At 37.6% G+C, this 71350-nt stretch overlaps 4 protein-coding genes, 1 long non-coding RNA gene and 1 pseudogene across 28 annotated transcripts; 2 read left to right on the forward strand and 4 right to left on the reverse strand.

The window, feature by feature from the left end:
• Positions 1–4302: 4302 nt before the first annotated feature.
• Positions 4303–13283, forward strand: LOC110795332 (protein SET DOMAIN GROUP 40). The gene is made up of 6 exons (XM_022000334.2): positions 4303–4652; positions 4742–4892; positions 10310–10441; positions 10675–10815; positions 11522–11815; positions 12224–13283. Exons 1-6 carry the CDS (start codon positions 4447–4449, stop codon positions 12872–12874), a joined length of 1575 nt encoding a protein of 524 aa, XP_021856026.1. The 5' UTR covers positions 4303–4446; the 3' UTR covers positions 12875–13283.
• Positions 13284–14169: 886 nt separating this feature from the next.
• LOC110795333 (uncharacterized) lies at positions 14170–16715 on the reverse strand. Its single transcript, XR_002535220.2, has 3 exons — positions 16511–16715; positions 14845–15721; positions 14170–14761 (listed from the first exon to the last, which is right to left on the reverse strand). It is a non-coding gene; the product is annotated as an uncharacterized lncRNA (long non-coding RNA).
• A 2929-nt stretch (positions 16716–19644) lies between these two features.
• Positions 19645–41456, reverse strand: LOC110795336 (protein ROOT PRIMORDIUM DEFECTIVE 1). 20 transcript variants are annotated; one of them, XM_056826696.1, is made up of 9 exons: positions 39985–41456; positions 39705–39855; positions 39219–39296; positions 39021–39104; positions 33913–34119; positions 21094–21302; positions 20892–21003; positions 20590–20760; positions 19645–20477 (listed from the first exon to the last, which is right to left on the reverse strand). In XM_056826696.1, exon 1 carries the CDS (start codon positions 41268–41270, stop codon positions 40002–40004), a length of 1269 nt encoding a protein of 422 aa, XP_056682674.1. In that variant the 5' UTR covers positions 41271–41456; the 3' UTR covers positions 19645–20477; positions 20590–20760; positions 20892–21003; positions 21094–21302; positions 33913–34119; positions 39021–39104; positions 39219–39296; positions 39705–39855; positions 39985–40001. The 20 variants fall into 20 exon arrangements, with proteins under 20 accessions (XP_056682674.1, XP_056682668.1, XP_056682670.1 ...); XM_056826690.1 differs by lacking the exon at positions 39219–39296 and having other exon boundaries at positions 39727–39855; XM_056826692.1 differs by lacking the exon at positions 39219–39296.
• LOC110795334 (sucrose synthase 7) lies at positions 20040–24566 on the forward strand. Of its 3 annotated transcripts, none has more exons than XM_022000336.2 (15): positions 20040–20273; positions 20358–20512; positions 20592–20784; positions 20861–20979; positions 21055–21271; positions 21359–21454; positions 21547–21720; positions 21803–21919; positions 22007–22173; positions 22342–22566; positions 22664–23230; positions 23380–23518; positions 23610–23689; positions 24109–24138; positions 24227–24566. In XM_022000336.2, the coding sequence occupies exons 1-15, from the start codon at positions 20040–20042 to the stop codon at positions 24240–24242; spliced, it is 2529 nt and encodes an 842-aa protein (XP_021856028.1). In that variant the 3' UTR covers positions 24243–24566. The 3 variants fall into 3 exon arrangements, with proteins under 3 accessions (XP_021856028.1, XP_021856029.1, XP_021856027.1); XM_022000337.2 differs by having other exon boundaries at positions 24115–24138; XM_022000335.2 differs by having other exon boundaries at positions 23610–23666.
• A 2112-nt stretch (positions 41457–43568) lies between the features above and the next one.
• LOC110795337 (protein REVEILLE 1) lies at positions 43569–46825 on the reverse strand. 3 transcript variants are annotated; one of them, XM_022000342.2, is made up of 6 exons: positions 46552–46825; positions 45763–45855; positions 45532–45643; positions 45380–45441; positions 44857–45246; positions 43569–44760 (listed from the first exon to the last, which is right to left on the reverse strand). In XM_022000342.2, exons 1-6 carry the CDS (start codon positions 46582–46584, stop codon positions 44122–44124), a joined length of 1329 nt encoding a protein of 442 aa, XP_021856034.1. In that variant the 5' UTR covers positions 46585–46825; the 3' UTR covers positions 43569–44121. The 3 variants fall into 3 exon arrangements, with proteins under 3 accessions (XP_021856034.1, XP_021856035.1, XP_021856036.1); XM_022000343.2 differs by lacking the exon at positions 46552–46825 and having other exon boundaries at positions 45763–45897; XM_022000344.2 differs by lacking the exons at positions 45763–45855; positions 46552–46825 and having other exon boundaries at positions 45349–45441; positions 45532–45578.
• A 12944-nt stretch (positions 46826–59769) lies between these two features.
• Positions 59770–59870, reverse strand: LOC130460449 (uncharacterized; annotated as a pseudogene).
• Positions 59871–71350: the final 11480 nt, after the last annotated feature.

Below are 71350 nucleotides of genomic sequence, written 5' to 3' on the forward strand. Positions count from 1 at the left end.
GATTATGGAGGAGGTAAAGAAACGAACGAGAGAAAGAGAACGAAAAAGAAAAAAGGAAGGAGAAGAATATTACCGTGCGGTGGTGGAGTGGCGGCGAGGGCTGCGGCGCTAAGTGGTGCGGCGAAGGTGGTGTGGTGGTGGCTGTCGAGGGCGGCTGTGCTGGTTCGATAAGAAGAACAACGAATGAGGGGAGGAAAGAGAAAGGGAAGAAAACGAAACAAGAGGGGAGAGAAGTTACCGGCGGTACAGGCGGACGACGGAGGGGAAAACGCTGGCGGTGGTGACGGCGGTGATGACGGCGGTGAGGACAGCAGCGTGAAGGCTTGAGGGTTTGATGCTTCACGTAGGCTGTTGAAGGAGAGAAGGAGGGTTTTGGTGGTTTTGCTTCTTACGTGAAATAGAATAAGGAGGGAGTAAAGAGTTTTGGGTTTTTGTTATTTGTTATTTGTTATTTGGGCTTCACCTAATTGGGCTAGAAATAAGATTGGGGTTGTTTGAAACCAAAATGGTTAGCATTGTTTTTCCATATTCAATCGAACGTATTTTCGTAATTCGAATTCTTTTCAACATAAAATTCTAAAATTATTTTAATTTCATAAATCGTTGAAATATTTAAAAACGTATAAAAATAAATATTCGTTAATTACATATTCATTTCTAAAATTCGTAAATTCCATTTAAATATAATTAACTATACGTTAAAATATATTAATAATATTTATAATTTTACGGGGGATTACAAATCAATCAGCACATGAAACATCTTACAATGCCTGCTACCTTTGACTCTCATAGTCTGAAAGTTTTGGTTACCAGATAATGCATTCAAGGATAAAATTGGTTCTGTCAGACCAGCATTTTCCAACTCATCTTGTTCTTCTTCACTAGAGTCAGAACTCTTGTCTTCATTACTGCTAGAAATTTCTACAGTGAAGAGTTGGGGTTCCTTGAATTGGCACTTATGAGTTCTATCATAAGGTGCATCACAATAGTAACACAAGCCTTTTTCTATCTTATCAGCCCTCACATCTGCTGGAATATGCCTAAAATTCTTGGCATATCTTGGGTTATATTTAACTATTTGAGTGGGTTTAGTGTTTGTGGTGGGTAGTAAAGCAGGTAGGCTAGAATTTGTAGGTTTGTTTGTATTGACTGGTATAGCTTGAATTGCTTTTTTTGGGAAGTAGGATAGGATTTTGGTGTGTATAATTTTTGTGTAAAGGTTGCAGTCTGCTCCTCTTGTAGTCTAGAAAACTCTACTACTTCAGCAATAGTAGATGGTCTAAATGCTTTGACAAAAGGCTTAACTGTAGGATTTAAGTATTTAACCCACCAATGAAACTTTCCAACACATAATCCTCAGGCAAGTCATGATGAGTGTTCATAACATCAGATTTCAAATCTTCAAAATTGTCTAGATAAGCTTCTATTGAATCAGTCTGTTGCAATTTGTTAAATTGCTCAACAGTATTGGATCCCCTAACATCTTTAAACCTAGCAGAGAGATCAAGACAAAACTCCCCACAATCCACATTTCTTTTCACAGACAAGTAACTTGTGACCCATTTTTCAGTCTTATCCACCATATTCAAAGAAGCTAAATCTACCTTATGCTCATCAATGACATTACACAAGTTGAAGTATCTACTGCACTTTTTAATCCATATTCTACTGTTGGTGCCATCAAATTTTGGAAAAGAAAGCTTAGGATTATAGCTAAAAGTTTTGTGAGAATTACCCTATTTTGGAGTATGGTGCCTGCTGTTATCTGAACTGGAATCCTTCATCTGATTCCTCATATCCAGCAGTACTGTCATTAGACCATCAATTTTCTTGGATTGATCCTCAATTTGTGCAGATTGGTTCTCCACCCTTTGAGTTTGCTCACGCATTTTATCCTCTAATTGTTTCAGATGCTCCTCCATTGCCCTCCTTGTAGATGGAGCCAACTTTGAAATTCCCCAGAAATTCAATCTCGATTTTCAAAAACTGATGTTCTCCGGGATTATTGAAGATTACTAGAATCACTATCAATTGATTGAGTAATCAATTGCTCTGATACCAATGTTACAGGATACTAATATCCTGTAATGATCAACTAATGATCAATTCGATTTTAGAAAGAATGAAGATGAAAGATAGATTGAAAGAAAGAAACAGAATGAGAGATAGTAAGAGAGATAGAGAACTTGAGAGAAAGATGATGAGAAGTTGTTGATGTTATTCGATGAATGATCTTTAAGATCATTGAATACATATATACAGATTCTTAGCTTGATCAATAAGCTAAGTTGCAACTGAATTCTACAACAGAATTCTGTTTAACCAAAACTGATGCCACATCATCAACTAACTAACTAACTATCTGAAAGTCAATGTGTTGACTTCCTTGAATTAGCTAATAGGCAAGCTGCCCCTAACACTTGGTGTACATGCTATAGCCACCTCTTGGTTCCATTTCTTCAACGCGATGAGATATAATTTCCCTAACTTATGTAGACGGAAGAAATTATGTAATGTAAAAGTTGCAACAATACTGGACAACCGATAATCTTCCTCCATCTTTGACATCATCCATAAAAATAGTAATGTCCATGTATTTATAGATTGTAATATTAATCTCATCTTATATTATATTATCTTATCTTATTTTATTGGTCCTAAACTTATCTAATCTGAACTTATTGGCTCTTATTTTATCTTATCTTATCTTATTAGACCTGCAATAAGTAAAAATAAGGTGAAGAGAACAAAGCCTTAGTTACCCTAATGAATTGGAGAGCGCGCACACATATTATTTGGGAGAGACGGTTGAAGGAAGATGTTAATCTTTCAAAACTGCATTTAAACAGATAAAAAGGGAAATTGATTTTCGACATGATTGTGTGGAGTTCCCTAAATATAGGTGACAATCCCTAAGAAGGAAGGAGGTGACACTATAAAAGATTTTCCAAATGTGTTTGGTAGCTGCTAGCTTGTACCTGAAATCGCAAAACATGGATATGGTGCTAATTATTAAAGAAGGTATCTTTGTCAGGGAAGCTACGTTATGGCTTAGTACTTTCTAAGTAATCCTACTTTGAAGTGGCTCGTTATCAATGTTGTTGTAGTAGGAATATTGTCAACTACAACTGGACAACTATCTGACGAAATGCACATTCAGAACTACACGAGCCGAGGGAATTGTTTAAGTGCCCAAGGGACTCAACACATTACCAAGTTGAATGCAACTTTTACTAATATGTTAAAGACTCAAGCTTTGGATCGACAAGAAACGGTTCAAGGAGTCAATCATCAAATAGATCATTTTGTTTCTTACCAAGTATGGATTATTTCTATAAGTTTTGGGTAAACTTGTAGGAGCGAAGGAATTACCCGCTTAAGAACTTCATTATTATGGTCTATTTTTCTTAAGGATATAAATTACTACCATTTAATTTTATATTTAAAAGCGTTATGCACTCTTATGTTTTCATATTTCAATTATTTCTTTATATCTTTCTTATGCATCATGCCTTTAACATATTGCTTGTGTATATTCAGAAGCTATTAATATTAAAATTACAGGTAAAGTAAGGATATATATGACATGTTTTCTTTGCTTATTACTCCGTAATAACCAGTCTCTATATCAATCTCTTTTAAGCTAAGAGATGAATATTTTATGACCTACAACGTATTCGGTAGATGTAAATACAATTTTATTTAGTTATTTTTAGTACAATCTCATGTTAAAAATGTACACTTTCACTTTTACATTGATAGTCAGCATTATGTAGTACAAGGTCGAGTTCACTACGTCTATTAGGCATATACATTGTTGGCACTCTTCTCTACAAATAAAATTCATCGTTTTCTTCGGCAGGCTTCCGCGCGCGTAGCGCGCTGTCAGATTCCTAGTTAATTCAAATGCTACAACAAATTAAACCCTTATTTAACATAGACTTGTGCATATTAAGCTCACACCATGGTGTAGACTTACATATTTTAAGCTCCTGCCATGGTACGAGCTCAAAATTCATAAGTCTATACCATAGTCGAAGCTTAAAGTTTATAAGTCTGTACCATGGTACAAGCTTAAAATTCCTAACTCTGTATCATGGTACAAGCTTAAAATGCATAGTTTTATGATTTTTTTCCGGAAAAAAAATAGGGTGAAGGTCTTTTCTCTTGACAAATGCATGGCAATTGGGGGTGGTTGGCTGGTGAAGCGTCAGTGGAGATCTTTTCTCCAGTAATAGAAGAGGTGAAAGTTGAAATAAGAGTATTAGTAAAATAGTGAAACGATTTTGAATATATTGGGGCGGCTTTTAGCGCTCCACCTTGTAAAATACATCGATTACCGTTCTTGATTTGGAGTTTTGGACTCCCCCATTCTGTTACTGCATTTTAGTACCTGAGAGTTGAGAGACAGTGTAGAATGAATACGGGTCGGCCTGTCTTTCCATGTCGTTGCCTTCTCCACTGAATCAACGCACCATTGTAGAGCAGCACAGGGCCATGGAAGAGCAGCAGCAAGCAAGTTTCACAAGCTTCTTGAAATGGGCAGCACAGCTCGGAATTTCAGACTCGCCCCATCCTCCAGTTTCTTCGTCTTCGTCTTCATGTCTGGGTCACACTCTCACCGTCGCTAATTTTCCTGAAGCTGGCGGGTACTTGTACTTCTTTTTAACTTTTCCCCCAAAAATTTGGAGATGGGCGTTTGAATTTTCTGTGTAATGATTTAAATTTTGAATTGCAGGAGGGGTTTGGCGGCTGTTCGTGAACTTAGGAAAGGGGAACTGATTTTGACAGCACCCAAATCGGCATTGATGACAAGCCAGAGTGTGATTGACAAAGATCATGTACTTGCTCGTGCGATCAAATCTTATCATTCTCTCTCCCCAACTCAGGTTAGCGTTTCTGCATTACTTTGAGTTTTTGTTAAGAAATGAATTTGAATGACCTAACATATGAATTATGAAATAAATGTCGGAAATTGTAAGTAATCGAATACAGTTGATAATTTTGGTTTAGTAAATTGTAAGTTGGTAATTAAGAGTTGGGTGGAAATGACCCTTTTGTAATTGGAGGGTAAGTTTCCATATACTTGGAAACCCTTGTTTTGACACTCATGGTTAGTGGTAACACATGACGGTAGTGGTAATGAATATAAACTTTTGTGAAGGAATCCATGTGCCAATATCTATTGTTGGGTTGTGGTACGCTGTTCGATTTGAACACAATCAGGGATGTGTGTGGTGCTTGGATTGTGTGAAGACATTGAAGCAGCAACAGAGATTGTTTGGAAAAATACTGCCCGTCTGGGTAATGGCACACATCTGTGTGGCTTGGTCTTATGAAAAAGTGTGAAAAACCATGAAGATGGTCGCTTGGTTTTGGATTAGAGTTTGTTTCTTAATGGGAGTCTCTAAGGCTTTTATATCTGATGTTATATCAAGAGAGCCAATATGTAAGTGAGCTGATATCCCCGTACCTGTTTCTGCGCCATATAACTTAAATGTCATTGTAAAATGGTGAGAACACTAAGTAGAGAAACCCAAGAGAGCCAATATGCGAGTGTTTGGGTTAAACACAAGCGAGGACTGGTTTTGGATGCTTTAGTTAATTAGGTAGATATGCAGCTCTTGTGGGATCAAGGGTGATTGTGATATTCCGGTTCGTTAGTTATCAAAATTGAAAGATTTGACAAATATTATATTCCCTTGCATTGATCACAAGAATAATAATGTAAAGATTACTGTTCTTCACTTCAGTACCTTTATCTTCAGGATATCGTACTTAAGTACTAAAAAAAATACAATTCCTTGATTATAAAGATCTTGAATCTTGATAGAATAATAAAAACATTACTCTTAATCACCATCATCCTTCTTAAAGCCCCATTGTCCTTTTTAAAACCCCGTCTCTCCGAAATTGTTAAACAAATAACAAAAATCATTCGAAATTTTAGTGCTAAAAGCTTTGATCAAGATGCAGCAAATCAACTTTGATATCTAGTCAATTGATACAAGTATGTAACTATTTCACAACTTGATTCTTAGTTTAGACTTCTTTAGGCCCATAGAAATGGCCAACAATCCAGTGTGAAAAGAAAAAAAATACCCTTATCAATACGAAGTAATAGACAAAAGAAAATCCTAGTGCAATTTGTTGTCTTCGTGTCAGTTCTCCTAGTTCCTTACAACTTTATCCCATATATGTGTTTCTTATTCATAAATTCTTGGCACATGAATCAAATGCAGCTTGAAACCTAGAATTTTTGCAGATGTTGTCTCTCTGTTCGTGGTTGATATGAGGAAAAAAAGATATTGAAAATCTTTGAAAAGCTTCCAAGTTTCAATAGCTAACTCTGTCTGTTTGTTTTGAAGTTTTCAATATCAGAACTACACCATTAAATACTCATTCCAGGCATTATCATCTATTACCGTAATGCACATTATGAAAAATCCTGACCTGGCTATGCGCAGAAGGACCTTTAGCCTTAGGTGATGTGTGCTGGTTGTAGTTTTATTATGTGAAACTTTATTATAATGTTCTGACTGAAGCCGTGACGGTGGCGGCTGATGTTGCGTAGGAGAGAGAAAGGAAAGATGTTATTGAGGGGAGAGGGTGGAGGGGAGAGAGGAGAAAGAGAAAAGGTGGCGGCCATGGAACAACGGAAGAGAGGTAGCTAGGGCTGCCATGGAGAACAACCATTTTGTATAGGATGAAGAAAAAAAACTTTCTAAAATAGGAATACGTGTCAGGAATTATTTTAGAGTGTAAGTTTAAGTGAAATGGGTGGTGGGTCGTGGTAGAGTAATAAATTGCTGAACAGGATTTAGGTGACATTAACCTTGACTCTTTCTATCATAATATCCCACATATCATAGCAAAATATATGACATGGGCATCCCTAATCTTAGGGTTGGAGATAAAGATGCCCCTGTCTTATATCTTGTTTATGATATGTGGGATTTTATGATAGTAAGAGTAAGGTTACACTAATTTTTTTGATGCAATTCGGAAGGTATTAGAGAACAAGTGGAACAAAAGTAGCACATCCTTACATTGTTTGTTACACTTACTTGTTCCAAGGTTTTATAGCACAAGTTGTCTTAAGGGAAATACAACCTGATTTTCAAGGATCGCACCCAATTAAGATGAAGAAGTTTCTAATAATAGAAATGAATACTTGTGACATCATTTTTCTAATCCGGATGATTTCGATTTCATGCATGCTAGGCTAGAGTATGGGGCTTTTCTAGTGAAGCATATCCTTTCAATCAAGCCCATTTATTGTCCGAGATGATGAAGAACCTATTATTTGATGGGCAAATTATGGTTCATCCCTTCCCCCATTTGTAATCTCTTGCTTTCAAACTATTCTAACAAGACGCATTATCATCGTGGTGTGAACAAAATTGGAACTATTATGACAATATCCAGACGGTAAAGAAAAACGGGTTGACATCTACTCCCTCTGTCCCAAAATTATAGTCCCGTTTGACTAAAAACACATGTTTTAAGAAAAGTGGAATATTGTATGAGAAAGTGGGAAAGTGTAAAAATTGGAATATAGTGTATGGAAAAGTGAGAAAGTTTATGGGAAAGTGAGAAAGTGAAATATAGTGTATGAGTAAGTGGGAAAAGTAATGTCCAAATAAGGAAACAGGACTATACATGACTAAAATTTTTGAAGGAGGGAGTAAAAGGGAATAAGATTTAGTCTAGCCACAACAACCTTTGCCAATTAGCAAGGAAGGAGGATGATTATGTTGGAAATAAGAAAGCAGAAAAACAAAGTAAACGTTGAAATATAATGAAATCTACTGCATTTCTCATTCACTTTAGTTAACTATTGCCTTCGTATAGGCTTAGGCTTGAAACAAATTGAAAATTTGCAAAACAATAGGAAACCACTACCTAAAACGCTAAAACGTGGAGTTATACGACTGACTTACTGTCTCATAATTTTCTCCAGTCCACTAACCGAGTGAACTCTCTTTAATAAAAACAAACCTATATGACTAACTTGACTAAGTAACTAACAATTAAATGACTAAAATTAAGGAAACTAAATAATTAATACTTTGAAGCACTAACTTTAACAGATTATAAATCTGGCCCTAGCTCTTATTGAGACATAGGTAAAATATTTCAATTCTAACAACTTTTTTAAACCCAATCTTAACAACTTGGTATTTTTTTTCGTTTAATCTTTATTCACGTGGAGGTACGTATGATGTGGATGTGGATGCCGATGTATGTGAGATAGCAGAACTCTCCATCAACGAACCAAAGTTGGAAGCAATTATTGGTGTTTGTACTTTGTAGTGCAACCAAAGACCAATGAAGTTTGTGTTCTATTTAATTTGAGTAGCTTTTATGTTTTGAGTAGCTTTTATCCTTTTTAAGTCGAATTGTTTTGGTGTTACTTTTGAGACATTCCTGTGGTTTTTATTGACAATATATTTTAAGTGGTCGGATCTACAATTGGATGTTTTGAATAGTTTTTATTCATATTTTGATCTTCATCGATTTTTAATTTAACTTTTTATGAAAAAAGCGTCGAATTGTTTTCCGCACACTTTATATGTTAGCCGTATCTTTAAAAACTAGTCAAGACACTCCTTTGACTGAGTCGCAGTATGATCGTAGTGTCGGATCCTCTGACACCTTATCTGACACAATACCTAAATCCGTGTCTAAGCAACGTATGCCTATGGCAAGGGGCCTGCTGCTCAAAACAACACCATTGCAAACTGTTCCATTGCAGAACCAAAATACCACTCTCATTTTCCAGAACATAAATGCCAAGCCAGAAATATATAGGCACACATTTACCTTGTCGCAAGTCCGATATCTTTTTAATGGGTATATAATTGAAATAGACATGATAATTCGTAATAAAGGTTCAACTTAATATCATCTCAGAAAAAGGTTCAATTTTTGTAGTTATATACTTTACTTGCATCCTTTCTTGACTTTTGGGTTTCATTGATATAATTTTTCCCCTTTCAACTTCAACTATAGTCAGCAAATTTTTTTTACTTTTTTTTTACCATTTTTTTTTAGTTTATTTTATTTTATTGTGGGTGGGGGTGGGTACGCATCTCCTAGCTCTACTCAGAATTATAAATCTGTCATTTAGATTTGAGCTTAGACAGGTGTAGTAAGGGAAGAATATTATGATTGAAGAAGATATGAGAATTTTGAATTTGATTGGTCATCTTTAGAAGGAAAAAAAAACAATTGGGAGTAAGAATTTTGAGTAACTTATCCAACTACTTTGGATAAGGCTGATAATTTCTGGATATTGCTTATATTAATTTTGTGAGACCTATTTCTTATGGGCAGGTGATGTGTTGATGTCACTTCGAAGCTGTATCTATTGGCAATTCCTTTTGAGGAGTTGAGAGAACTCATGTTAATGCTGAAGTTCACTTTGCTGTTGCTGCACTTGACTATAATCAAATTCTTTATTTGGCCCTTCCTCCTTCCATGGACTTACTCTCATTCCCATTTCCTAGTGTATGCCAATGCCATCTACTATCTTCCAGAACCTCTTTCTTCCTGTTATGATTCCCATAACAATTTAAAAGAATGGGGCCGTCAATATCAATCTCATTTATGAGCACCCATGACGAGCTTTCTCGTTATTCTTTGCATGTTGATTGCTGGTGTGAATTTCTCTAGCCGAGTAACAACCAAAATAGTTACATTTTTGTTGTTGCTTTTAGTCCCTAACCTCCAGTTAGAGTATTTTAGGTGTATGAGATACATGAAAAGCTCTTATTCCCTCCTCTATCTTCAGTTTCTTTCACCTTGTTTTTTTTACTTTGCAATATTAGCTTGCAAAGAGAGTAGGATCTAGGAGGTGGAATGGTTAAGAGAAAATGAAAATTGAGTACCCAACTCTCTCTAATTAGTCTAATGTGATATCAACTTATCATTTGTTTCATTTCTTGCGTAACTTTTGTTTTGATACATTGTCTCAATTGTTATACGCTTCTGGTCTATGCAGCTGGATGTGTCATATTGGTTATAATAAATCTCCGATTGTTATCAAGTCTCGATCTACTTAGAGAAAATATCTAATCCCTGCAAAGAGTGTTCGTATAAGCCTCAATCTTGAACAATGTTACTCAGCACCGAGTCTTTTTTTTTATATAAGTGCAATAGAGTTATAGAGCAGAACATGTATGCAGACAAAGCGGTATCAGAATATGATCTGAACTAGACATATTGTTTGATTCTTAAGCTAATTTGTTAGTGTGTGCCATTTGTTAATTGTCACTAAAATATGTACTGTTGATGTTTGTAGGTTCTTGCTGTGTGTCTATTAGTCGAAGTTAACAAAGGAAGGAGGTCTTCTTGGTATCCGTATCTAACGAAGCTTCCCAGAAGCTATGACATTCTAGCAAGTTTTGGTCCATTCGAGACAAAAGCATTGCAAGTTTGGTTCTGACATTAGTAATTTACACTATTCATTTTCATCTTTGTTCTGTAATTGTTTATCACCCATTGCTAGTTTGCTTTAGGCGTTAACATTCTATTTTCTCATTGTCCCTGCCTTTTGATTTTGCATGTAATAGTTTATTAAATGTTTGGAAGATTATAAGTTATATTCACCTTCCCGGCCAAATTTTTACTGAAATTGTTTGCTGAATGGAGAAATCTTATTGGTAGGTTGATGATGCTATTTGGTTAACAGAGAAGGTTATTTCAAAGGCTGTGTCAGATTGGAGGGAAGTTGCTGCACTGTTAGAACAATTAAAGTTGAAGCCACAGCTTGTGAATTTGAAGGCTTGGCTCTGGGCTTCTGCAACGGTAAGAAAACCAAGGCTTGTATTGCTTGCTCTCAAGTTCCGGGGGGTATATTGATGTGCATGAATGACCTTCAGTTGATCGACTTTGCAATTTGCGTGGACTGCGTGTCACAAGTTTTGGATCATAAAACTAGACATGTAATTACTGGCACATAATATTAGTTCTGGGGCTGGCTAATTCTTAAGAGAAGCTTGTTTTGTTGGAGTCCATTTTGCAAAGAAATTTTTGATGTTGATTGATAGTTGTTGACAATTGGCTGTTTTCTATTTTGGCTAGGTTAATACAGAAAAATTATACCTTTGGAATGCGCCTCTGTAATCATATCATTAATATACTGGATATTTGCTCATGGTAATTTTAGCTTCTTGGGAAAACCAATGACTGCATCTTTGATGCACTGATAGTATTTCCAATTATTCACTGTTCTGTATTCGGGTATCACTTTCACATTAATCCAACTTCTCCTTTGCTTGGGTCTCAAAACTGCCTTTCCACCAGTATAGAGTCTCACTGGTTGTTCCTTGATAAGGCTATCTCTTGGACTCCTTTGATCTTGCCAACTGCAGATCCTTATTGGTGTGTGGTTTACTTACTTTGCTTGTGGTCTTGCAGAAACCGAATGATAGAAGAATATAGTTTATAAACTCTCATGGCCCATGTTGTATTATGTAGTGTTTTGACCACACATTACTTTCTTTCTTGGTAGATATCATCTCGCACATTACACGTACCGTGGGATAGTGCTGGGTGCTTGTGTCCTGTGGGTGACCTTTTCAATTATGCTGCACCTGGAGAGGAGTCAGCTGCCACTGAAGTTTCCGTGAGCGATTATTCTTTGTTGCAAGTGAGAGCTTCCCGGGATGGAAATGGCACAGAGGACCCGCTTTTAGGGGATGAACATATAGATGCCTGTTCAGGCAGGTTAATTGATGGTGGCTATGAGGAAGATAAAGCTGCATATTGCTTATATGCCAAGAAAAACTACAAAATTTTTGAGCAGGTAAGTAATTGTAGTCTCTTTTGATTCTCTTTTAGTATATCACCTTCTGATACAAATTACAAATTGAAGTTCATATTTCTTATGTGATGATTGACTATGTTTTCTTATGCATCCCAATGAAGAAAGACTCTTTATTTAGTTTAGTTTAGCTTGGCATAGCGTTCTGTTTATGCCTTAACTTGATGAAAAGATAATATAATATTGGAGGTTAATTCAAGTGCTTTGAATTAAAAATGAAATTTGTTTATTTTGAGGAGCCAATTGCTGATGTATCTTGCTTGGACTTGATGAAAAGATGATGAAATTGGGTACTTGCATAAACGGCTTACTTGTGCTCAGTTTCATGTGTCATGATGTTAAGATTAAAGTTTGATAGTGACTTTTCAAACATTTGTCTTATTTATGCAGGTTTTATTAAGCTATGGGACATACACAAACTTGGACCTTCTTGAACATTATGGGTTTCTTCTGAATGGAAATCCAAATGAAAAGGTTTTTATACCATTGGAACATGATATATATGCTTGTCATTCCTGGCCTGCAGATTCTCTCTACATTCAGCACGATGGGAAACCTTCATTTGCCCTACTATCTGCATTGAGATTGTGGGCAACTCCTCAAAACCAGAGGAAATCTGTTGGTTACATTGCACTTTCTGGGTCACAGCTATCTCCAGAAAATGATACAATAGTGATGAAATGGCTGTTATCAAACTGCCGTGCGATCCTGAAAAGTCTTCCCTCAACAGTAGAAGATGACCTATCATTACTTGAGGCAATTGGTAAAGCTCAACTACTTCAGTCCATCGAGATGCCAAATAATTTGCCTTGTGCAGCTGCCATCGAATTCTGCAAATTTTTAGAGTCAATGGACTTGTGCTGTGGAGGAATTGAAGTCGTGTTGCTGTCGGCTTTGCCCTCAAAGGTCAAAAAGTCTATAGATAGATGGGAATTGGCAGTTCAGTGGAGGCTTAAGTATAAGAAAACCCTTGTTTCTTGTATTTCCTTTTGCTCTCGAACTATTGAGATCCTCTCCCCTGAAAATGGCTTAAGTAGATAACTAATTACTAGGATGAAAATTCTTCAATATGTAGGCAGCTAATTACTAGGATAAAAATTATTCAATGAATTTTCTAGGACCCTGCCTTGGCCCTATTACACCCTACTCTAATTTGAGGGTGCGGTTCTGAACTTTTTATACCATATAATGACCTTATCGGCTCGTTTGGTATGAAATGGGGATAGAGCTAGGGATAAAATTGGGATAAGGATAGGAAATTGAACATGGAGAATTCACTACTTTTATCCTTATCTCTTGTGTGATGTAGTAGTGGATATATATTGACAATAAAATAACAAATTTACTATACTGCCCCTTTAAATGGAAAAGTAAAATATTTAAGGAAAATTTGTAAAAAATAATTCAATCTTTGCTCGTTTTAGTGCACCTTTAATTTATTTTTGAATAATCTTAAACATTGGGATGTATCTTCCCAAATTAGTAATTTTTACCTATGACCTTAGTTGCAAGTCATAAATTTTCTTTAAAAATTAAACATGCCACTGATCACTCTTTAATTGATTTATATAGTCAAAATCAAATGCCCTTGTTCGTGCTAAATGAAAGGAATGAGAGAGGAGAGCCTGAACTACTCGAAAAAGAGTTCGTCTATTGGTTTATCTTTATTTTTATTATTTTAAAAAAAAAAAAACTCTCCTCCCCCTTTCCTTCATCTCCTTCCCCAATACTCAGCATTGATTTGAGGAAGTCTTAATCTATACTGGGTATACCATTGAAATGGTATACTAATATTCTGCATTTTTATTTAGTCCAAACCACAGTTTAATAAGAAAAGTAGTTGTATTTTCTCATGTAATACCAAACAACACAGTTTGGTAACATGGTTTCATTTTTATTTGGTTCCAAACAACATAGTTTGGTACTCACAAGTCAAAGATAAATGTTACTTATCGTGGGCCAAACTCAATTTATTACATGAATTTACCATTTAACCCTTAATATAACAACTGAAGTTACTCTTTTGCCCTTAGTATACCATTTTAATCGATTGCGAAATTTCTTACAAACCACTTACATAACTACCTTCTTCCATAACAGTTGAAACAACTTTACATTCTAAACTTTCTTCATCAGTAAAGGAAGAATGCATTCTCACATATTCATCATACAATTGATACATTAGTTCTTTAACTTTACTAATGTTTTCTCGAGCTACATGTGAAGGAAACATTTTGGGGAATGTAATCCTTGGAACCCTCAATTTTAATCTTGTACAGCTCCTATTGACATAAGCATATTGCATTCACCCCAATACTTGTCGAACCTTTGTTTCATGTTATGAACCATACTCTTAACAAAATCATCAGGAGACTCAGCTTTTTGATCCAACAAGACTTTAGCTCTATGCACCTCACTAAGAAACAAGTTAGAAGTTGGATATTCCGAACCTGATATGATGTTAGTAGTGTCTTTAAAAACTGTTAAGACTTGAAGCAATTTTTCAATCTTTTCACATTCATCATCATCAGGACACCAATGATAACTATTATCATGTAAAACATATCTAGGAAATACCTTTCTAAACTTGATAGCACAATCCAACATATCATAAGTTTTATTCCAGCTAGTCTTTCATTCAAGGACTAGTTTTCGTGATTGCAAGTTGTATTGGCTAACAAGATCACCAATCCGTTTAAGTCGTGCTTCACTTGAGTTCAAAAAGTCTACGTTGTCATGTACTATTTCAATGATTCTCTTAATTTGTTGAAGCCCATGTTGAACCATTATGTTGAGGATATGTGCACAACAACGCACATAAAATAACCTTCCATTGCATAACAGCCTTCCATTAGATGCAAAATTATCCTTCAAAATCTGAATACAAAAATCATTTGCAGTTGCATTGTCCACCGAGATTGTGAAAATCTAAGAGATTCAAAAAAATATTTGATTAGTTTAAGACTTCAATCACAACTAATAGATACGAGTATTAAAAAAAACACACTTACTTTGTCTTCAATTTCCCACTCTCTTAAACATGTTAAGATGCAATCAGCTATATTAGGACGTTTACGTGGAAGAGGCAAGTGAAAAAAATTGAGCCCCCATTTCTGAAGCTTCCATTCGGATCCACAAAATGAACTGTTAAAACCATGTATTCGATCTTTTGAGGCCTTGATCGCCAAAAATCTGTAGTCAAACTAATTCGATCTGTTGTTTTAAATAATTCTTTCAGTTTCTTCTTCTCAATATCGCACACTTTGAAGGAGTTTGTTCTTATAGTGTGACGAGACACACTTGTCCATTGTGGTATTCCCCGCTTTAGCATCAAATTAAATCCCTCCTCTTCTACAGTAGTGAAAGGATCCTCATGCATGGTGATCCAATGTGCTATCCCCTCTCTCGTCTTTATCATGTCAAATTTACCATTATGCAAAGCACTAACAAATTCACAATGGTTTGCAACAGCACTTGAATCAGATGGCATAAAGTTAATTAATTGTTGTTGTTTCATATGAAATGTCTTATTTGGACAAACATGTCAGACTCAAATGACTAGTACTTTTAGATGCCAAGATCGAAAGAGGACTGTTGTAATACTTACACCTTACTTTCCATTTCCCTTTGATTAATTCAGGTCCAAGAAAATCATTCCAGACTTTTGATCTTCTTGGTTTCTTGTAAGCTTGGAATGAGTTTTCTACCTCTGTTTCTTTTGATGTGGTATTGTGAGTGTTCTCACCACCTGCTATATTCACATATTCACCTGCATCTTCATTTGGTTCCCTAGGAAACAAATCCTCAGGATTCACATTAAACTCCTCTACTCTTGAAGAGCCTACAGGCGTTGAAGATGCTTGGGGTCCACTGGAAGAATTGGTCATCCTGAAATACATATGAACGATATTATACATCTAACTCCATCACTAATTACTCATTAGAATAGGATAATACATACTACTATTTTCAGTTTTTCACAATAAAAGAATGGGGCTGGGAATTTAGTCAATCGAGCATTGAGAATGCTAGTACAGTAACGTATTACATAAACAAATGTTATAAATTATATAATTAAAGAAAACAAAACAAAACCAATCCACTTGCCCCTTACTTAGGGATGTCTCTACAGCAAGATCAGAATGTTGGCTTGGCCAAGAACTCAACATGGATATTAAGATAAATGGTAAAGTCAAATGGAAAGTTGGTACTTAGGTTTCTGGCAAATATCATTTGAATACAAATTTCCATGCTTACATTCATTTGGTAATAAAGGTAATACTAATATTAACAATAATTCTTTTAAACTTAGATTTGCTGCTCTTAAGTTTCAGCTTTTTAGTAGCTGTCAAGTTGATGTTGTTTTTTAAATATACCTCACTCATCCATCATCAAACTCGATCGTCATTCCTGTTCGATCTATTCCACTTTTTATTTATTTATTTATGTATGGTAAATTGGGAGATTATAATCGAATTGTGTATTATAACTAAAACACTAATAAGTTATCGTTGATCTAAAGAGTTGCTATCTAGAAGATCCATAATTCATAATCAACAATAGACATTTAAATATCACAAATTATAATACTTACCAGTCACCCTTTTGCAAATAATTCGGCAAACTAGGCGATAAAAACAAATTAAAAGATGAATGATAAAAAAATTTAAAACTAACCTTGAGATATGTAGAAGATCGATCGAAAGAGTGATGGAAGAGATGAGAGTAAAATGTGCTTTGCTGTGAATTGTGAAGAATATGGAGGACAGAAGGAAGCGGCTGTAGCTGGGTTTGAGGGACAGAGGTTGACGAGGCCACGAGGGTTTGAGGGTAGATCAAGGGTTTATTTTTATTTTTTATTTTTTATGAGAAGTCTAGATGGACAGTTTAGAATCATTACTCATTAGATTAGTTGTTTTATTTTCTTTCCTTAAATTTTTTATTCTTTCTTTTTTAAGAAAAAAGCATTTAAAGATGAGTAAAAGTAGTAAAGTGAAATATTAATATTTTTAGAAAAATTATATTTTTGTATTAATATTCTGAGTCTCACGAGCTTTTCGAGTATCGAGTAACTCAACTCGACTCGTTAATTTTTCGAGTCGATCTCGAGCTCGAGTCGAGAGCTTTGACCGAGTCGATCTCGAGTAACTCGCGAGTTTTGTAAGCTCATAAGCACCCGTAGGCACAAATCCCTACATTGGGAAACCATATCAACGTATATAACATTATTAAAGTCATGATGTTGAACTCTATCAATTGCATTTTTACAATCTGACATGATCATAAGCTCCCATGAATGCACATTTCATCCCCTCAATAATCCCATTTTTCGACGAGGCTTTTTATGGGAGATAGGGATACCTAAATACAAGCCCAAATTTTCATTTTCCTTGACATCTAGAGTTTGTTGGAACACGATTGGAAAGAATCTTTGGGGAGAAAGTGAGGCGGCTCTTGTCTGCAATGATTTTCTGCCCCGAGATAGAACAAAAGAACTCTAGGGTATCTCTCACAGAACATGTTGTTTTTATCATCACTCTTCCAAACAACAGAAGGCCATTGACGAATAAAAGATGAGAGATCAGAACTACCGAAAAAGGAGTCCATTGTTTTTCCTCACAAGCCTGGGAAATACTCGAGGAGAGGGCTTGCAAGCAAATGTTAAACAAATAAGGTGAGAGTGGTTCCCCTTGTCTAAGCCCCCGGGAATGAGTGATTGTGCTTTGGTTTGGGAGAGGCTACAATCTCATTTTATTTATGCTAGTTTGACCCGTTCTATGGAGTAAGTATGTCGTAGAATTTTGCAAAGCAAGAGTCTCGATCTATGGATGCTTATTTGCGTGAGATTAAAGTTATTCCTGATTTTCTTGTTGCAATTAGTTCTCTTGTTTCATACTTAACTCAATACATGCATAATTGTGGTACTTGGAAGGGAGTATGACTCATTGACCCACTAGTATTACCCTTTTTGCTGGTCACCTGACTTTGGATCAGGTATGAGAAAAAATAATCACGCAAGAACAAGTAATTAAAGGGGGTCAGGCTAGAGAACAAGGTTATGCTGGCAAGTACTCCCAATGATTCAAAGTTTGAGTCTTAGTCTTCAAACTTAAATGCACGTAATTATTCTGATGGGTTACAAAATAATAATGGTGGTTATGGTGGTGGAAAAGATCATGGTAGTGGTGGTTGTGGAAAAGTACGAGGTGATGGTGCGATCCAAACCCAAACCATTAGCCCAAATGAAAAGTTAAGTAACGACCGCCTGACAGAAAAGTTAAGTAACGACCGCCTTGATGGCAGTCTTGCTGACAACCTAATGACGGGCACGTTGTGCCGATGTCAACATTTTTTTAATATTTTATTTTAAAAAAATATTTCTTCTGTTCCAATATTATTGCATCATATACCTTTTAAGGAAGTTTCATGAATATTGCACCATTTCCATTATAGGAAATTAAATTGTTGCTTTCGCACCTATCCAATATACCCTTACATCTTAACCCTTCATGATTTATTTGAATTTTGCAATCACATGAGCAAGTTTGTATTTTATTTTTCTCTCTCTTGTTTTTACCCACTAGTAAAATTCTTTGACATAATCTACATGGTGCAATAATATTGGAATGGAGGAAGTATAATATTTTTTTTCCAAATTTGTTGTTTTAGTACTAACTAAACTAGTGTAAAACTTAACTAAGAATAATAAGATCATAACTAATTGAATAATAAAATAGTTATAGTATAAGACAAATAGTTACATTTGCGAGTCCAGTATTTCTGATTTAAAAAAAAAAACTTTGTACTAAGTAAAACAAATGTAATCTTAACTCAAACGAAATTATTCATAACTAAAACGAAATTATTCATAACTAAAACAAATTTAATCTTAACGAAAACAAGATAATTCTTAACTTAACCTAAGAATATCATATCTAAAACTCAGAAAATATTAAATGGAATTCTGAAATCATAACTAACCCTCAAAAAAGTCATAATTAAAACTTCTAAAAGCTTAACTAAAACTCAAAAATACGTAACTACAACTTCTTAAATCATAACAAAATACGGAAAATCTTGACTAAAACCTCTAAAATCATAACCAAAACTTTTACAATCATAACTAAACCTAATAAAATCTTAACTAAAACTTCTGAAATCTTAACTAAATCTAAAAAAATTAACTAAAACTAAAAAAACATGTAACTAAATCTCAAAAAATCTTAACTAAAACTTCTAAAATCATAATTAAAACTTTCAAAATCATAACTAAACCTTTGAAAACCATAACTTATGCCTTAGAAAACTATAACTAAAACTTCTGAAATCATGACTAAAACTTAGAAAATCTTAACTGGAACTCAAAGACACATAACTAAAATCAGAAAATCTCAACTAAAACTCAGAGACACAAAACTAAAATCTGAAAATCTTAACTAATACTAAGAAAACCATACCTACGACCATTGCACAACTTTGTTCGTTTTGAATTACGTTTTAGTAAAAGTTACAAAAAGTGATATTTTGAAACTATAAATCAATTTGAATCTAATAAGATCTCACATAAATATACATTTTTCTTTACGTATAAAATGCAAAAGATGGTCAAAAGAGAATACATGAATAGTGAAAATTGGCTGAATGTGTAAATGATATAATTAAAAATATGAACAGAGTGTTACTTAGGAATTTCTCCCTTCATAGTACTACCTTTTTATAAAAAAAAATAAAAAAAAAATAAAAAAAAAAGGTAAAACCTTTTAACTACACATAAAAGATGGTGGAAATGCAGAATGGATCACAGAATCGAGGGAATCTGAATCTACAATTTTCCAATTTTCATTACATGCATACACAGACATACTTAAAGCCAGGTATAAAATGACTTGCATGAGTTGGGCAGGCAAGGAATACAAATGAAACTAAGGAAAGAAAACACAAAAGATAAAGCAAATATACAACTCTAAAAATAGTATAAACAAGGTATCTCCCTTGTCCAATGCATTCTTTCCTGGGATTTCTTACTAACGAATGTTCTTGCCCTATCCCGTACACTTAACGTATTTAACTATACACCCTCTATAGCTATATATACTGAAGCATTCAGGTCTCTACTTCAATTCATATATCATAGCTTTCTGTTTTGTTATCTAACTATAAGAAAAGTTCATCAGCCTCTGAAGTGTATAGAAGCTATAAATAAATCATGGCTGCTTCACCGGCATTGATGAAATCCGATTCAATAGCAGATAACATGCCAGAAGCGTTGAGGGAGAGAAGATACCAAATGAAGAGGTGTTTCGCTAGGTATTTACAGCAAGGGAAACGGTTGATGAAGCTTCATCATCTTATGGACGAGCTTGAGAAATCCATTGATGACCATGCTGAAAGAACTCAACTCTTAGAAGGAACACTTGGTTACATTTTGTGCTCTACCCAGGTACACTATTATCTTATATCTTAGCTTTCTGATCCTCCCTTTTGGAAAGGAGGTTTTTAAAGGCTTCCATCTGAAATTTCACAGGAAGCGGCTGTTGTTCCTCCTCATGTTGCCTTCGCAGTAAGACCTAACCCTGGCTATTGGGAATACGTTAAAGTCAATGCTCACCATCTCACAGTTGAAGGCATCACTGCAACTGAGTATCTGAAATTCAAAGAGACCATATATGATGACAAATGGTACATTTTTTTTACTTTGTTATCTTTGGAAGTAGTAATAATATAAAAAATTTGAAAATGTATTGTGTGAACAATACAGGGCCACAGATGAAAATGCACTAGAGGTGGACTTTGGGGCACTGGAGCACTCTACTCCACACCTTACTCTGTCTTCTTCCATTGGAAAAGGAATGAATTTTGTATCAAAGTTCTTGAGTTCAAAGCTATGGGCAGAGAAAGAGGCTGCAAAGCCTCTTGTGGAACACATGCTGTCAATGAAACACCGCGATGATGTAAGAAATCATACTAAATATATTATGCTGCATACAGAGTATATGTATTTGCTCAAAATAAATTTTATGTTGGCAGAAATTAATGATCAACGAGACACTGAACACACCAGCAAAGCTACAGGCCGCACTAGTTGTTGCTGATGTGTTTCTTTCATCATTTTCTACCGATACACCATTCCAAAACTTCGAATTGAGGTACATCATCTATGATTTACTCATCTGCAAGCCAGAAAGTTGAAAAAAAGAAAAACTAATTAAAATATTAAACAGATTAAAGGAGTGGGGTTTTGAGAAAGGATGGGGTGATACAGCAGCAAGAGTCAGAGAGACTATGCATTCTCTGTCTGAGGTGCTCCAGGCACCAGACCCAGTAAACGTGGAGAACTTCTTTGGCAGGCTTCCCACAATTTTTAATATTGTGATATTCTCAGTTCACGGTTACTTTGGCCAAGCAAACGTTCTTGGCTTGCCAGATACTGGAGGCCAGGTATGTATTTGTACCTGGTAGTTGAAACACCCTGCAAAACAAGCACAAAAGTACATTAATAAGATTAATTTTTATTGCTATTTGTAGGTGGTTTATATTTTGGATCAAGTCAGAGCACTGGAAGAGGAATTGCTCATCAGATTCAAGAACCAAGGGCTTAATGTAAAGCCCCAAATTCTAGTGGTGAGTACTAAACATAATAAAATAATCATTTCATTGCAAATTATGAAACATTAAAACCTAAAAGTACAACTGAGTTCTGTTGTGTAATACAGGTCACCAGGCTAATACCAGATGCTCAAGGAACCAAGTGCAATCAAGAGCTCGAAGCAATTGAGGGCACAAAGTACTCTAACATTCTTCGCGTTCCATTCAGAACGGAGAATGGGGTCCTCCGCCAATGGGTCTCCCGTTTTGACATATACCCATACCTTGAGAAGTATACACAGGCATGTAGCAACTGAGTTACAAATTGATTTGCTAGTTTATGAGATCATTATAATCCTAACTTCTCTTTTCATATGACACCAGGATGCCACAACCAAAATCCTTGAGCTGATGGAAGGAAAGCCTGACCTTATTATTGGAAACTACACTGATGGAAACCTGGTAGCCTCACTCATGGCAAACAAGCTTCAAGTAACACTGGTAATGTATCATCAAAATATGACCTAGTAAAAATAAAAAAGTATATCTCTATGTTGCAATTAACCGTCTGTGTTAAACTCTTAATAGGCTACAATAGCACATGCCTTAGAAAAGACGAAGTATGAAAACTCAGATGTCAACTGGAAACAAAAGGATTCCAAGTACCACTTTTCATGTCAGTTTACAGCCGATATAATAGCAATGAACTCAGCAGATTTCATCATCACAAGCACATTTCAAGAAATTGCAGGAAGGTCAGACAAGATCTTTCTCACTTAATCTTCAAAAATAACCAGCATACGAATTTGATCAGCATTTCCAGAAGCATAGAGCAAATTATCAGATTTTTAAACATAAATCCTAGTTCACGCTTTGGCTTTAAGTTTAACCACATTTACTAATGTGGAATTGGTGTATTGCAGCAAAGAAAGACCTGGCCAGTATGAAAGTCATGCAGCATACACACTCCCAGGACTATATAGGGTGGCTTCAGGCATCAATGTTTTTGATCCCAAATTCAATATTGCTGCACCTGGAGCAGACCAAACTGTCTACTTTCCATCGACAGAAGCACAACGACGGTTCACACACTTCCATCCAGCTATTCAAGAATTACTGTTCAATGATAAGGATAATGATGAACACATGTAAGAATAAAATATTTTAAAAAATGCATCATAGTAATATATTATTAAGATAACATGTCCAGTCGTTAGCAACTGAAAATGCTGTTTTTTCGAGCAGTGGATTTCTGGAAGACAAGAAGAAACCCATCATTTTCTCCATGGCAAGGCTGGATACAGTGAAAAATATTACTGGCCTGGTTGAGTGGTATGGGAAGAATGAAAGACTCAGAAGTCTAGTCAACCTTGTCGTTGTTGCAGGTTTCTTTGACCCCTCAAAATCCAAGGATAGAGAAGAAACGGCTGAAATACGGAGGATGCCCACATTGATAGAGAAATACAGATTGAAGGGTCACTTTAGATGGATTGCTGCCCAGACTGATAAGTACAGAAACGGGGAGCTGTATCGTTTCATAGCTGACACACGAGGTGCTTTTGTACAACCTGCTCTATACGAAGCCTTTGGTCTTACAGTCATTGAAGCAATGAATTGTGGATTGCCCACTTTTGCTACAAATCAAGGGGGACCAGCTGAGATTATAGTTGATGGAGTCTCTGGTTTTCATATTGATCCCCACAATGGAGACGAGGCAAGCAACAAAATCGCAGACTTTTTCCAGAAGTGCAAGAATGACGATGAATACTGGAATACAGTCTCCGCAGCAAGTTTACAGCGAATATATGAATGGTAATAGCATTATAAATAGCTTACACCCCAAATTAACTTGGACAACAACTCTGCTACTAAAAGAAAATATATACGTTGGACCACCATAGTCCTTTACAAGACAGGGTTTTATATTGTTGTTTTGTTTTCTTTCTTGTCTTGATGTGCAGCTACACATGGAAGATCTATGCAAACAAACTGTTGAATATGGGCAACATGTACACTTTCTGGAAAATGCTGAACTGTAAAGAGAAGCTAGCAAAGCAGAGATACGTCCAAATGTTCTACAATCTAGAATATAGGAATCTGGTATGGTTCATTTCCATGAAGAATAGGTCATATCAGCTCAATGCAAGACGCATTTCATAAAGGCAAGGTCACTAATATGAACATGTTGCAGGTGAAAACTGTGCCTATCCCGAGCTATGAACTTCCGAAGCCAGTACCAAAGCCAATAGTAAGGCCGCAGCCCCCCAAAAGGCATGATGTCATTCTCTCCACATTTAGTCTTTCTTTCATGCAATAAAATTTGATAGTTCCTACATTGTAATAATGGGAAGCCTAACTTCAGAAAGAAAGTAATTCTCTCATCAACTTACCTAAGAAATATCAGATTTCACAAACCTCATATTTCTTTTCTTTTCTCCATTTTCTTCTAAACAACAGCTTTTATTTAACTTTCAACATGAAATCATTCAAAATTTGAAACTTACAGATATAAGAACCACCCTAAATTCTAGATATAGAAAACAGAACCAGATTGAAGGTCTTTGGTTCATCAAATATGAAACATTCAGACTTTTCGGAGCATAATAGAGTAACAGAAAATGTGCCCTGATTCTTCTCTTTCCATAATTCCCATAAACTTACCATTGACTAACTCAATCTCTCTTTTCCAGCACCAGACGCCAGCAGACTCGGATACAGAGGTAAACAGAACGTAGAAACCAATGACTTGCAACACTAGTTCTTCGATTTTTTTACTTTACATAATACAGTGTCATTTATGCCTTTCAGGTGGTTCGGGGCTTAACTCAGTGCATGACACGGTTTGAAATTTCTCCATTCAACACGTATATAGCTGTATACAAACTTATCTCGAAGCTGCTCTTAATTCTTGTCCTCCTGGTTCTCCTCTTTGTAATGTGTTGGACTCATTTCTCAACTAACCATAGTCAAAAGGCATTGCCTTTTTGAATAATAATACCTTGATGTTCTTGTGAACACTCTTTGGATGTTTCCCGACTTTGGGATCATGCACACATGTAATATATTTCTGAAACTAAAAGTACTGTAAATATATCAGAAGGATATACTTCAACTACTACTTGGTATATGGAACACTCTTCTATCTTCATATTTCTGCCAGCAAAACCTTACATCTTTTCTTCGTATTTTTGTTCCTTCTTATTTTTTGGATCCTCCTGCTCCCCACCCGGCAAACCCAACCCCCCTCCCCAATGTACCCAAGTTGGGGTGCTGTGTGTTGGGGATGAAGCAAGCTGGCTAAGGGGATTACTAAAGAGCAAAAATGAGTATTGAAGAAACACAAAAGGCTATTTTACCAACCTGATCCTATACTTCCACAGAACAAGAAACATAATGGAAATACCATAAAGATGAGATTGGTTTACATTACTAGAGAATAAGAATATAGAAAACGATTACATACATACCATTCAAACAGACAAGTGAATAACTCATGCCCCCTACTAACTACCCGGTGTTTGCCAAAAAAGAGTATACTTAAATAGGGGTAACATGCTTGCTTGAGGGGGTTAATGTGGTGATTTAGAGCACAGAGGATATTCAATCACAAATACCAGTCAAGAAATATAACAAATGTCATAATCAGATAATGGAATAATCAGGAAAGCATCAGAAACGGAAACACAATCCCTTACTTAAAGGCCCTTCCCTCACAAAATCTCTGATGCAATAGGTCAATGTAATGAATCAAGTGTAAGGGAAGGGCATAATAGGTAGTGAGTGATATTAGGTAGAAGACAAAGTAGGTAGGTGTAGTAGAATGGTTATAAATATTGGCACATTAGGTTATGAGAGGTATGTGGAGAATTTTGACAAAGCTTAGGCTTTGGAGGGTGGTGACCTCAAGTCACTAACCCTGGAGATTGGTGGCCTCAAGTCACTAGCTACCTTTTGTATCCCATTTTGTGTTCATCATCTATCAAGCAAATTATATACTTTCTGCCATTATTTTGTGCTCAAAATTATCAGTACTTTACACTTGGTATCAAAGTTGTACAATTAATATGATTTTCAAATAAATAAATAAAATTAAAAAAAATGGAGGTCACCGCAGAAGGTTCAGCGCGGCAAATGCAAATGTGGGTACAAGAGGAGTTCTCCTACATGACATGTAAGAGAGAACATGGAATTTCAGATCTCAAAGAGGAGCAAAGAATCCGAAAAGAGCTTCAAATTCACGAGTTCAATGGAAGAAACCCAAAGGACTGGTTTCTTCAATTGGAGGATATTTTCGATTATTTCCAGTTGATTGAAGAGGACAAGTTAAAGGCTTCCATTATCGGACTCGATGGTGAAGCGTTGCGGTGGTTCGAAGGAGAAATCAAGTTCATGCCTTTCCATGGTTGGCAAGAATTGAAAGGCCAAGTGATGCGACATTTCGGTTCGTCACCAAACCTTAAATTCTCGTCGGAGTACCACAAATGAGGAGGCAGATCGAGTGTATGAAGAAAAAAAGGTGGTTAAAATAGATCTGAAAATATCAAAGAGTATGAACATTCGGAATTTGAGGACATCACCAAACCAATAGAGGAGCAAAGTCCGGAGGTTCTCACCACTATTTCCTTAATTGGTGGTTGTTTTGAAGTTCAAAGAAAATGGAGGTTGAGAAGAGTAGATCAAAAAATTATTCAGGAACTTTTGAGTATTGTTTTGGGGAAGAACATAGGACAGATGCATGGCGATTTCTTGACTATCGAGGGTGAAAAGTTGAGAAATGTGTCTGGCAGTTTGGAAGGTGGTCCGCCTCCAATAATATTTGAGAGAGGTGGCGCCGGATTGTGGTTCTGGTGGTGGGCCACGCAGGTTCGCCGGTGAAGTGTTCGGGGTAGCAGCGCCGGAGGTAGCAAACCTGGAGGTTTCACTGGTTCTACTAGTGGACTTGGTAGTGGTTCCAGCTTGGTTGTGGATGGTTATATAGGAGAGCACACTAGAAACGTCTACCACGGTGGAGTAAGAGAGGTGGTGCCGGAGGAATCGGATATGTCGGAGGACCGGGCTTCGCTAGATGTGGTAGATTGGGTGGTGATGTTGGTGTTTCGGTAGGTAGACCAATTGTAGAAGGATTCAAGCGTGGCGGTGCGGGAGGTTGCAGATCTGGTGGTGGTCCAAGTCTTCTCATGGGTGGTTGCCGCAGTAGTGGTCAATTCCTGTACGGTGTTGGTAAAATCGACTCCCACCCACCAAAGTTTGGTGGAAGACATGATAATTTTTCGGATGGGTACACTAGTGGAGGTGGCTTGGTCATAACTATAATTAGGAAAGATCTTTTCGTCGGCAGTATGACTGGTGGTGAAGCACTTCTATCTCGATGGAGCTTGCAGAAGAAGATTCTCGAAAATGAGGTGTATGGGAGAAGCTCCAATAGGTTACTCTTTGGCTTGGAGAAGAAGACAATTTTAGAGGATGATGAAAGTAAGGGAAAATGGGTAAATTGCGAGTAGGTGACATAAAAAAAGGATGATACGTGACGTGGGTGAAAGAGTTGGAAAATTCCAGAATATATTCTAAGGCCAATTCTGTAATTAACCATGCAGAAGACTGTCATGTACCGGCGACCCGACAACCCTCCTTTTCCAAAGAGACAGAGCCCACTTTTGAGGCCGAAAATTCTAAACCTACTTCCTATACTCTTCATTTATCTAATCAACCCAACCCAACCTTCATCAAACTTACTTAACCCTTTAATTTTTAAATCCAATTGCTTTTTTGGTTTCCCCAACCCAAAACCTTACAATCAAAAATCACCTCAGAACATAAGAGACATGACCACTTCCACTCACACCTTTACTTCACTGCATGACATCATTTTACTTGCCTATAACAACCTAATGAGTTTGCTTGCAACACTCAACAAAGAAGAGCTTGAGCACCAATGGAAACAGGGCGCCAATTTCAGAAAATTGAATGGCATTGACCATTGTTGTCGAGGCCATGAATTATGTGCTAATTACTACCCACCTTGAGAACAAGGTGGAAGTTTATGGGGTCAGTATTGTAAAGAATCAAATATAAGGGAAGGGCATAATAGGTAGTGAGTGATATTAGAAAGAAGACAAATTAGGTAGGTGTAGTAGAATGATAATAAATACTGACACATTATGACAAATATGATGCAAAAGGCACCTCCATTCTTATTAAAATCAATGAATATACATTACAATTCCTAACAATTCTAAACCTAACAATTCTTAGGTACTTTAAGATAATACTAATATTATGGCAATTCTAATATTAGGATATACTAACTAATACTATGAGAATACTTATATAAGGATAATATTCCTAATATAACTTAACATTCCCCCTCAAGGTGGAGCATGTAGATCTCGAATGCCATCTTGTCAACAAAAAATTCAAATTGCGCCTTTCCCAACGCCTTTGTGAAAATATCTCCTAATTGCACCTTCGTTGACACATACGAAGGACAAATGATACCTTCCTTGATTGCATCTCTATGAAATGACAATCTGGCTCAATATGTTTTGTCCTCTCATGAAAGACCGGATTCTGTGGAATATGAAGTGTTGACTTGTTGGTTATTCCTCCTAATTTGGGGAAGATATAATTAGTAAAGACAAAGAAAAAGAAAAGGAGAGAAAAAGAAGGAGAGAAGTTAGAAAGCAAGAAACATTTATTGGCAAATTATTCTGCGTAATTTGCGTCATTAGTTTCTTAGTAATAGGTTGGTTATAAATATGTAATCATATTGATAGTTAAATTTATTCAGAAATATAACATTGTAACATAATTCATATATAGAGAAACACGTTACATTTTTTAGAGTATACCATCGAATATTTGTTTATATTTTATAAATACTTTGTGAGTTATTTTATTATATCGTAGAGATATGATTGTTAGCCTATTTTGTTTATACACGAAAGGGAAAACGAATATTATTTCCGCTGCAAGATTATTTGTAATCTTTCCCAACAGTCTGGTATCAGAGCCGGATACGTACATATACGTCGTCGTATATAAACAAATGGAAGATTCGATAGTAAGTCTATCAGGAATGATTAAATTGACATCATCCAACTATTCTATGTGGAAATCTCGAATGGAAGATATCCTTTATTGTAAGGACTTGTATAAGCCCATCGAGGAAGAAACTAAACCGGAAAATAAAACCGAAGATGCATGGAAGTTGGAAAATCGTAAGGCGGTCGGGTTAATACGACAACATATTGATTAGAGCATTTTTCAACATGTTGCTAATGACACGGATGCCTACAAGCTTTGGAAAAAGCTTGAGTCTATGTATGAGAGGAAGACAGCTTTAAATAAAGCTACATTGGTGAGAAGGTTGGTTTGTCTTCTATACAAGGAAGGTAAAAATATGGCAGAACATATGAATGAATTTCAAGGCATTGTTAATCAGTTAACAAATGTCAGCATGGAAATTGAAGATGAAGTCCAAACCTTATTACTCCTCAGCTCATTACCTGATAGCTGGGAAGCTCTTGTTATCTCGTTGAGCAATTCGACTCCGAGTGGTAAACTCACCCTTGATATGGTGAAAGACAGCTTATTCAATGAAGAAGCTAGAAGGAAAGAATTTGCCTCGACAAATCAGACTGAAGCACATATTGTTGAAAATCGTGGGAGACCAATGTTTAGAGTTTCCCAAAGTCAAGATAAATCTAGAGGCAGATCAAAATCCAAAAGGAGGTTCACTTGCTTTTATTGTCATAAGCCAGGACATAAGCAAAGTGAATGTAGAATATGGAAGCGGGACATGCGATCTAAGAATGACAGGAGTAGTGATAATGAAGATAAGAAAAATGTCATGGCTACAGCAGTAGGTGATGATATTTATTTTGTAGGTGATGACGCGTGTTTTAACCTAACAAGTGAAGATTGTAGTTGGGTAATTGATACAGGTGCTTCGTATCATCTAACTGCAAATATAAATTATTTCACATCTCACACTACTGGGGATTTTGGTTTTGTAAAAAATGGGAAATGATGGATCATCCAAAATTATTGGTATTGGAGATGTTTGTTTGGAAACCAATACAGGTTGTAATCTTACACTACACGATGTCAGACATGTTCCAGATATTCGGCTGAATTTGATTTCAGCTGGTAAACTTGCCGACGAAGGATATGCAAATCACTTTTCAAATGGAAAGTGGAAATTGTCAAAGGGCTCGATGATTGTTGCTCACGGAAAGAAGCAACAAACCCTTTATGTCACAAATGGAAAGCTCAGCTCACAAATAAATGTAGCTGAAGAATGTTCAACCGAGCTATGGCATAAGCAACTCGGACATATGAGTAAGAAGGGATTGCAAATCCTCACTAGAAAGCAACTTCTTCCTATGAAGGATGTTAATTTGAAATCATGTGTTGATTGTTTGGCAGGAAAACAACACAGAGTTTCATTTCGAAGAAATCCACCATCTAGAAGATCTCAGGTTCTAGATTTGGTACATACAGACGTTTGTTCTATGGTAGAGAAATCTCTTGGTGGTGCATCATATTTTGTTACATTCATTGATGACCATTCCAGGAAAGTGTGGGTCTTTCTTTTAAAAAGTAAAGACCAAGTCTTTGACGCGTTTAAGGAGTTTCATGCAAAAGTAGAAAGAGAACTTGGCATGAAATTAAAATGTGTGCGATCCGATAATGGTGGTGAGTATAGAGGTCCATTTGAAGAATATTGCAGGAAGTATGGGATAAAGCTCGAGAAAATTGTCCCAAAAACACCTCAACAAAATGGTCTCGCTGAAAGAATTAATCGAACGATCACGGAGAAAGTTCGTTCGATGTTATCACATGCAAAGTTACCCAAATCTTTTTGGGGGGAGGTAGTAAAGAATGCAGTTCATTTGATTAATCTTTCTCCTTCAGTTCCACTTGATGGTGATGTTCCACAGATGATATGGTCTGGAAGAAGATTAAACTATGAAAGTTTGAAGGTGTTTGGATGTAGAGCCTTTGTTCACATCCCGAGGGATGAAAGATCAAAACTTGATAGCAACACAAAACAATGTATTTTTCTTGGCTATCCTGAAGATGATTTCGGTTATAGGTTATGGAGTCCTGCTAAAAGAAAAATTGTTAGAAACAGAGATGTTGTTTTCTTTGAAGATCAAACCATTGAAGACATACAAAAATTGGGAAAATCTACAACATCCCATGAAGAACTGCCTATAATCATGAATCCAGTTCCTTCTCCGGATGCAATTGATGATCACGAACACCAAGATGATCAACCTCATGATGATGAGAATGTGGAACATATTCCACAACAAGAAAATCAATCATCTCATGAAGCAGAATTAAGAAGATCCACTAGAGATAAACGATTCCAGCAAAATTGGCTGGAGGTGAATATCAGTTACTTACTGAAGGGGGAGAACCAGAGGCTTTGAAAGATGTACATAAGGAAAAGTGGAAGGAAGCCATGCAAGATGAGATAAAATCCTTGCATGAGAATCACACATTTGATTTGGTACAGCTACCAAAGGGGCGACGAGCACTCAAGAATAAGTGGGTGTTTAGATTAAAGACTGAAGAAAATAATCCACAACCAAGATATAAAGCCAGGCTAGTTGTGAAGGGGTTCAGTCAAAAGAAAGGTATTGATTTTGAAGAAATATTTTCACCAGTTGTGAAAATGTCGTCAATACGAGTTGTTCTTGGCATGGCAGCATGCATGGATTTGGAAATTGAACAACTAGATGTGAAAACAGCCTTCCTACATGGTGATTTGGAAGAAGAAATATATGTGGAACAACCCGAGGGATTTCAGGTTAAGGGAAAGAAACACATGGTATGTCATTTGAATAAGAGCTTGTATGGCTTAAAGCAAGCATCGCGACAATGGTATCAAAAATTTGAGTCTTTTATGAAAGATCATAAATATCAAAGGACGACATCAGATCATTGTGTGTTCATTAAAAGATTTGCAGAGGGAGATTTTATCATTCTACTCCTCTATGTCGATGATATGTTAATTATTGGCCATGATACCAATAAAATCGCCAATTTGAAGAAGGCGATGAATAAATTCTTTGCTATGAAGGACTTAGGACCAGCAAAACAAATACTTGGCATGAAAATCTCTCGTGACAGAAAAAATAAGAAGTTATGGCTGTCACAGGAAAGATATATTGAGAAACTAATTGAGAGTTTTAATATGCATACGGCTAAGCCAGTGAGCTCTCCACTTGCAGGTCATTTTAAATTAAGCTCTCAACAATGTCCTACAAGTGATAAAGAAAAAGAAGAGATGGATAAAGTTCCTTATGCATCTGCAGTTGGCAGTTTGATGTATGTTATGGTTTGTACAAGACCGGACATTGCCTATTCAGTAGGTCTTGTTAGTAGGTTTCTCTCTAATCCAGGGAAAGAACACTGGGAAGCTGTAAAATGGATACTAAGGTATTTACGTGGCACGTCAAAAATGTGCATATGCTTTGGTCTAGGAGATAATGTGTTAAAAGGTTACACAGATGCAGATATGCTTATAATGTTGATTCGCGAAAGTCAGTATCATGTTACATGATGACTTTTGCAGGGGGAGCTATATCATGGCAATCAAGGTTACAAAAATGTGTTGCATTATCAACAACAGAAGTCGAGTACATTGCTGTGACAGAAGCTTGCAAAGAGCTCTTGTGGATGAAGAATTTTCTACAAGAGCTAGGAATTAAACAAGAAAATTATATACTTTATTGTGACAGCCAGAGTGGAAAATCCCACCTTTCATTCCCGTTCTAAACATATAGATGTAAGGTATCATTGGATACGAGATGTCTTTGAAGCCAAGCTGTTACATTTGGAAAAGATCCATACTGACCATAATGGCTCAGATATGATGACCAAAATATTGACCATACAAAAGCTTGATGTATGTCGAGGAGAAGCGGGTTTATCAAAAATATTATAATAAGTCGGAAGGGGGAGATTTGTTGGTTATTCCTCCTAATTTGGGGAAAATATAATTAGTAAAGAAAAAGAAAAAGAAAAGGAGAGAAAAAGAAGGCGAGGAGTTAGAAAGCAAGAAACATTTATTGGCAAATTATTATGCGATAATTTGCGTCATTAGTTTCTTAGTAATAGGTTGGTTATAAATATGTAATCATATTGATAGTTAAATTTATTCAGACATATAACATTGTAACATAATTCATATATAGAGAAACACGTTACATTTTTTAGAGTATACCATCGAATATTAGTTTATATTTTATAAATACTTTGTGAGTTATTTTATTATAATTGTTAGCCTATTTTGTTTATACACGAAAGGGAAAACGAATATTATTTCGCTGCAAGATTATTTGTAATCTTTCCCGACATGACTGACTATCACAAGACACACGCATACCTTGGTTGTGCTCCACACCTAAATCTCTAAGTAGTTTCTTTAACCACTTTAACTCACATGTCAATGCCGCGATCGAACGATAATCTGCTTTTGCTGATGAGCGCAATACGATATGTTGTTTCTTAGTCTTCCAGGAAACTAGAGAAAGACTGAGTAACACAACCCATCCAGTTAACGAGCGACAAGTCAAAGAACAACTAGCCCAATCCGAGTCACACCATCCCTCTAGTCGCAAAGCACTGTCGGAACGTAAAAGAATGCCTTCATCCGGACACTTCTTTAAGTATTGCACTACTCTCAATGCTGATTCACAATGCTCCTCCTTTGGTGTATGCATAAACTGTGATAAAATGTACACAGAATATGCCAAATGTAGCCTAGTCACGACCAAGTAAATTAGACGAACTACGAGACACCTGCATTTCTCTACATCTTCCGGTTCTTTTCCCTTTGCAAGTGCTAGCTTATGATTTTGCTCCATTTGAAAATCTGGGGGCTTTACACCTAGTAAACTTGTTTCTGAAATAATATCTAGAGTATATTTCCGCTGACAGACATAAAATCCACTCTTTACGTGCAACCTCCAGTCCTGGAAAATATTTCAGATGACCCAGATCCTTCCATTTAAAGCATTGACTTTAATATGCTTTAAAAACTATTCAATGCAAATACATTGTTTCCTGCAATAATCATATCATCAACATATACTAGAACGCTCAATTGTAACTCTCCTTTTGTAAGGGTGAATAACGAGTAATCGGAATATGACTGTTTAAATCCATAATTTTTCAAAGCAATGGACAACTTTTCAAACCAACATTGGGGTGCTTGTTTCAATCCATACAATGATTTTTATCCTGCAAACCATGTCAGTATTATCTTTATGAAACCCAGGTGGAATTTTCATATAGATTTCCTCCTGTAAATCACCATGTAGGAAAGCATTTTGTACATCCATTTGATGCACCTCCAAATTTTTCACTACTGCAACTGGCAAGAAAGTTCGCACTGTTGACATTTTAGCAACTGGAGCAAAAGTTTCAATATAATATGTACCTTCTACCTGATGATTGCTTAACCACATCAATCGTACCTTGTTCCGGATCAAATTTCCATCCTCATTTCTTTTCTCCGTAAACACCCACTTGCTCCCTAGTGCTTTCTTTCCCGGAGGTAATTTTTCTAGGACCCATGCCCTTCAAGTGCGTCAATCTTTGCACCCATAGCCTCTCTCCACGCTTCATGTTTCATTGCCTCTTTAAAATATTTTGGGGTTTTTCCTTCTGTATTAGGCTAATGGCTGTAATAAAATTGATTATCAGACAAGTGTTATTATCTCTAAATATACTGCAAAACTTTTACTGAAAAGATAAATAATACACAAGTGTTCACAATACTTATTGTAACTCACAACCCATACGCACCCCCAAGTACACCCAAGAATTTTTCTCTAAAAATTCTCTTAAAAGTTTCTCTCTGTTTGCTTTGTGTTTTCATTTGTTTTTGGGATGTTTTGAAATGAAAAGCAAGACATTAATTTATAGGTTTACAAAAACAATCCTGCCCACCTATTCTTTAGCAAATGCATGAACCAGTAATTTAATTTAGTTTTACTAAATTAATACTCCTTAATCCCCAACCTTTCATATTTTTAGCATATTAAATAAAGGCTATTATATCTCAACATCATCCTCGTGGCCTTCCCTATTGCAATGGTTACAAAATTTGTTGGCATGATCTCGATAACCTCAGTCTTGAAAGCCATAATGCTACCCTCACGTTGATGGCCTTCATTTACTCGCAAATCCTTAGTATTGTTCATTGATTGGTATGCTTCATCCAACGAAGGTAGAGGTGTGTGTGTGCTAGTAATTGGGCTTGGATGGCTTCGTAAGGTTTTTCAAGCCCAATAAAAAAATAATGCAGATGATCCTCCTCTCTAATCTCCGCTACCTTCGTTGCAATCCCACATGTGCAGCCTCCACAATCACACTTAGGTGTCCTTGCATGATTCACAAGTTCCTTCATGATAATTGACAGCCTGCCATAATACCAGCCGATGTCTCATTACCTCCCTACTTGCATTCACCGAGGCTTGTTTTTAATTGCAAACACGTGTGTCGCTGACCAAGCAAAAGGCGAAGCCACAAAGCTCCACTATTATCATCCTACGGTTGATCTCAACTATTCCTCCAACGTGTGTGTGATCCATGATACCAACATAGAGTGGACAGCAATCCAATCTGCAAGTTTGTCCGAGTCTGTTGTTGGTTCTTTGATTGTTCCATCGATGAAGCCAAATTTTCTTTTCGAAATCAAAGCTACCGATGTAAACCACTCATCGTAGTTCTTGGAGCCTTGGTGTAGTTATATTTCTTGTACCATCAGATGATCCTAGATAGTATTCCTTCGCGAGTTCATCCGTCAGTGGCAGAGTTTCCTCATCATCCTCGATTTTGCGGGAAAACAAATTTGGGTCTTACCTTGCTCTGATACTATGACAAATATAACGCAAAAGACACCTATATTCTTATTAAATCAATGAATATATTACAATTCCTAACATTTCTCAACCTAACAATTCCTAGGTATTTTAAGATAATACTAATTTTATGGTAATTCTAATATTAGGATATTACTAATTAATACTAAAGAATTCTAATATTAGGATAATATTCCTAATATTGCTTAACATGATCCAAGATAGTATTCCTTCGCGATTTCATCCTTCGGTGGCGGAGTTTCCTCATTATCCTTCGCCTCGATTTGGAGGGGAAAAAAAATTCAGGTCTTACCCTACTCTGATACCATGTTAAATTTCAGAGAAATACGAAATGCGCTTAGGCAAACCAATAAGGAGGAGGAGAGTACGATTCACTTATAAGCCCAATGAAGGTCCACACTAAAACCAATTGGCAATAGTGGATGTAACTCCACAAGTTGATAAGGTGTTATTTACTAATTAGGTTATGGGCTATGTTACTTCGACACGGCCATTTTGCCCTCGTACCCGGGTCGACCCGACGCGACAAGGATACTGGTACGGAATCCGTACCGGATCCTTGAAAGGTCAGTCGGACACGGCGGAATAAAAGGAAGAGGAAGAAGCTTTAATTTATTTATTTTTGCAATTTTCAAACCCTAATTTTCAAACCCTAGATCTATGAATTGAAGTTAAAGATTACCTAATTTCTTGTTGAAACATTGGGGCTTTTGATAGAAACGTAATTCCGAACATGGTGATATAATTTTCGTCGACCATCCACAAATTTACTCGCCGGCGGCAATGAGAGTGTCGGCGCGCGGTAGCCTCTGGTCTGGTTGCAGACTTCCAGGAAGGGGATGAAGAAGGTGAAAGAACCCCTAGTGCAGAATTGTCGTACAAGTTGTACAAGTGATTTTTTTTTAAAGAGAAAGTGCAGCTGTACCACAGTACAAATGAAAAGGCATCTTTTATTTATTTCTTTTTTAATGAAGTACAGCTGTACAACATTAAATATCAAAAAGTAATCGTTTTCTTTTTTTTATTACAACGTGGTGAAGCAATAATAAGTTAAATTGTTCTTCATTTAATTTTTAATTTTTTTACTATACCGAAAATACCCCATGAGGTATTTATGTACTCTGAATTTATGTTTATTTGATTTTTTAAGAATTATTTTTTATTTTTGTATTTTTATATTCCATATCCCCGTACCCGTGTCTAAATTTAGGATAGGGTCCCCGTGTCTTCAAATTTTAATTTTTTCGAGTCCGACACTCGGTTCCATACCCGTGTCCGACACCCGTACCCGAGTCCGAGTAACATAGGTTATGGGAGGTATGTGGAGAATTTTGATAAAGCTTAGGCTTTGGAGAGTGGTGACCTCAAGTCACTAACCCTGGAAATTGATGGCCTCAAGTCACTACCTTTTGTATTATCCCATTTTGTATTCATCATCAATCAAGCAAATTATATACATTCTTCCATTATTTTATGCTCAAAATCATCAGTTCTTTATAGTCAAAACCAGTTTATTGCTTGATGTTTCATACAAAGGACTGCCCCGATTTAAGTTGTTCATAACTTCCTATCTTGTGTATCAATTCACACTTAGATCTACTAGTATTTGGAAGGGTTTCAAAGAAGTAAAAAAAAGTCTCTTGATACTCTCCACTCTAAAGAGATATCATACCACGGTAGTAGATATTATAATTAACTATGACTCAGAAATAATTGTTTTAATAACTTGGGATAGATTTACATCTTACGCTCCAGTTACCTTCAGCTGTAATATCTTCCAGAGTTCCAGGGAGTGTGATTTTCAGAATTTTGAGTTGAGTTACAGGGTTGAAGAGATTTCGCATTAGCTTCGCAACACTGCCTATTTGGGGAGTTTAATTGTGGGACATACCCACACCTTTTGCTCTCTTAATTCTTCTGCAATCCCAAGTGTTACAATAGAAAAAGAACGGAGGACGTATGTTATTAACCTACATACGAAATAGAATACTTTGTAGTTAATACTACTCTGTACTAAAAGATGAAAGTCTATCTGAAGTTAACTCCTCTATTAATCAAAGCATCAAATATCTTCTAGGAACCCCTTTTCTTTCTTTGGGCACTATATACTACAACACGTTTGGTGGGTGGTGGTAAATGTTGAATTAGGTACTGGATTTTAGGGTATTTTGCAAGAGAAGTTCCATACGAACATCAAGAATAAATGCAACTCAGCCACCAAACTATGAAGCACGGGGACGGCTGGGTACACCCGTTTCCCGTACCGGGTACGGGTACGGTACGGGTACGGGACGGGTACGCCCCGGATACGTCCCCAAAACGAATCCTGATTCTGGGTACGTGGGCTGAATATGGGTACGGGTGGGTACGGGGTGGGTACGCGGGTGAGTACGTATTTGGACAAAAAACCAAGTACCCAACAGCCATTAAGACCCAAATTCGAATTTTAGGGTTTATTTCCAAATCCCAAATTTCTCTCTCACCTATTCCCTCGCCGCCGGTTCTTCCTCGCCACCGGCCAGGCGGCGCCGGCCACTGCTGGTGCGAAGCGTGAACTGCGAGAGTCTTCTACTCTTCTTCTTGCGAGTTGCGACAGCGAATTCGGCTAGCAAAGTAGCGAACAGCCGAACACGACGACGAGGGTGGAAGTGCGATCCACCGCCGCCGCCGTCTCTCCTTGTCTCTCTCGCCGCCGGTAACTCCTGACTCGGCGAGACACTTCTCTTTTTTTTTTTTCTTTTTTTTTCTCTATTTGTTTGTTTGTGTTTGAATGAGAAGTCTGATTTATTTTTTTGTTCTTTAGTTTGTTTATTTAGTTTCCAAATCCCAAGTTATTTTTTTGTTCGGTTAGACACTCCTGACTCGGTGAGACAATTATTTAGTTTGTTTATTAAGTTTGTTTATTATTATTCTTCAAATTTTTTTGGACGTTTTTTTTTGTAATTATTATTTTCGTTTTTAAATAATTAAATGTGTTTTTGGTATTTTGAACTATTTATTGTGTTTTTGGTATTTTGAACTATTTAGGTATGGATGTTTAATTTAGCTAAATTCTTGTTTTTTTTTTTAGCCGAATCCATGCCGTACCCGTTTTTGACATTTTTGATTTTGCCGTTTTCCGTCCCCGTACCCGTCCCCGTATCCGTCCCCGTACCCGTATCCGTGCAACTTAGCCACCAAATATAAGATATTTTTCATAAATTTCCAATATCACTTTAAGATGTAGTTATATTACTATGAACTTTAGTATGGAACTTTCCTTGCAAAGATACACAAACACTTTAACATAATCATCATTTAGCATCACATACCAAATGTGCTTTCAAAGGATACAGGTTTTTGGACTCCCGGTATACTTCTGTTTTCATTTAGCATCACATTATCTTGCATGTATATTTTGTAAAATATCCACAATGGTATGATTAAATTCTAAATCCATTTCATCATATAAGTCACAAACTTTCAAGCCAAAATTTTACAGTGAAAAGGCCATTTGATTATTTGCAAGATTATACAGTAATACATTTTGGGACTAAGGCTTTGTTGTTGTTGTTGTTGTTGTTGTTGTTGTTGTTGTTGTATACAGTAATACATTCAGGAAACTGGTACTTAAGCGACCATGGAATTCATACAAACTATTCAAGGAAACACCAACAAACAACTTGGAATTTAGAAAATAGTTGTGCTAGTTAGGTTACCTAGCCAAGCTGCTACAATCTTCAGGGTCTTTACCAAAACCAAAGTTAGACATCCATATGAGCCTCTGCATCTTTCTTCAAGCACTAAAAAAAGAAAGAATTTAAAGAATAAACAAAAAGATCATACCAACAACATTTAGGTCATCAAAGAGACATTTGGCATTTAGCAACCACAGAAAAAGATTATGTTTCTCTTACGTTAAGATAAGATACTTTCCAAGCTAAGGGTAACATCAATAGAATCTAGACTACAGCCTTCCGTACAGCACCTACAGACTATAGCATAAAGGAAACATTAATTACTGCATTATATTCCTAAGTTTTCACCAAGAGGTTGAGATTTGAGTATAAGCCTATAGTTTCATAGAAAGGACTAGTAATATAATGTCTTTTTATCTTTTGACCTACATTGTTGGAACCTCCTGCGATCCGCCATCAGAGAGTACCATATTAAGTTGTTCTATCTTGTACTAAAAGATAGCAATGAATCATATGTAGAGAATAAAAAAGTATTCAGATAAGTCTACAATTGACAAGATCCGTCTGTCAAGCCTTGGTTATATGAAAACAAATTGACTTAAGTAAAGCTTGTCTACATTGTTAGTTCAGATTCCAAGTCCTATTCTAATTTGAATAGTAAAACAACAAAAGCATGATCAGGGGGAAAGGAAACTTTGAACCTACTGATGAAGTCTATAGAATTCACCACAGTTTGCATGAAACATCAATGGATTTATGGATCTCCATTCACAAGGAATAATGACTATAGACTTGCGTTCTAGCAGCGTTTCCATGTTTTTAATACGGAGTATTAAATAAACACTTCAGTAGAAGGCTGCATACAGGGATAGCAGAAAGGTTTTAGTCAGAATCGTGACAAGATGACAATTGGATAAATTAATCTCAATTTGTAACTGTAAGCAATAAGATGATATGAATGCATTAGATGCAATCAGATTCTCACCAACATTCATAGCAACTCTAATTGTCAGATCTCTCTAAAAGTGGAATAACCCAGTCTCCGTCTCTTGTACCTTCCACAATCTTATCAGTTTCTACACTTCTTCTGCCCGCGTTGCTTTCTTTATTAACCTTTAACTCTTTAGTATTACGCCTACCAAGCAGCATCAGGTCCAGCATTTTTCTTCGGACATCATAGAAAGGGTTGGATTCTATTAAACCACCTTTGCTATATGCCTCTCTAAGATAAACTGTCTGTGTTTCTCCTTTAGTGGAGATATAGAATATCCCGGGGTGCTTTAACAAGAGCTCACGAAAATTAACTTCAATTCCCAAATCCTTGCGGAAATGGACAAATCTTTCGACATCCATCATTTTCTCAACTGTCAAGCTCAGAAACTCGTGTAAAACTCCCACAACTCTTTTCTCAAAACGCTCAATCCCAGCTTTGGTACGAATCCTTTTAACCTCTTTTTCATAAGGCTTCACATATGACAATCTTTGCCAATCCTTTAGCTTGTCTTTAAAACCTTTCTCTATCACAAAACCTGTAGGGAAATTTATAGGGAATGCATACTTAGTCTCAAATTCACTCAACCATTTCTCCTTGTATTCCTTTTCCCTCCAATGTTCTACATACCCTACAGCCAAACGTTCATCTCTCTCCACTAAAGCTACCACCTCAAGATCAACCAAGTTAAAATCCTCAGCGTACTTCCTTAGTATGGACTCTCTAAAATCCACCGGCAACCCCAACTCCCGTCTCACCAATCGCAAAGCATGTAAATGAAGCACACCCTCTTTCGACATCATCAAAAGCTTCTTAACCCGCCTAACGTTTTCCAACTCATATTCCTCCATCACAGCTTTCTCCTCCTCTATCAAAGCCATCATATTTCTTGTAACACTACAACACATATTCTTCCTTACAGAATGCGTAAAGACCTCGAAGACATGCGGGAAATTCCCAAGGAAATCACCAATACTAACATTAAGACCAACTATATTGGTCCAACGAGACATAATTTGCACTGAAACATAAGGGCGTCTTCTCTGAGACATTAAGTCGAACAGGTGGAGTGCAATGTTGAGTTTCCTGATTTGGGCTGTTAGTAAGTCGAGTTTAGGGTCCCGGCTTCGATTCTCTAAGCGGGTTTGGGCAGTATCAGCGGGTTTTTTCCATCTTCTTTGAATGAAGAGATTGAACAGGCCAAATTGGATTGGTGAGTTCGGTGATGAGTGCGAATAAATTGTATTTGTTCGGTGGACTTTGAACAACAATGCTCTCATGGCGTAGGATGATAAAGGGAGATGCTATGGAAGCATATGTTAGGTGGACGTAGCGGTTATGATGGAGGTTAAGCCCTGGAAGTTGATGATCGGCTACAGTCTTTCAATGTCAAATTTCATCTACGTTCCTTCCCCCTCTTTTAATTCTCAACTTTGGCGGCTTCGAGTTTGGATCAGATCGGATCGGGTCAAATTTCAATTTTGTAATTTTTTATACCAGGTTGTATTATATTAACTTGAAATTTATTATTAAAAAAAAAAAAAAAAAAAATCAAGCTAATGGCTACTTTGCTGGACTACTAGAATGAAAATAAATTGACAAGTGAGATCAATTTAAATAACAACTTAGTTGCTAGTCATTAAAGCACAAATTAGCTAGAAAATGAAATAGTTTAAAATTTTATGTGGCATAACAAGCTAATTGTCAAATTAACTTGGTATTGGAGATGCTCTAAAAATTGTCAAATTAGCTAATAACTAGTCTAAAAATCTTATGTTGTCTTTTTCTTTGGATCTCCATCATTTGTAACATTGTTTTCAGGTTGCGCACTTGCCATTTTAATGGCAGCCTCTTTGACTCATTCACAACATTTATAGGTTCCATCCTAAATCAGAATCACATGGTAGTAGGTGGAGTACCCACAACCTCATAAACTAGTCACGCCTCTTCATTTCTCTCCAAGTGGGACATTGAACATACATGGAAACTCTAACAATCGGTAAGATCGTATAGGATAGGTCGATCTTACTTTTCACTTAGATTGTTGCGGGATTGATGCATGATCGGTTAGGATCTTATAAGATCAGTTTGGATTTTATGTGACCGGTTAGGATCAGACGACCCTACTTTTTAACTTATTAAGATGATCCTTAAAGCAATTAACTTCCCCGGTAAGCACAATAAATGATAATACAACTTCATAAAGGCAAAAATCATTCTTCTCTAATCTATTTGACTCTTATGATGCCATATTAACGGAAGCAGTATGTGTTATTAAAGATGGTCGTGGGTCAGGTTGGGTTGGGCTTTGAGCTGAGCCAACGGGTCGTGGCCTAAATGGGTCGGGCCCAAGCCAGACCCTCTCGACTTTGTGTTGGGCCAGGCTGAAAAGTTCAAAACAGGGCCCAGCCCACGAGCTTTTGTGCCGGGCTATCGTGCCTAAGACTAATTTTACTAAATTTAGCGTGCTTTTTGTCGTGCCTTTTTTCACACAAAAAATCGGACCAGACCCAACCCACGATTTTATGCTCGTGTCGGGTTGTGCTTTTTTCATAGTCGTGCCGGGCCGGCCCACAACCATGTTTATGTGTTATGTTAAATGGATAGTAAGATGTCTGTATAAATATCCTTCATATAATAGTGAAACAAAATCCAAAACAAATCTTAAATATGAACCATAAAACCTTTGGCAATTTAGTAAAATTGTTTACTCCAACATGAAACCCACCACCTAACATATAATATTCATAAAAACCCTGTCCATATATGGCTATGGAGTAAGAAGTATTGGTAATGCAATGGTAACCAATTGAAAAAGTAATGAGGTTAGTGCTAACGGTATGGCCCACAAGTAGATTGCAAGAAATCCACCAACAAAAATGAACAAATATAGAAGCATAGGCAGGGCACATGGTGTGCGTTGTTTAACAAATGAGAGCCACAAACACTACGCAATGTCTAATTCTCTATGGATTGCTTCTAGAGCTCACATCTCACAACTCACTACCAGACATACCATTCTGTCACCCTTTACTCATCTTGTCTCACTTTGGTATCCACAAGATAACTATCTACCAATATGAGGCAAAACCCTATACTTGGACTACAACAAATACCTAAATTCACTCTCCTCTTATACTCTCCACAAAAATCTATTATCTCGCCATAATTAAATAAACATCTCCTTTTCATCACTGTTTCTCTAACTTTCGTTTTGTCTTTCACTTTCTTCACCTAGATGTTTGGCGTTCATTCATCAAAAACTTTATTTTACGACGGTTGTGATACGACGTTAAGAAAAGTTGACGGCGAAACTGTCATTAATTTTACTATTTTAGGTATAGTATGATGACATTGAAAAATGTAATGAAGGAAATAAAGTACCAATAATAGGACACGATAAGTATTTAAGCCACTTTTCAAATACTCCGTATGCACCTAAAATTCCTCTCAAAAAATTACTCCGTAGTTTAATTGGAGATGATAGTTGGAGCAAGATCGGTAAACCATAGTATGAAGTATACCACTGTCATTTATGGCTTCCTACATAGCTACATGGGACGATAACTATGCCAAAATGAGGCACAACCCAAAATATCAGATCCATCCACCATTTATATGTGTAACAATCATGATTTCATACAAAATATTTGAACAATTATCATACTAATTCACAGTTCATAAACCCCAATCAAGGGAAAGGAAAGGGAAAAAATGAAACAATGACCCTATAATACAAGACCCAGAATACAAATCTCCCAAAGAAAAAATAGGAAATTAGGAACTGTGGGAAACCTGAACACTAGAAGAAAAAAATACAAAGGTCAAAGATCCAGCAAGTTAAAAAGAAAAAAAAAAGTGTTTTAGATGCAGAACCACCAAGCTCGTTTTCACTTTTGAGGAGCCTTTGAGTGGCCATCCACTTTATACAGCCACTCACCTCGGAGGTGGTTAGATGATCAAACCTCGTATCAAACCTCGTATTATAGTCATGCCGCAACCATAATTACTACATAGGAAGTATATGACTGTACTGATTCCCAATCTCAACTGGGTTTTTCAGTCTGGATAGTTATAAATGTTGAGCTAATCTAAATAAGGAAACTTCACTAGGGGATATGTCATATGTTGCTACAAGCAAAGTCGAACTCTTTGACTTTCTCTATCTTCACTGCCTATGGTCGATTCCATGTCTCTCTCCGAAAGGCATCTTTTATAAGGAACAAATCCCTTTCTGCACTTGTCAACGCTACTTCTCTTCTCAATCAAACTGGGTGAATCCTCAACAAACTTAATTTCTTTGTCTGACACTGGACCGCATTGGCCAGACTCCGTTTCTGTTTCCCAATTCTTATCCTGAGTTTCTCCTCCATTAACTGAATCGCTATTTGATTCTCCAGAAGATCCCTCTCGCTGAGTTTCCTTCTCTTGGGTTTCCACAAATGGAGGAACTGACATCCCTCTGAAGAAAACCCACCATGGCAGAGGTGTCGGTTTTTCTACCTGGTTTGCATTTTTATCCACATAATAAAATTTCATATGATCCTGCGCATTTCCAACAATTCTCACTGAGTTATCGGCAGCCTGGAAATCTTCTGGACCTGCCTGGAGAACTCCTTCCCCCATATCTAATGAGGGAGACTTGCTCAAGCTCGTAAATGATTCCGGGTTTCCTGGGACTACTACATCTTTTCCAAATAGTTTAAGGACCTTTGTGCAAGCTGATTCTTCCTTGTGAACTGACTCCTTAACTGGAAAAAGTTCCAATTTCTGCACATCAAAATACATTCAGGTTAATATGAAACCTCCAAAATGTAGTAATTCTAAAACACAATTCACTATACAAACAAGTGATTAATTCAGTACCACTGAAGCTGGAACAGTAGATCCAGATTTAGACTCCTGCACTTCCCCCTGAGGTGCATTATCTTCAGACTGCAATTTTGCAACTTGGTCACCAAAATTGCCTGAAGATACAGGGGATGGGCTGCTTTTGGGTGCAGCTGAATCTGCAGATGCTAGCATATCCGAGGCGGCAGCAGACAAAACTGAAGTAGGGGACTGATTCTCTTGCTCAGAGAGTGAAGAGTTTGGAGATACAGATCTTGATCCCTGCTCCATTGGCATGTCTTTTCTGGATGGAAGTACAAGTTTCCGAGGGTATGGGTGTGACGGCTTTCTCTTAGGACGGGGTGGTGGTATCTCAATGGGATCAGCTACTGAATTTGCATTACTGTTATTTGTTTCCCGAACAACCTGAACATTAAAAACACAAAGACGGATCAGATACAAGAAGCAATTGAATCTGACCTTTCAAAGTACGTTCACACGTCTTCGAGGTCACAGACAACAACTTACTTCAACCAAGGGTAAAGAGTGGGCAATGGACCTTTGAAAAGAACTTCTGAGCATGGCTGCGGATTTGGACTGCCGTTTTGGATCCAACATGATCTGAACACAAGAACAAGTAAATTAGCATCTTAGCAAGCACATCATTTCAAAATCCTTGAAATTATCAATATCATATTCTTGAAAACCTACCCTCTATCTTTCTCCAAGCTCGGCCATACAGTTTTAGAGCTTCAAGGAATTTCTTATGCTCTTCTTCTGTCCATCTTTCCCTTTGCTTTGTTATAGTATACGGCTTGCGAATCTGTTTCATATAAGGAAATAGGACAGAAGAAGAGTAAGGCACACTGAACAACTCAGTTCTGTAATCAGTGATCCCTAATTGAGGAGCCACATAGTAAAAGGCAGAGAAATGACCAAAACCTTAGGAATTTGGCCTTCTCCTACACCGGTCTGCGCTCCGGCAACCGATGAATTCCTATTTCCTGAATCGGATTGAGCAACACTAGTCTCCTCCTGATAAAGTTCAATAACATTTAACATCAGTATCCGACACCAACAACTCCGTTCATAAAACGGTACGAATCAACTAAATTCTCAATCATATAATTGAAAATTCAACATAGAATTACCACAGACAACATCTCCGGCCATAAACACAGTTGGTAGAAATCTCAATCTGTATATATGATTCAGAATCAACACAAATTCTCAATCATATAAACAGATAACACAACACGAAATTAGCGAACACCCGAGTACCGACACACGCTCCAACATAATCAATATACTAATTAACCTTAAGCAAGCCTTAAGCAACCTTCCACAACGCTATTTACAACTTACAAAAATCAAATCCAAAAACAATCAATTGCAAAATAACAAAATTGATTATGCTATTTGTAGTTATATCCATGTTTACTTCACCAAAAACACCTAGACAACTGTTCAATTTGACAAAATGAACAAAAGAATAATTCATTCCATTACCAAAAACAACATAGCATAATTCTTCGATTCCAACAAATAGATTTGGAAATCAATCAATTTCCCTAATTTTGTCAAAACACAATGATTTCAGCTCATAAATGGAAAGTTACCCGTAATAATTTCATTTCCCAAACAACATACTAAATTCATTAATCACAAGTCATACGACATCTAAAATAGAAATGAATCGCATAGATATCTCAAATCTAGATAAAAACTTACTTGAGTAACCATAGTAGACGATGAGCAAGGCATCGAATCAACAACTAAAAACTTCAAAAATCTTCGATCTCAAATTTCACAACAACCAAATGGAAAAATCACCAAAAACTTCAGCTCAATTTTGCTCACAAACACATAGGAGACAAATATGCAACTTTTTTTTTAGAGAGATAGCAAGAAAAAACGCAGAGGACGCCACGTAGGAGAGAGAAAGAGGATGAGAGGAGGTTTGTTTGTTTCAGAGAGGGGAAGAAAAGAGAAGGACGAGGGGGGGTTTATGTGGGAGGATTTTTTTGTAGGATAATTTGGGTATTTTTGAATTTGGTAAGGGTTGATTACGGTAGAATTGTCCAGAACTTTGTATAATCTTGTGGCTCAAGTTCAAAGTTCGTTTCTTACACGTGGCTTTCCTTTGTCTTTTTTTCTCCTCCCTCCTTTTTTTTTTTTGATAGGATAAGATTTTTTTTATTATAATCCGATTTAATAGTTATTATGCGCTTTATGAACAATTTGTGGGGTGTGTGTGGCTTTTACTACTCGCGCGCGTGAACTTTGGTTCTGTACAAGTATGTTAGCCATAGCTTTTTTGACACGTGGAAACTATTTTGGGCTCCCTCTTTTCTATTTTCTTTAAATTCTTTTTTTCTCTTGTGTTTTTTTAAACGCTTTTTCTCAAGGGTCCTTGATGTCGTTAGATTAGATCCGTATTTGCTAGCATCATGTGGGTCCACTTTTATATGAACCTAAATTCCCTTCCTTTTTTCTTTTTTTTTTAAAACAAAAATTGTTATCCTTTCCCCTTTTACAAAATGGTACGGAGGATGATTTATCTTAAGGTTCTATACTTCTATAAAGATCCTATTATATTTACCAATGATGTCTTGGCCTAGTGGTTAAGATCGAGGGCCTGTGTACAATAGGTCTCAGGTTCGAATCTCCCTGCTTACCTATTTTCTCTGTTCTATAGATATCGCATCATGGGTCAAAGTTGTAGTATGAACAGTGTAAAAATCAAACGGTGCGATATTTACGGAACGGGGGAAGTATTATGATAAGTTCAATTCAAATTTGTTCAGATAATTTGAGAAATTGCACCCTTAGCTGGTAAAGTCTTTAATAGGCTGATATCCAAGATATGGGATTGAATCTCGTCTACATAATTTGACGTCTTGTCTTTTTTGTCTCTTGCGTGAGGGTTATTATCGGCCAGATTCGAAAACGTTTGTAAATGTTGAACTATGATGATTTTAACAAATTGTTAAGGAAAAATGCTAAAACGCCAAACTTAAATTATAATGTCAAAAACCATATATGCACCGAGTGACTTGTTTTTTTTACAATCCAACCCTCAAGGGGAGCCACTTAGAGTTCATGATTGATGACGCTCCGGTTATGAACATTTGAAATATTAGGAATCTGGATGCCCCTACAGTTTTGAATATTGTATATTGAAAGAGCCACCACCAAATAATTTATTGTCTGTTTGGAAAGATTATATGACTCGTGGGTAAGACATTAGGACTTAAAACCGATAGAGGATCTGGATTCAGAAGCGAAACACTTAAACCCTGTTCTTTTGAGCTAAATTGAACTGAACTGAACTGAATGCTCCTGAACTTGACTTAATTTCACTTAACTAAATATTATTGAATTTAAATAAATAATAATAGTAAATAATAAGTTATATATAAATAATAATAAAATATATAAAAAAATAAATTAAAAATAATAAAATAATAATAATAATAATAATAATAATAATAATAATAATAATAATAATAATAATAAGTTGAATTGAATTGAATTAAATTGAATAAAGCTTAACTGAAATTAACTTAACTGAACTGAAAAATAAGCCCTGAAACTAAAATTAAGCTAAAAAGGACAGGGCATTCAGATTTGTTTTCTTTAACTCTAATCTTCTAGGGTTTTAGTTTTACACTATTTTCGATCTAAACAACTAAGAAAACCAAAACCCTAGAAGATGAGTGGAAGAGAGAGAAATGAGTTAAAGTTTCAGGGTTTAAGAGAGAGAAATGAGTTAAAGTTTCAGGGCTTAAAGAGAGAGAAATGAGGGAACTTTAACTCATTTCTCTATTTCCCCTCATCTTTTAGGGTTTTAGTTTTCCCGGTTGTTTAGGTCGAAAATAGTATAAAAATATTTCGGCCTTTTGTTTTACAATTGTTTTCTCTTCATGTTCTCTTTTTTGTTTCTTTTCCTTTGGCTTGTTCCCAATTTATTCCTGGATTTTTTTCCCTAGATTTGTCTAGGTTTTTGATTCTCATCCATGGATGAGAATTTGATTTTTAGGGTTTCAATAATTGGGAAGGTGATTTGGATTTTTACAAATTTGAGGTTTATCATCAACTCGTCGAACAAAACAATAATTGCACATATTGCTAAGGGCTCTGCATGGAAAGATGTAAAAATATCGAAAATCACTAATCGCGTCAAGTTAGAAGTGGTGGAGTATGAATTGTGCTTTAGGATATAAAATAATAATTGTTGTTATTGTAACAACTATTCCTCTGATTTATAATACTTGCAACGTTTGTGATTTCTACACTATTCACACATTATACTTTGACCATCTTTGGTGATTTATACGTAAGATAAAATATATTCGTCTTAATTTGTATTTTCAAAATATTAACTTTTTATAATTTTTTCTTAAAGATAATTAAAGATATTATTAATCAAAGTTGTGCATTGGCATGCGTGAAAGTGACAAACGTTGCAAGTAAAAATGAACGGAGGAAGTATGTGTTTTCTCTAATTTGTGGCATATAAATCTTTTTTATCATTGTAGACGTCGTATGAATGATTATTAATGATAATGTTCATCTCTGGAAAAAAAATCATCAACTTTAACTTAATTTATTTTCCCATTTTCTCTCTCCGTATTTTCTCACTTTTTTCAAATTTCATCGATAGTCTTCAGCTAGAGCCTTTATATAGGGGGGGGGTGTTGTGTGTGTGTATCTACTTTTAGTCTTTGGAACATTAAATCAAGTTTTAGAACATGTACAACAATTCGTAGAACAACGATTTTAAGTTTTAGATCTAAAAAGATCTTTACGGTTACTATTTGCACAAATATTAAGATAAAAATAGGAATTTTGTTGAATATAATAAAATATGGATAAATTAATAGGAATGTGTAAAAAATGTGGATGGGTGTAAGAAAAAAATAAATAAAGTAAGTGGAAAATTGTAAATATTGCGGAGTAAGAAGAATAAGGTAGTAAATTTTCATGTCTAAAATAGAATAAAGCAAAGTATAAGAACATAATAAAACGCACTAAAACAAAAAGTGTAAAGATAATTTTAAAACGGAGGTAGTAAGTCTTAAGGTGATCAATCTGACTTTATTGCCTGCAAAACTTGATTTCCCCCCTATAATGTAAAGTTTTAGAAGAATATTAAATTATTGTTGTTAGTGTTGTTTTTTATAGAAAAGGTAAAACGTCCATGAAAATAATGTTTGTAGCAAAGGTTTAATATTAAAATCAATGCTTGAAACATACGGAGTACTATGTATCTAATATGAAGCACTATTTAGGAAAAAAAAACATATTTAAGTTCTTATAACATGGGCTTGAAAATATCAAGATGATGAACGGTCTAAATAAGTCGAATCTCATAAAACTATGAAGACTTATGTTAAATTTTGAAAAACTTCGTTAAATTTAAATAACTTGTTGAATTTGAGTTTAAAATTTCAATGGAGCCTATTTGAGGAGAGTGAATGATTATTGTTCCGGTTGAGGATGTGGAACTGTACTGGGGCCTGATTGTCCTCGTGATGAGATGTTGACTGTGTCCTGCACAGTGAAAGAGTTAATTAGCCTCGGGGGTAATCCGAGAAATCCCCCTCCGTTGCTTAAGTCAGATTAGGTTGGTTACTCTGTAATAAATGTTTATCAGAATGATTGAGTGAGATTATGTACCATGAGCATTGTATGAGGGTTCATATATATAGACGGGTGACCCGTACGGATGGCACGGTCCTTTATCCATCAATCTGTAGATCTTTTGGGCCTGATTTATTACAAACGACAGTATTATGCCGATTGTAGCTTATTTAGCCCAAATGCCGAATGGGATGTCGATTCCTTGTATTCAACTAGTATTGTTTATCCGGTCATGGGTGCTCTACCGGCATGCAGGTAGGGCTTCCCTTACAACTAGCCCCCTCAGAGTGATTGCAGCTGCTCTGGTGGTTGCGATTGCTCTGAAGAAAGATACTTCGTACAATTAGCCCCATCATAATGACCACACCCCCTTAGGTGTTTTTGTTATGGAAGGAAGATGTGAGAGTGCAGGTGGGATTATACTGATGAACTGACTAGCCCCCATTAGGAAAAAGACGACTGCATTAACTGATTGTTCTTTTCCTTTCTTTTTCTATTCTCCTGATGAATTGATTAGCCTCCGTCAGGCCGGCTAGTTCCTTCTGATTATTTAGGACAACTTTCCCCATTTGACATTATTAGGATGACTAGCTCTGTTGAGATATTTAGGATGACTAGCCCCCTTTAAGATTTTTATGATGACTAGCCCACTTGAGATTTCTAGGACGACTACCCTCCTTGAGATTTTTAGGAAGACTAGCCCCATTGAGATTTTTAGGACGACTAGCCCCCTTGGGACTTTGAGGACGACTGGCCCCCTCTTACACATGGCGACACTTCGTTTTCTTTAGGACGAGTGGCGGGAAAATTTGAAATTTCTCTTTTCCACGTGCTTTCATCGCTAGTGCATTGGGAAAATGCGTTTGATACAACCGTCCCTATTTTGTGCTTTCTCTCTTCCTTTATAATTTTCACTCTCTCACTTCCTTTTTGTCGTCTTCGAGTTCTTTCTCCCTTTTCTTTGCATTATCGTCTCACGTTCTCGAGAAGTGTCGTATTATGGTGAGCGTGAGCTCCTTTTCTCTTCCCCATCGTTTCGTATTTTGATTCTTGTGGATTCTTATTTTTAGGTGGCTTTGACTGAATTTACGGCCAACTCTTATCTCCGTTGCGGATTCTTTTTGTCGTCACATCTTTTCTTTAGGTATTTCCCCTAGTCTTGCCTTTCCTTCTTGAATTTATACTTTTATACATTTCTAGGAGTGAGGATAGCTAGAATATAAACAGTGGGGTTGGGTATGAGGATGCCATAGATATTTCTGAAACAAGTAGTTCCTCGCGCGATTCTAGGATTGAATTGAACATGGATGGGGATACAACTGCGGACAGGGTTAGGAATACAGGGTGGGGAGCTAAGCCTGATAAACCTCCACCTTTCTCTGAGGTCATGGGTGGAAACTGTAATACCTCATGTTTTTAAGTAATTATAAATATATTTTATTATACTTATAAAGCACTTTAATAATTTTTAGAATTTAAATCGCATTTAAACGTTATTTAAATGTATTTTATTAATTAGAATATTTATTATTTTAATTAATTACGAAACGAATTTAAAATTCAAGTCGGGAATTTAATTTGGGTTTCGAATTGTAAAAAGGTTTGAATTATTTTAAAGTCCAACTCACTTATTATGTTAAGCCCAATCAAGGGAATTCAATAAACTTTTAACTCAAGCCAAACCTTCTTAATTCAAGCCCAATACCAATTTCCTAATCCTAGCCCACTAAGATTATAAGAAACCTATAAATAACCCCTTATGTTTGTGAGATCCCCACTTCATTAATTTCACAAAACCTCAAAGTTTTCCCTCCTCTCTCTTTCTTACCCCTCACGACACACTGATGAGTGACATTTATGTCACTCTTACGATAGTACTTTGCCTCTTTTTATTCTTGGTTTTGTTCGTTTTCTTCCCCTTTTGTGCTTATTTTAGTCCCTTTTCTTTTCCTCGCTTAGTTGACTCGGTTTTTCCTAATTACCGTCCTTTCGCCTTGTTTTTCTTATCTTTTGTCAAGCTTTTACTTTTCATGGGTTTGTTAATGTGTAGGAAAACAGGTAAAGCGGACGGAAAAGTCTATGTAAGTCAAAATCATTCCAAGTAGAGGTCAAAGTGGAAAAAAAGAATTAAGGAACCAAGAGCTCAAGATGTTCGGCCGAACTTCTGAAGTGTTCGGCCGAACCGAAGCAGAAATGTTTGAAGCAGTCAAGCCCAGAAGTTTTGCCGGACTATTATGAAGGTTCGGCCGAACTCCCTTGGGTTCGGCCGAACTTCCCTAAAAGTTCGGTCGAACCTCACTGCGAGAAAAGTTCCTAATTCCCCTCCAGTCCGGATGAACCTGATGCTGGTTCGGCCGAACTTACCTCTTGGTTCGGCCGAACTTGCCTGTTGTTCGGCCGAACCTGTTGCCAGCGCTGGAATTTTTTCGGGACTATTTAAAGCCTTTTTGGGAACTTTTAGTCTAACCTAGTTTAGAACAAAAATAGTCTAAAATTTATTTTGGAGAGAGAAAGGAAGAAAACTTCATTCATTGCTCATTTTTATACTTGGGATTCTCCCTAATCTTGGAATTGAAGCTTCATTGTAAAAAATTCTCAACTCTTATTTTCATTTATTGTCATTAATTTCTGATTTTTCTTACTTTTGTCTCTTTGTTTTCTCATTAATCAAAAACTCCAAAAACAAGCACTTTTATATTTCTCTTGTTTACTTGAATTTGGCTAAATATTTTCTTGATTAATTGGAAATGCATGCTCTTATTGAATATATCATGTTGAATTTTTTGGTCAATTTCATGAGTGAGTAGTCCCTCATCTAGGGGTTTGGGTGTAGCCTAGGGTTTCCATGTATGGGGTTTTAGGGCAGGATTTATTATTTCTTGCAATTAAACGCATAAGTTGGGGGGTTCCTCGTTGCTTGCTTGGTTAGATGTAACTTTTCTTGGTCAATGGAATGCGATGGTTGATTTGGCAAGGATTGTGAGTCCTTGCGTCGTATAATTTCGATCGGATTTATTTTGATTGATTCTTAGTCTTTGGGTTGGTGCGGAAGCATAATTCATTGTCTTGAGAGTATTAAAGATTGATTCCCCTTTTCAATTTGTCTTTGCAAGTCTAGTTAATCCCCAAAATCCTTAATCCCCTATTGCATGTACCCCTTGGTGAACCCCAATCCCCTAATGTTTTTAATCCTTGTTTATCGTTCTAATAATTTAGTTTGAATTCTCCTTTTCAACAACCAACCCCATTTTGAACTAGCTTATATTAGCATTTCTAGGTACGAAACTCGCAATTCTCTGTGGATATCGACCCTTGCTTGCCACTCTACTTGTTTCTAGTGGTTAGTTTAGGTATTTAAATTGATTTAGGTGTAAGACTAGCAACGACCTAGTTTTTCCCTATATCAAATTGGCGCCGTTGCCGGGAAATTGCGGCTAAGTTTATTAGCTTTTAGTGTATGAGTCTAGTTCTTTTAATTGCTTTCCTCTTTTCTTTTTTATTGTCAATGCTAGTGTTTTCTTGAGTGTGCATGCCAAGAATTCCTAGAGCCTCTCCCCTCATTCCTCAAGATCCGAAAATTGAGCGGACATTTCGTGCTAGGCGACGAAGCTTGCAACGAGCATCTAACAACATTGATCATCAAGAGGAACACGTTTTTCCTTTTGCGCACGAAGAGATAGAAGAATGGGACGGAGAAACGGAAAGTCTCCGATCTTTCAAGAGTATTTCAAGTGATACATTTCTAATGGCGCATGATTTGAGGAGTTATGGTGCTCCCGGGACCTATGAGGAAAAAAGTGCCATCTTACTTCCGGCCTTGGAGGCTACCGACTTTGAGTTACGACCCGCACTTATTGGGATGGTTCAAAGGAGCCAATTTACCGGGTCAAGACTTGAGAGTCCTAGGGAGAATCTAAAGACTTTTGTCGATTATTGCTCCACGGTGAAACACAATGGGGTAACCCAAGAATACATACGCATGGCTCTCTTCAAGTTCTCTCTGATCGATAACGCAAGAAAATGGCTCGATGACCTCAAGGCAAACTCCTTAACCTCTTGGAATGAGGTGACGGAGGCATTCATCAACAAATATAGTAGCCCCGCGCAAACCGCGGACTACCGCTCCAAGATGATGACATTCAAGGAAAGGACCGATGAAACCCTTCAAGAATCGTGGTAAAGATTCAATGAGATTATTCGCCAATGCCCACATCATGGCATAGAGATGGGGGTGCTTCTCCATTGTTTCTACCACGGGCTTTCTAAGGCCTCTAGGACGACCCTAGATGCGAGAGCCGGGGGGGCAATCATGAAGAAGAGCTTGGAAGAGGTTTTTGACATCATTGATGATGTGGTCCGAAATTGTGAAGATTGGAACGATGATAGGAGAGAAGGTGACAAGAAAGGAGGAAGGTACGACCTTGAGTCGATCCATACCTTGAGCTCCAAGTTTGATGCTCTGGTCACACAACTTCAAAGGTCCAATTTTGCGCAGTAAAATAGTTTTTGAAACAGAGTTGTCTTAAATAATAGTCTTACCAGTATATTTCTTATAAACAAGCTATAATGAAATTGGCTTGTTAAAGAAGTTAGACAACATACTCTGCCAACTTTCCTTAAGATTACATTATTAACTGAAGAGCTTCACACTTATACTTTAATGGCTGTGGTCGATACTTGATACGGGGTACTCCATGCTTGATTACAATATTGATTTTACCGTGGATGTGTTTTCTTGTTAGTAAATACACTATTAAGTTTCAGCTCATTTTTGCGTAATTAATTAAGTGATTATATCGTGCTCATTTTTTTGTCAGATTGTGCTTCAACTGAACCGAAGATTTACAACTTTTTTGGTGTTTTCATTATGAGACTTCACAAAACATTGCATTGAATCAATCACTCTGTGAGCTTCTTCAAGACTTCTTCTTATGCTCCTTCTTGCCGACCCTGATGCTTGCGAATGTAATGTCCAAACAAGCAGGACTAATGTTGTGTATCTTGTAGCAAAACTAGCTTAGCTCATCTCAAGGAGGTAATATGTATAATGAAGGATTTCATAGTGCTATTCTTGTTTGCAATTTGCGTGAGAGACTGCACTTGAGAAGCGTAGTCGTTTTTAGATTTTTATGATATTTTTTTTTAAAAGTTATGTATATATAATAAGGAGTTCCTATTTAGAAATTTGATGAGAAACAAGTTAAAGACCTCATTTGTACCACTTTGTTCAACCATATCCATCTAGATTTTGTACAAGTACCATTTACATTTAGTTTTCTTCCCGACCCTCTTCTATTGATTCATGTATGTGATTACGGTGGCAATGAGAAAGGTAGTGGTGGCGACAATGACGATTAGCTGCCGTTTTTTTTATATTTAATAAATAGTATTATTAACTGGCCCAGAGTGATGTTGGTTATTAGTGATAAACTTTTAGTAACTTGCATGGTTGGGCAAGTTAATGAAAAAAGGACTACTAGTAATGGGCGCTTCAATATGCCAGTTACAAGTAGTACTTATGAGTAACATGCGCTTGAATATGCCAGTTACGAATAATACTTATTAGTAACGACCACTGCGAGTTACTAATACTTTTTAGTATTAGTAACGATGGCTATAGCAACGGACAATATTAGTTACTAATAGTCAATTATTGCCTGTTACAAATAGCACTTTTTCTACTAGTGCCAAGGTCAATCTTCCTCTTCTTCTCAATTTCAAAGACCGCCTCCACCACAAAGCTTTCAAAATCCCCCTCCCGGTTTTCAAAGACCGCTCCTCAATGCTCCACCTCCTCAAGAGTCCAATATTGAAGCAATGTTGAAAACATCCATAACTCAAGTCAACCAAAAGTTTGATTCCATGGCCACCCATAATAAAATGCTTGAAACACAAATTGCACAGTTGTCATCCTCTAATGCTTAAAGAGTTCCCGGTTCTTTACCCCCTCAAGGGGTAAGTCCCGGTGAGACCCATAGCTAATTCTATTGCATGTGACAAGAAGTGGGAAAAACCTTGTGAATTCAAGTACTAAGAGTCCGACTCAAGGAGAGAGTGAGCCCGTTGATGAGAGTGAGCCTATTGTTGATACCACCATAGATGAGGAAGAGGTTGTAGTGAGTGAGACAATGGTTGTTGAAGTCCCAAAGAGAGTGGTTCCTCCTGACAAACCCAAATTGCCTTTCCCATCTCGTTTTGCCGGAGCTAACCTTGATGACCAATTTGCAAAATTCCAAGATGTCCTCAAGAAGCTCTATGTGAACATTCCTTTTGCCGAAGCCCTTAGGCAAATGCCTACATATGCCAAGTTTTTGAAGGAGATCCTAACCAAGAAGAGGGTTGTGGATGTGGTTGAGACTATTAGCCTACCCGAAAGTTATAATGCCATTATCCAAAACAAGTTGCCCACCAAATTGAAAGATCCCGGGAGTTTTTCTATCCCTTGTGCAATTGGGGAACTTGTCATAGATAAGGCCCTATGTGACTCGGGGGGTGAGCTAGTGTTAGTGTAATGCCATTCTCTATTTTTCAAAGGTTGAATGTGGAAGAGTTGAAACCTACCCAAGTGTCCCTCCAATTAGCCGACCGTTCGGTGAAACTTCCATTGGGAAAGGTAGAGCATGTGCCTATGAGGATCGGGAAGTTCTTTATTCCCGTAGATTTTGTGGTCTTAGAAATGGAGGAGGACCCTAATGTCCCAATCATCTTAGGAAGACCTTTTCTTGCCACTGCGGGGGAAATCATAGATGTGAGAGGTGGTAGACTGATGAGCGACATTTATGTCGCTCTTAGCTTAGGATTTTATGTTAGTTTTTATACTTTTTTTTATAGTTTTTATAGCTTTTTTGTGTGAATTTTATAAGTTTCGTTCCAACTTGTGCTCTATAGGTGATTATGATGAAAAGTGATGGAAAACAAGTAGAATCAAGCCAAAACAGGGCTTGTGCGATCGAGTGATGGTTTGTGTGCCCGAACAGAGGAGTGCAAATGGGCACAAGGAATATCCAGTTCTGTGCGATCGAACGTGCTCTGTTGTTCGGTCACACAGGATTGATTTTTGGAGTCAGAATGTCTCTAATTTGGGATGCGATCGCACAGCCTACTATTCGACAACACAGGTTTTGTGCGACCGAACGTGCTCTGTTGTTCGGTCGCACAGGTTTGGTTTTTGGAGGCAGAATGTCCATAATTTGGGATGCGACCGCACAAAGCTCTCAACTCGACCGCACAAGAGTTGTGCGCCCGCACAAGGCCTTTCGTTCGAGCGAATCATGCTGCAGAGGAATTATGAGCCAAAGAAACCCCATTCGACCGAACAGGGTTCTTCGTTCGGTCGCACATGACGAAGGAAATGTTCTTCGCTACCTTCGCTCGCACAGGATCCAGTATTTGCTCGAATGACTCTTTTACGTTCGGTCGCACATGACGAAGGAAATGTTCTTCGCTGCCTTCGCTCGCACAGGACCCAGTATTTGCTCGAATGACTCTTTTACGTTCGGTCGCACAAAAGGTCTGTGCGACCGAATGGTTGCGCGGGCTGCTCTTATTCGAGTTTTGGCTTCTATTTGGGGAAACTTATAAATAGATTTTTCGATTATTTTGTTAAGAGTAGAATTTTAGTTGATAATTTTAGACTCTCAAAGTTAGTTTTTCAGCATTTCTAGAGAGAGAAACTCTCCTCCATTGAAGCATCAATTTGTAATTCTCTAAACTCTTCTTCTAATTTTGTGCAATTCAATTCAAGTTCTTAATTGTTGCTTTTGTTGTGATTGTTGATTGTTCTATAATTCCTTCAATTCTTGAATTCTTCTTGATTTTACTTTAGTTACTTTGATCTTTAATTCTCTTGTTGATTGTTCAATTGATTGTTCTAGTCTTTGATTCTCTCTTCCTAATCCTTCAATTTCATGCTTGCTAGTGTAGAATTAATGGATTTCTTGATTTCTAGAATGGCTAGTGAGTAGATTTAGGTTATGGAAAGGGGAGAATCTAGGGGCCTAATCAAGGGAACTTGATGATTTGATTGATGAATGATTGATGTGATTAAATTGATTTAGTGCTAGGATTTTCCATGATCAATTAAGTAGTAGTTGCAAATGCTAGTTGATTGAATTAGATTGGAATGTATGATTTAGGTTTGGCAAGACATTGTGAGCCTAATTCATGCAAGTGAATGATAGTTCCTATTATATGCAAGCTAATCTAGCTTAGGACTATGCGAAAGCTTTTCTATAGGCTAGGTTGCTTCGCGTGCTCTATCCTAGAGGTGGCGAGCACGTCATTAGTTTTCATTCCCCTATTTGCTATTTCATTGCATCATTCATGATTACTAGATGGTAGTTCAATTCCCCCGATTTCCCTAGACTATCCCCAACTCCCTAACGTTTAGCTTCCTTGATTCAATCTAGTTTAATTGTTAGTTTAGCATCATAGTGATAACTCAAATCAAACCTCTTGTTCGAATTAGCTTGACATTTAAACTCGAGAACCATCGTTTCTTTGGGACGATCCCTTTACTTGCCACTATAATTCATATAGTTGGTTGGTCTAGTGTTTCTATAAATTTTGTTTGATTGTGGCATTGATCTTTCAACGACGGAAAAAAGCCCTATCAAAATGGCGCCGTTGCCGGGGAACGGTTGTTGTTTTTGAGTTTAAGTTGAGACTAGTTCATCATTAGAAAATACAAAAACATTGCAATTTAGTTTAGCTTTCTTTTTCCTTGGCATTGCTCACGGTTTTTCTTGAGTTTGTATGCTTGTTAGGGGGCGTGCTCGTTAAAGGACCCTCCATCCTCTTAACCTCGAATTGGAGAGGACACTTAAGAGACTAAGGCGTGTACGGTCTATCTCATCAAGCCATAACAGATTCGAATCGTTGAGTGTTGGTGAGGAACAACAAGAGAGTGAGAAAGTTTTTGAGAATATGGCGCTCCCGGTTAAGAACTTGGGAATACCGGGGGCATTCGAAGCTACATGCGGTATTCAAGCCCCAACAACGGGTGCCAACAACTTTGAGATCAAGCCCGCCTTGATCAATTTGGTCCAAAGCCACCCCTTTTATGGGAAGAGTAATGAATCACCTCACGAACATCTCAAACAATTGGAGCACTATTGTGACACAATCAAGCACAATGGTGTCACATCGGATTACGTGAGGTTGACATTGTTTCGGTTCTCTCTACTTGGGCGAGCAAGTGATTGGCTTGACAAGGAGGTCAGGCCCAACTCACTTCGCACTTGGATCGAGGTGACAAGTGCATTCTTAAACAAGTTCTATTCGCATAGGAAGACGACGGAGTGTCGCCACAGGATTCAATCCTTTGAGCAAAGGCGAGATGAGTCACTCTTCGAAGCTTGGGATTGTTTTAAGGAGTACCAAAGGGAATTCCCTCACCATGGGATCCCTAAATGGTTGTTGCTTCAAACATTCTACTTGGGGTTGAGTCCAAGTTCGAAGACAAGTCTTGATGCGGGCGCGGGAGGCCCCATCATGAATAAAACTGAGGATCAAATAGAGGAAATCATTGAGGATGTAGTTCAAAACTACCAATCTTGGCATGTAGGCACAAGGAATTATGATGGGAAAGGTAGGAGTGAAGATGTTAAGGGTTCGGTGTACGCCATAGAGCAAGCACGGAAGATGGAGAAGCTTACCTCGCGATTGGAGAAGCTCGAAAACACACCAAGCCAACCGCCATCACCGTCTACAATCCCTCCTCCTTTGGCCACTCTTATCTCTAAGGGGAAGAGCAAGGTTAGTTATTATGGCTCAATGCCTCCGGGCACCTCCTTTTGCGAAAATTGCCAAGACTAAAGTCATTCCCCTAATGCATGCCCCTTAGTTTATAACTTTTCATTTGTGGATTATGGCCCTTCGTATGAAGGCGATTTTGATGTAGAGTATGCTAATGCCTTAAATGAGAGGTCTAGGAATGATAACCCTAACAATCCAATTTTTTCTAGGCAACCTAGAGGGCCCTCCATGTATGGCCCCACCAAGGCTATGGCCAAGGAAGTGGGTATGATAGCCAAAATCGAGGTGGCTATAGAGCACAAGGCTATCAAAGCCAAGCGCCCTATGGTCAATCTCAAGGTTTTGGCAATCAAGGCCAATACAACCAAGGGAGTTATAATCCCAACCATCAAGGTGGAGGGGGTTATAATTACTCTTATGGGCAATTTAGGGGTGCCTCAAGTGTGGGTTATCCTTTGAACTCGGGAGGTCCTTATGGTGCATCTCAAATCCCACCTCCCGGATTCAATGGACCGAGGACCTTTGGCAACCAATATCAAGCAAACCTTAGTGGTTATGGCATTACACCTCCACCACTCCCGCCTCTCAAGTCTAATCTTGAGGCTCTCACGGAGTCGTTTGTGGGGGCGCAAGCCAAGAAGAATGTCGAGTTTGAGGATGGATTCAAGCAATCCAACACTCACTTGAAGATGATTGAGACCCAAATTGCTCAACTAGCTAGCACCATGAAAGAGCAACAAGTGCACACAAGTCTCCCACCCCAAGGTCAAGCACCTAAACAAATGTACTCGGTTGTGACTCGGAGTGGGATGACTCTAGATGATGATACTAGGCTAGTTGATGCACCTTGTTCTAGGGCTGAGGATCCTGAGAGGAATGAGTCTCCGGACTGTGATATTGCGGTAGAGGAGTCTCATGTCGATGGTGTGATTGATGGTGTTAAGTCGACGGGGACTACTCTTCCTCCTATCCTAATTCCACTTTCCCCCTCTCCTCAAAGAATTTCTGGAAATAAACTTGATGATCAATTTCACAAGTTTTGGGAAACCATTAGCAAGCTTTATGTGTCCTTATCTTTCACCGAGGCACTCAAACAAATGCCTCACTATTCTAGATTCATGAGAGATATTCTTAGTGGCAAGAGAAGTTGTGAAGCAAAGGAGACCGTGCAACTCACGGAGAGTTGTAGCGCTCTAATTCAACACTCCTTCCCCCAAAACTCAATGATCCCGGGAGTTTTTCTGTCCCTTGTAGCATTCAAAAGCTCAAATTTGATAATGCTCTTTGTGATTTGGGGGCGAGTGTGAGCATCTTGCCATATAAGACTTATGAGAAGCTCAAGCTAGGTGATCTCTCTCCTATTTCTATGTCATTGCAACTAGCCGATCGATCGGTTATGTTGCCATTGGGTAGGATTGAGGATGTTCCCCTAGTTGTTGGCGAGCTTACTTTCCTTGTGGATTTCGTCGTCTTGGACATTGATGAGGATGCCCATACCCCCATTATTTTGGGGAGGCCATTTTTGGCCACTGCGGGTGCTCTTATCCATGTGCAAGGAGGACTAATCACCTTGAAAGCGGGAGACGCCAAGGCTAGTTTCAAGCTTGCAATTGATGAACATTGTTGCTCTAAGATGAAAAGTTGTGTGAAAGTTGACACTCTTGCTTGTGTTGGGCACAATCATTCTTATGCTATTGCTTCTAACGATCCTTGTGTTCTTAAGTGTGATTTTGAGATTGATTGGAAGGTGAAGAAGCTGCACGAGAGCTCCTTTGTTCAAGGTGATCCCTATGATGACGTCATTACCATTCCCGACACATTCGGGATGGATCTTGATGATGTAAAGTCCCTCACTCCGGCATCTAATGGTAAGAGGTGTATGAGCAAGAAGTCCAAGCAAGGCAATCCTATGCCTAAAAGGACTTGGTTTGGGCCCCACTCAATAAATGGTGGTTTGGGTAAGTTGTTGTTGCCCAAGGAGGCCAAGAAAGGTTTGTTGACTAGTGTTGACCCCCCTTGACTTTTGGGGGGTCCGTCAAGCTAATGACGTTAAACGAGCGCTACCGGGAGGCAGCCCGTGTATTCATTTCCTCTCTTGTCCCCCCCATGAGCTTTGGGGGGATCCATCAAGCTAATGACGTTAAACGAGCGCTACCGGGGAGGCAACCCGGTTGTCTAACTCCTAGTTTTAGTTTTTGTTATATTTTGTGCATTAATTTCCATTAATTAGTTTAATTTTCGATTTAAAGGGGAAGCTTGTAAAACATTTGCAAAATCATGTTTTGTGCGACCGAACGTGCTCTGTCGTTCGATCGCACAGACCAAGTTTTTGAGACAGAATAGCCAGTTTTTGGTAAACGATCGCACAGTTTCAGAAATTCGATCGCACAAGGTCTGTGCGACCGAGCGACTCTTCCTGTTTGATCGCACAGGTCTGTGCGACCGAACGGCTTAATCTGTTCGATCGCACAGCCTGGCGGAGCTGTTTCTGAGGTCTTTAATTTGAAAAATCGCGAGCCTTTCCCCCATTTTTCCTTCATTTGTTCGACTCTCTTCTCCATTGCTCTCTCTTCTCTCACTTACTACCGCTACTCCTCATCAAATTCATTCACTTCCCTTCACAAATTTCACTTCCCATTCATCAAATACACTCAATCTCATTCATCCCCACCCCCAAAATCCCCAAAATTTCAGATTTTTTGCAAAATCCCCAATTTCTAGGGTTTTTGTGAAATTGTTCATAAGTGTGTGTGTGGTGAATTAGAACTCTTGAGGATGCTTGGGATCGATCCTAGACCACTTCCTTGCTTGTGGTGATGATTTCTTTCCCTTAATTCTTGTATTTCGTTCCATTTTCATCATGTTCATATTGTTTTTGATTTTTCTGAAATTTTTGATTTTTGGGTGTTTGTTGATGCATGTTTGTATTGTGATTAATCTTTAATTGTCTAGATGAGCTATGCATGTTTAATTCCTTGTTCCATTTAAGCTCTAGACTTTTTGAGATGATTTTGTGAGATTTTGAGCTACTTTGACTATACTTGTTTGTGGAAGTGTTGGTTGATTGATTGTGGTTATTGGCGTGGAGTAATGTGGTTAGTTCAAGCTTGTTGAGGATTTGGTGTAATGTTTAGAGCTTGATGATGAATTGATGAAGATAGTTTAACCTTAGCTCTTGTAGTTGTTCGTTTGTCTTAGATTGTGAACTAACTTAGTTTTTCCCTCTTTGTGTGTCTTGGTTTGTTTCTTTTTATTTTGTAGATTTTTGCTTAGCATCAACTCATCTCAATGGCACCAAAACTCTCAAAGAAGAACCCCACCACAACCGCGACCGCGACCACCTCTTCATCAAAGAGGAAGGCAACAACGGCACCAACCCCGCCGAACATGGAAACTTTCAGAATTGAGTTCGCCGAGCAAAGGTCTTGGGACTTCTTCGAGCTCCTTTCCAAGAGGACAATTAAGCCTACCAAGTTCTTCCATCGGGAGAGTGTTTGTAGTTTGGGGGTCGAGGCCGAGGTTGGCAAGTTGATCAAGGGCCTAGGGTGGGAAGAGTTCGCAAAGATGAGTGCCCCAACCTATAAAAGGTTGACATTGGAGTTCCTCTCCTCGGCTCGGAAGAACCTTGTAGAAGATGAGGATGGTGATAATGTGGTGGAATTGAGCTTCCAAGTCTTCGGTCGCCAATACAAGTTGAACCATAATCAAATCAATGCCCTCTTCTCCATCGACTCGGAGCATGGTTTCATCACGAACCCAAGGTCCGAATGTGCTAACAACTATGATCAAAATAGTTGGTGGAGAGAGCTCATCGGAGACGACGGGGATTTCTTCTCCGCCTCGGCCAAGTCTTCTTCATTCCATCATCCGGCTATCCGCATCATGAGCCGGCTCCTCATCTATGCCCTTTTCTCTAAGGGTGCTACAGGTGCCTTGTCGGGCACGGAACTTGGTGGCTTATGGTTGGCCACACAAGAGGAGCAAGGGGTACTTGATTTCGGGCAATTGCTAATTTCCCGGATCATCGAGGTTAGGGATAGCCACTTGAATAGATCCGACTTCCTCCTTGGCGGCATGCTTACTCTTCTTGTTCGGCTTCTACCGAACAACCCTCATGCCAAGGAGATGGCGGCTTTACCTCCCGTGGCCCGTGGTGAGTTCTTAAACATCCGGGCGATGTTCAATGCCACTTGGCTCCACTACACCACCAATGAGGCGCAATGGATTTGGCTTGTGCGGAAGAACGATTGGTGCTTTCTTACACACCCGCCCATCACTTCATGGTCCCCTAATGTCCGCTACTCGACATCAAAAGTTTGTCAAAGCCGCCGCCGCCGCCACTTTTGAGCCTACCGGTACCACTACCGAGCCTAATCAAGCTCCCCCTCGGTCTCCTAGTCCTCCTCCTCCGAATATGGGTAACATACCTCTCTCCTCTCCTTTTGACATGACGGGTTTGCAATCCACCCTTGCGACTATCTTGCAAGGGCAAGAGGACCAAGCACGTGTCTTGGCTTCTCTTGCTCCTCAAGGGAGCCGCACGGGGGATTTATTTCCCGATTTTGACTCGTCCTACTACGGTAGGCGGGTGTACGACTTTCATGTTGACAAAGGGGACTTTGCCCCCTATGTCAACTACCCTTACCACCTTCCCCAACAAGGGCCCATCCCTAGTTGGAATGAGGAACGTACACCCACCTACCCGTATTGGACGGGTCCATCCCAACCCGGTGTCACTCCCCCCTCCTTTCCGCCCTATGACTATACTATGATGCGCGGTAGTGACTACCGTGGTGACCCTTTGTACCCCAGTCCCCCACCGGTGGATCGGCCTAGTGAGTGGCCTGGGGATTTCACCGGGTGGCCTAGGGGATATATGGGTGGTTGGGATGGCCCCCGAGGAGAGCCACCCCATGGCAACTACCCCCTTGTGCCCGAATATGGTTGGCCGCCCTATACCGACGCTTCGGGTCCCGATGTGGACCCCACCTTCAATTTCACCCCGTTCACCGATGACGCGGCTCGTGCTTATCGTCTTGAGCGAGATGTTGGAGGATTTATGATGCAAAGGGTAAAGGGCATGCCCCGGGCCCTTCTTCTTAGGGTTCACTCCATTTCTCCCCCATCTTGATGTGATGGTTTGCTTGTGATTAGCTTGGGGGAGAAGTGCGGAGTAGGGGTTTGCTATGGGGAGTGTTTGATGTTTGTTGGTGTGATCTTCTTGCCACTTCATGTGGTTGTATATATGATGATGAGTTTTTGCTTGTTTTGTGTTTGTTTTGGCCATTTGGCCTTGTCTACTAACATTTTTCTTGATTGTTTTTTAGTGTTCTTTGTGGATTGGTTTCGTTGATGTGGGTTCCCACTTTCCACCTATGCCTTGTTCGTCGATACTCTGGTGAGTTTGTTCGGTTTTTACCGATTCTTTGCGGGACTTGCTCCCACGATATTTCCGGTAATATCCTTTTATCTCACATGCATTCTTTGGGACGGGCATCTTGCATATGGGGCATTTGGTTGGATGGGAAGCTGTGCCCCTCCTTGCTTAGTTTTAGGCCTTGAGGACATGGCCTATTTCTAGCTTGGGGGGAGTTTTGTTGTATAGTTGCCTATTTGTGATGCTCATGTCTTGGAAACCATACCATTATGAGCACTTATATGTTAGTCTCTTTGTTTTTAGTTTGATTTTAGTTTCTTTTCTTTTCGTTTGTTTTGTTTGTTTCTTTTTGTTTTCCTTTTTGGTGTGTTTTCTTATTCTCTTCCTTTTTCTTTCTTTTTCTTCTTTTTCCTTTCCTTTTGTCAAGGCAAGTTTTTTCTAGGTTTCCTTAGGCAATATTCTTGATTTGGGAAAATAAAATTGGAACTTGTAGACTAGAATGCTTTTATTCCCAATTGGTAGATGTTTACACGGTTTTTAATGTCTTGTGTCGAATTTAGGATTTGGTGTTAAGGAAGTTGGTTAGAACTTTGGGTAGCATGCGTCTTGAACCCTTGGCTTGTGGTAAGATGGTGTCGATCTCTCTAGTGATTTGAAACCGGAGAGAGTGGTATTTGCTCCCTTGTGAGGTTCATGTTCAAATTAGCCCAAACACATATTCATATATTTTGAGTGGCATGGATCCTTGGCATTGACTTTCCTACTTCCCGAATTTGACTATTTCCTTCCCGAGACCGCGACCGAACTACTTTAGAGGACGATAGAGGCATTTCTTTCGGTGACTATTTTTCTTTTTAGTTTAGGACTTTGTTTTCTATGTTTTTGTTTGCATTTTCCCCCTTGCTAGCCATTTGAGCCTTGACCCTTCATTTCTTATGAGCACATTACAAGCCTAATAGTCTTTGTTTTGTTTTCACCCTTAGAAGTGATAGTGAAGCTTAAACTTATGATGCTTGTTGGTTTTGGAATGATTATGCATATTTGAGGAATGATGTTTATTGGTATGAATGGCAAAGTTTGGGAAGTATGTTGTATATAGTGAATAAGTGATGCAAAAGCAAAAATGAGAAATAAAAGTTTTGAAAAAGCCAAAAATAGAGAAAAACAATGCATGAGAAAAGTTTCAATTGAAACACAAAAAAAAAGAGAAAATCAAATCAAGAAAAGTGCAAAAAGAGTTGTAGTTTAGAATTGTTGTTGAATAAGCTTGGGGGTACCCCAAATAAGTGGTATGAGTTTGTATTTGGTTCGTTTTGCTTGAGTTGAGTTCTATCATTGCGCTTCACTTTAGGTATGAGCACCAAATTACCAAATTTGTTCCACACCTTACGCCTAGCCTACGTTACACCCTAAAAAGTCCTCTTGACCCTTTAGAGTTGAGTCATTGTCGGTGGAGGGAGGATTTGGTCAAGTTTATGGAATGGGATTGTCATGCTAAGATGCCGGGTAGCCTATCTTATTTTCTCCGGCGCCTTCGCGGTGTCTCGAGACGCTACTCTCAAGGGTGGAAAAGATCTAGAGATTTGACGTGGTATGCTCGGTTGAAGGGGAATTGATTAGTGTTCACCCTTAGTTCGCTTTGCTTGGCACTTGAATCTTTCACTCGATTTAGGACATTAGTTAGCGTGTACTCATTTATTTGATTGGTAATATTAGTGTTCTTTTATACTCGTTCCATAATAAAGGCCCTATCTTGGATTTTGTAGTTTAATTTCTTTTCTTCTCTTTTCTTTTCTTCTTCTTTTCTTTCTTTATTTTCTTGGTTTGTGCTTTTCATTTTTAGTCTTGCCTTGATTAGATTTGCTGGTTTTTTTTGTGTATGTTTGTAACACCCTAATAATTCCTTGCTTTTATAAAATTCCAACTTAAAATAAAGGAATTACTAAAGTATTACCGCCACCGTGATAACGGTTAAGGCTATTACCAGAATTACGCAGCGGAATTTAATGTTAACTTTCAAACCATTATAAATAATATTTATTGAGGCCTCCTACAAGTTGGAACCATAACGGCCCAAAACCAAAGTATTAAAAATCCATAAACTTCAAAACATAATTAAAGTATAATTTGAAATAGTTCAAAGCACAAAAGAATGCAACTCTCTCAACCATCCCAAGGTACATGATTTCGATCGTACTTTGATCTACCAACCTGCTAAATTAATCTACTCCCCAACAATGCAAGTGCAAATGGTGGATCATCATAGGGTCATTAAGGCGAAGGCCATGACCAAAAGACACAAAGCACGTAGTCAGCAAAAGCTGAGTACTTACAAGGATAGAGTGAAATAAAACTATAGACATGCATCACTCGCTAAAGTACTAATCAACATGCAAAATCCATTTAATAAATAACAAACAAATCATGAATACAAGACTCGACTCTTGACTCGACTCTTGACTCACAATTTAATTAGAAAAAGCTTCGAACGGGCCAAAAGAATATTCCATAAAGGAAGGGTGTTGGGAGCCCACCAAACACCATAATAAATAATAAAATATCGGACCATACCGAGTGTCGGACCATACCGACGGAATTCCAGCGCATAATTTAAATGAAACAACGTCTTGTATCATTAGTAGGGGATCAAGATTTCCGGCAAGTCTCCCCCCATTGTTCATACTCAAGGTATATACGTTCCAAGAGTTTTGAAGCTTGTTCTGGTTGCACTTTACGTTTATTAATATTTTATTAAAAGCGAACTCGAGACTCAACGACATGCATGCATAAAATTAATAAACAACAACCAAAACAATCTTATTTTAATCCTTTAGGACTTGTGATCAATAAATCAAGACGTAGTGAAATTACTACCAAGTTCCTTCTCAAAAAAGGTGAGGTTCCACATCATGCCTGTTAACATGAGGGTTGTGTCCTTGCACGACAAATCCTAATTCATTTCATACAAAATATTCCCAACCGAACTCTACATGCGCGGTGGCTTACGTGAGCGAACCCTTCACATGTGGTAAAATAAGTAGTGCAACGAGGCACGAATACTTGGCTCAAAAGTATGCTAGACATCCCGTACAATAGCATAACAATAAATAATTCATCCCTTGCATGTGAAACAACCATACATGCATAAATATTTAACAACATGATTGACAATGAAATCCATACTCACGATAGTCCCAACATGCTTGTTCAATCAACAAATCGATAATTCCAATAATAATAATTCACATGATTGTCCACCAAATCAAATATGAATCCACCAAGTTCATGTAATATGTTTCACATCAATAAATGATCACGTAATGTCCCTTGACAAATAATGTGGTCGCTCTAGACTTGTACGTACCTGGAATACCTAAGTACGGGGGCCACTGTGCGAATCACAACTCACTAGAAATCAACTCCTATAAACACAATGGAGAAACTTAATTATTATCCATGTTTACTAAATTTCCAGCAACCTTGTTTAGTTTTAAAACACTTGAATTAATTAGAACTTAATCGTTCATTAATAAAATAATAGTCTCAATCAATCGTTTAAAACCCTAGCATGAAATTAATTTATTTTCATGTATAAAACCATTAAAAGTCGACGTTTTAAGTCTTTACAATATTCTGAAAAATATAATTGATTATCATAATTAAATTCATCATCTAATTATGCTAATCAATCGCCCATAAGGCTTAGATTAAAACTCCAAACATAGTTTGTAATTAAAACCATTAAAACTAATAAAAATTGAAGCTTTCATATATACTTCAAATCTGAAAATTATAATATTTCAATTCAAAACATTCTTCAATAATTCAAACATACAAATCCTCAAAATTTGGTGTTCATAACCGATCCCAGGATTTTAATTAATCAAAACCAATAATAGTAATATAATTTAAATACGGAATTGAAATAGAATAGGCAAGGACGAAGAGAATTATACCAATCCGTCCTATAGCACGGAACAACCACGAATTAAATGTGATTGGGCGAAAGAATTGAACGAACGAACAAAACACACGCACACACACACCTTGTGCGTGTGCGCGCGCGGGCGAGAACGAAGGCAACAGTAGGGGCGCACTGGCGCGGGACGAAAGGGCGAGAAAGAGAGACGAGAGTGTGTGGGCGAGGGCCAACAACACACAGAAACAACAAGAACAACACACATCAACAGCACGCAGCTGTGCTGTGCGGGTCGAGGGGCGTGAGAGGCGAGAGAAAAAGAGGGAGTAAATTACTGCAGCAGGATTTTAGAACGCTCGTAACTTTTAATCTACAACTCGGAATTGATCGATTCTTGAGGAAAAGGTTAAGAACTTTTCGAGATCTACAACTTTGTAGAATAAATATTTTTTTGAAAACGAACGGAAGTAGGAGAAAAACGGCCAAACATAAGTTCGACGAAAGAAAGAAGAATTTAGGGTTAGGGTTTTATTTTTAGGTTTAATGAATAATAGGGAGCGATTTTGAGGGTGAGCACCTATATTTATAGGCTTAGGAAACTCAAAGATGGGCTAGGCTTTAGGATACCTTTCGGGCTTCATTAAACATAGGATGGGCTTGTTTAATTTGTTTGGACTTGAACTTGGAATTGAATTGGGCTAGATTCATTTAAATTCGTTTTACTTTTGAAACCCAATTAAATTCCCAACATTAAATAATAAATTTGTTTGGTAATAATTAAACTAATAAATATTATAATTAAATAAAATACATTTAAATAACATTTAAATGCGTTTTAAATTCTAAAAATCATAAAAATACTTTATAAATATAATAAAATATATTTATAAAATACCGAAAAATACGAGGTATTACAATGTTTGTCAGTTTTTAGGATTCTAATAGTTGCTCATTCTTTCCTAGTTGAGTTTAGTTTGCTAGAGACTAGCAAACTCTTAGCTTGGGGGAGTTTGATGAGCGACATTTATGTCGCTCTTAGCTTAGGATTTTGTGTTAGTTTTTATACTTTTTTATAGTTTTTATAGCTTTTTGTGTGAATTTTATAAGTTTCGTTCCATCTTGTGCTTTATAGGCGATTAATTATGATGAAAAGTGATGGAAAACAAGTAGAATCAAGCCAAAACAGGGCTTGTGCGATCGAGTGATGGTTTGTGCCCCCGAACAGAGGAGTGCAAATGGGCACAAGGAATATCCAGTTCTGTGCGATCGAACGTGCTCTGTTGTTCGGTCGCACAGGATTGATTTTTGGAGTCAGAATGTCTCTAATTTGGGATGCGATCGCACAACCTACTATTCGACAGCCCAGGTTTTGTGCGACCGAACATGCTCTGTTGTTCGGTCGCACAGGTTTGGTTGTTGGAGGCAGAATGTCCCTAATTTGGGATGCGACCGCACAAAGCTCTCAACTCGACCGCACAAGAGTTGTGCGCCCGCACAAGGCCTTTCGTTCGAGCGAATCATGCTGCAGAGGAATTATGAGCCAAATAAACCCCATTCGACCGAACAGGGTTCTTCGTTCGATCGCACATGATGAAGGAAATGTTCTTTGCTGCCTTCGCTCGCACAGGAACCAGTATTTGCTCGAATGACTCTTTTACGTTCGGTCGCACAAAAGGTCTGTGCGACCGAATGGTTGCGCAGGCTGCTCTTATTCGAATTTTGGCTTCTATTTGGGGAAACTTATAAATAGATTTTTCGATTATTTTGTTAAGAGTAGAATTTTAGTTGATAATTTTAGACTATCAAAGTTAGTTTTTCAGCATTTCTAGAGA

Source organism: Spinacia oleracea, chromosome 4 (assembly GCF_020520425.1).
Source record: "Spinacia oleracea cultivar Varoflay chromosome 4, BTI_SOV_V1, whole genome shotgun sequence".
Lineage (NCBI taxonomy): Eukaryota > Viridiplantae > Streptophyta > Magnoliopsida > Caryophyllales > Amaranthaceae > Spinacia > Spinacia oleracea.

Excerpts from the sequence above, each read along its gene's own strand:
- LOC110795334 (XM_022000335.2), top strand. The coding sequence starts at position 20,040 with ATGGCTGCTTCACCGGCATTGATGAAATCCGATTCAATAGCAGATAAC. Across the intron at positions 20,274-20,357 it reads ACATTTTGTGCTCTACCCAG|GAAGCGGCTGTTGTTCCTCC; the intron begins GTACACTATTAT and ends GAAATTTCACAG. Across the intron at positions 24,139-24,226 it reads CAGCAGACTCGGATACAGAG|GTGGTTCGGGGCTTAACTCA; the intron begins GTAAACAGAACG and ends TATGCCTTTCAG.
- LOC110795332 (XM_022000334.2), top strand. The coding sequence starts at position 4,447 with ATGTCGTTGCCTTCTCCACTGAATCAACGCACCATTGTAGAGCAGCAC. Across the intron at positions 10,442-10,674 it reads TCGAGACAAAAGCATTGCAA|GTTGATGATGCTATTTGGTT; the intron begins GTTTGGTTCTGA and ends TCTTATTGGTAG. Across the intron at positions 10,816-11,521 it reads GGCTCTGGGCTTCTGCAACG|ATATCATCTCGCACATTACA; the intron begins GTAAGAAAACCA and ends CTTTCTTGGTAG.
- LOC110795336 (XM_056826688.1), bottom strand. The coding sequence starts at position 41,270 with ATGAGAGCATTGTTGTTCAAAGTCCACCGAACAAATACAATTTATTCG.
- LOC110795337 (XM_022000342.2), bottom strand. The coding sequence starts at position 46,584 with ATGCCTTGCTCATCGTCTACTATGGTTACTCAA. Across the intron at positions 45,856-46,551 it reads CGTCTACTATGGTTACTCAA|GAGGAGACTAGTGTTGCTCA; the intron begins GTAAGTTTTTAT and ends GAACTTTATCAG. Across the intron at positions 45,442-45,531 it reads AGCTTGGAGAAAGATAGAGG|ATCATGTTGGATCCAAAACG; the intron begins GTAGGTTTTCAA and ends TCTTGTGTTCAG.